Source organism: Amia ocellicauda, chromosome 15 (assembly GCF_036373705.1).
Source record: "Amia ocellicauda isolate fAmiCal2 chromosome 15, fAmiCal2.hap1, whole genome shotgun sequence".
Taxonomy (NCBI): Eukaryota; Metazoa; Chordata; class Actinopteri; order Amiiformes; family Amiidae; genus Amia; species Amia ocellicauda.
This window is the reverse complement of record NC_089864.1, coordinates 19,173,269-19,245,357: the sequence shown is the minus strand read 5'-3', so window position 1 is coordinate 19,245,357 and position 72,089 is coordinate 19,173,269. Positions and strand designations below refer to the sequence as shown.

Here is a 72,089-nt window from a genome sequence, read left to right as displayed (position 1 = left end):
CATATGCATGATAAAACATGAGAAGCCTTTGCTCTTTTTCACATTGACACACAACTACTACTGTACAGTAGATGTACACTTCTACCACTGAACCCTTGTTTTGTTGTGCATATTTTTTTATTTTCCAAGAGAATGCAGAAAAACAAAACACTGATACATGAAAACAATTAAACAGCCCCACCCCCCAACAGTTCTGCCAGTGTCGGGAAATGAGCGAGAGACTGGCCGCTCATTTGTCTGGAGAACAACATAAGTCTGACCTTGATTGCCTTCACATTGGAATACAGTTCATGCACAAAAACACCTTTTCCCTGAAGTTTCATGTTTAGATCGTTCAGATGCCTAAGTATGTCCTCATCGAAAGCAAAGTCACCCAGCCAGTCTGTGTCTTGTAACTTGGGGAAGTCATTAGTGAAGAAGTATTTTGGTGTCCATTCCTCCTTGAACACACGACATTCCGAGTCTGCTTTTCGCTTTTTCGCCACACTCATTTTTCACGTTACCGTTGCCAAGCACCGAGGTGACCGTGAGCGTTTTCTGACTGAGTGACTGAATGTACGCTTAATACATCGGCTTCTAGGATACAGCACTGTTTGTATAGCACTGAATAACAAAAAAATCGCAACTCAAATATAATGAGATTTCATTCATTTTAAAAATGCCTCAAGGACCGTACATTGCACCCCCCCGACCCCAGGTCTAAAGTCACCAAATGTGTTTAATTCCTGCAGAAAGATGAAAGAAGACTTCTCCAGGAATTTAACACATTAGGTGACTTTAGACTATACTATGATCACTGGCACAGTTTCAGGGCATACTGTTAGGTGAAATAGGTGTTTTCCATTCAGCCACCCCGTTCTGTGAGGTAGGGGTGAAAGGGTGAGGGGATTAGGGAGGCAGTTAGTCTAGGATGTCACTTACACTGGCCCACCAGCCCAGCAGGTAAATTCTATACCTCCCATTGGCCAGTCCATCACTGCTAAAAACTGAGGCTGCACCAATCAGTGTCTACAGAATAGAATCATAAAAATAGGCGCTGTCGTAACTGCAAAGATCATTCGGGGTTACTCTGAAAACACATGTTCCAGTCATAATCAATCCCTCTTTCCATTTTGTTAACAGATCCACATTCAAATAAAAAAATTGTTTCCTGATGTTTTTAAACATAGTACATAGCTGTAGCACTCCACAAAATCTGCTTTCAAAGACTGATGGCCTCCAAGTTGAGTCTGAGGTTGAGGGCAAAAGCCACAAGGTTAAATCAAGATTATAGCCACGATTGTTTTAGGTTGAGACCTTGTAAGGCACATTTCCATTAAGGTTAAACCCTGTAGATGGAGGTCAGAGTTAAAGGAAAACTGATATGAAAAGCAGATATAAAACCACTTTCATTACCTTGATCTTTAACATTAGGAGTCTAAATCATGCCTATTGTTGATGTCAAATCCTCTCCAAAACTGTAATATTTGTCATATAATGTAGCACTCTGAGACACCTCTAGTGTTGTGATGTCTCTGGGACGACTGTAAATCAAACCATGTCTTCCTCAAGCTGTATGCCCCCACAGAAACAAATGATTGTTCACATGGCAGTGCAGAGACATTTAGATCTGGTATACATATCTATATATAAACTGAAACAAAATGATTCTAGTCTCAATTCCATTAAATGAGGAAAACACATTTCTGTGAAGATTTGAGTACACAAAAAGTGTAATAAAAACCAATCAGACATAAAAAAAGATAAGAGAAGATGAAAAAAAGTGTACATCTTGGAAAAAAAAGAAAAATCATACTGGTTCACTGAAACTGAGACATATTTACAATTTGAATGAAACAGTAAATCCTATAGTTACTAGTATATAAACATTTTTAAATATTTCTTGGTTGTATCCTTTTTTCAGATTTTTACATGTCCCTGGTGAAATAATGCAGGTCTAGTCAATAAAGAAGACTAACATCTATATAATATGCCACTGCTTTCTTTTATAAACAGACAAACTTACTTTGGCTATATTTGTGAAAAGTGTGTCAGGGTGAAACCAGCCTTAAGGGATACTACTGATACTGTTATCCAGTAATCTGAGACTGAAGCTCAAAAAGCAAGGTTGCAGTTGTTAATGAGAACATTATAAGGTGCTTCACCACCTGACTAATTTTGCTATCTATATAGCCAGAAGGGGAGCACACCCAATGGGTCTGGACTTGTTTTAGCTGTGCAGTAAGTGTAGTTTCTTGGAATGTATAAAATGTGTGTCCATATAACCTGAAAAACAGCAAATCTCAAGTTAGCTTATAACCATTCTGCAAAGCTAGACTATTAAGTTACAGGAGTCCACTTAAAACAAGTTAAAGAGAGAATTTCACTACTCCAATATCTAAAAGTAACCCATTGACAAATAGTAAAGGCAATTGAGAAGGACAGTGTTCGTGTTTCTGGCATTTACAAGAAAGGGGATCCGATAAACCTTTCTGACATTTCAGTGATCACTGGCTGCTATATTCCATTTCTTAAAATTGATCAAAGATACACGTGGAACCCATTACATTTAAAAAGGTTTGGTAAGATACATGTTTGGAAACAAAATGCTCCATCTATTCTCTACATGAAACATGTCGATTAATTTCCTTTCAATTAATGAATGTAATTTACTGTATATTATGTAATGTGCAAAACACAAAGTACACTATGACACCATCCTGAAACACATACCCAATCCCACACCATTGTTTACAAAGAAGAAACAGATCGATGTACTGAATTGTGAATTATGAGAAGCCACTGAAAATGCTGTAGGTTGAACAGAAAGAAGCCATGCCAGGACACCCACACATTTGAATAGCCTGAATGCTGCTTGCATCAGGGAATGGATATCAAACTACAGAATAGATGCCAATAACTTATCCTACACAATAATTAAAAAATGAAAGCTGAAATATAAATCAAAGGAATATATTTTTTGTGTTTGCTGAGATGATGCATACGTATGTGAAAGGGCTGAGACAGAATTGTTGTCACAGCATGCCTACAATACACAGGAAACAGAATAAGCCTATTGGTGCACACTGTAAAGGGATAACATCCAGTAGGCTGAGGTGTCAGTGTGTGAGTGATTCTGGTAGGACATTGAACACAGTCTGCAGTGCGGCTGCACGGTTGCCCCAAATTAATTTGGCGCTCAGTACAGCTTCCACAGTCGACGCTAGCTCGGTCTACCTCATTTCTTTTTCAGTGCATCACCCTGGTGTGTCCAACTGTCAATCCACTTTGAGGGCTTGACGCTTGACTCTTGGCTCAGAGACTCAGTTTCGCAATATTTTCTCAAGACAATTTGCATTTTCGAAAACTGAAGTTTCTCAAGAATTTCTGAAGAAATTATTTCAATAAGTGACAAGTCCCTGTCCAAGTCCCTGTCACACCAATTGTTTTTATTCAACTTGTATGATATTATTGTTAAACTGTGATTTGAAGGAATGATGAAGGTATATAATTAAACTGATGTTTGCTAATCTCAGTTCTTCTGAACTATAGATTTGCATAGTCAAGCAAGTACTTTGGAGGGGGTTACAGTTTGTTTTGTAAAATTATCTTTTAGATTTAAGTTGATTTTTTTTATTTTTTTTGTAAATGTATTTCATGTAAATTGCATTTCACTGCATTGCATTGCATGTTCTTTGCATGTTATTTACATTTAAGTGCATGTTTGTTACAAGTAAAATGTATTTATGACCTAAGTAATTACTAATGCTTTAGCTTTTAAGGGCTTAAGGGAGTTCTGATTTGTTGTTTTCGGGTGAAGTCATGGAAAGTCATAATTCGGATTAAATATGAGTAATGGTTCACCATTTTCTGGAAAATTCTGATCAGCAATCACATGGGGATGGTCTTGACCATGACACTATAATTTCATGAAGCAGGAAAAATGCCCTGCACAACAATTAAGGTTTTTTAACATAACATTGCAGAATATTGGTTTCAGTGGTCAATAAGGAAGAAAGCTACAATTATTGTCCCTATTACTGGCCTTTACACGTGGCTGATGAATATAGATATAGCCTACTTTTATATGCTCCAGATTTGCTTACAAGTAAAAGTAGTTTTGGAAAATACAATTTGCACTCAAACGTATCCAGTCATATCCCACTAGCACTGCAACATTGTATTATTTAGATACCAAATAAGGGTGTATTCCAATACACTGTCAAATCATAGCTATGTGAAAGCTGTCTGTGAAGGTTGCAGCCACACTTGTGGTTCACACTCCTCAGTACACAGAAAAGCCTATTTACAGCAGTTGTACGTCACTGTGGGACACTGATTTGTCTTAATATTTGAATCCCATGTTGTGATATCCCCTCACTGTCAGTTTCAATTTTGAAATCAAACAAACAAACAAACAAATAACAAAATAATACTCAGTTAATTCCAGTGCCTTGTCTGTGATCAGATAGCTCATAATTGCATGCATAGGCCACACCACCTGCAGAGAGATGAACCTTGTGTTTAAGAAGGCCAAGTCCCTGTCATGCCAATTGTTTCTATTTATCTTTTAAGAGGTTATTTTAAGCTAAAATGTGTTGTGTTTTTTTCTCATTAATCTACTAATACCTGCTGGACAGAAAAGACAGCAAAATCATTGTTTGTTGATTTCAGTGAGTCAGCAGTGATTGGCATATGTTTAAATAAAGGAGAAGCACACTCACTTATGAAGGTATGCCCGGAGAAATGCTGATTGCTCAAGCAGGCTTGTGGACTGATATAGTTACATTGTAAGCCATTTCTTGCATGTATGATACTTTCTCATTAGTTTATTAAATGTTGAATTGTTTTTATGCATTAGTATTCTCTTTGAGTGACCAAACTTGCAAATGGAATAAGCAGCTAACTAACAACATAGTCACAACAAACACTGAACCTTCCACTGAACCCAACTTTGCTTGAGCAGTTTATAGTGGGTGGTGTGGTTGTGTAGTGGTTAGTGGTGTCTGCCTCGTGTGGAGTTTGCATGTTCTCCTGGTGGCCTGATTTCCTCCCACAACCCAAAGACATACTGCTTCAGTTGACTGCCTACTGTAATTTGCCCGGTAGTTATGTGAGTGTGGTGAGCATGTGTTTGAAATATATTACAAATATACAACATCAAATAAGTTATATATTATTAATATGTGAGTCTTTAGTATGACTCCTTTTGAAAATTCACATTTGGGAAAAATGTATTTTCTGTGTTGTATTTGTAATTAATTTAGAATAATTTGCAGATTATATTTTTCACTTTGACATCATGGACATTTTCTGTGTTGATCAGTGGCAAAAATGTTGTACCCCTGAAAGGGGAGATGATCGTGAGATCAAGACCAGCACAGTGTTTCCTCAACAAAATCCTTTATTATGAATGAGGAAAAACCATGAGAGCTCCCTCTACTGCATACTTGCAGGCATAAATAATCAATCCTGGTAGATTAGTCTCTACCAATTGATAGAGAATCTAGGGAAATTATAATTTTAAGAAAATGGCATGCGTTCTCACCAACCACCTAACATGTAGCATTTTATCTATCTATCACACACTCCCCTACAAAAAATGAATGTCGTCTCAACATTAACCAATACAGAAGTTCCATAACAGAACATAAAAGATGGGGTGAGGGAGTGTCCATTTCTCTTTGTTCTTCAATGAGTAAACACTCATTAGGTCGGCAACAGTCAAAAGTCACAGTTCATTCACTAGTCAAACAGTTCAAATGTGATTAGTCAAGCAGTCAGTAGTTTCACAGTCCATGAGTTCATTCCTCAAGTCCAACAGTCCATATCAAAAGTCCATGGGTTATGACAAGGGGGTAAACAGTCAATGTAGAAAACAGTCATTAGGCTCTCACTACTGGAGTCCATAATTATAAGGGGACTGGTAGAAGAATGGTTGAAAAGGGCGCAGCCATGTAGCCAGTCCTTGTGTAGTGACATATGGTAGAGTCTGGAACAGGGGTTGCAAACCGCAGTTCTCTTGGCCAACACTGCAGCAGATAGGAGTACCTAGAGTGTGAAGACTCTAGGTGGATGTCTCTCTCTCCTAGGTAGCTGGTAGACTTGTTCCCCCTGGGTACTGCCATCACTTACAGCTGATGAAGGAAAACCAGAGGCTGGTTCAGCATCAGATAGGTCAGTTTTTGATTTCTCTTCATCCTGGGTCTCTTCCGGAGCAGGTGAAGGAGCAGCTCGAACTGGCAAGTTATCCTGAGGCTCCTCTGACTCTGTTGAGATCTCAGCAACATCCTCATCATCTCTTTGCCTGTCAGCAGTAACACTTTGCTCTATGTTGACTTGGGGTAGCACATAATGGAAGTCATACTCATCATCACTTGACTCAGATTCCTCAACCATGACACTAGGCTGCTGCTTTCCTTTCTTTCTACCCACACGCTTAGGCACTGATTGGATTTCTAGTGGCAAGATTGCGATGTAAGACTCTGGATCGCCCTTTACCTTGTTCTGGCTTTACTTCATAGATAGGCAAGTCACTGGCCATCTGACGTACTACAATGTGAGTGCAGTCTTCCCAATAATTGCAAAGTTTACCTGGGCCTCCTCGGGGTGTAAGGTTTTTGACGAGTACTTGATCACCTGGCTGGAGCACAGAACTTCTCACCTTGCTGTCATAATTTTTCTTGCTATTTTCTGCAGACTTCTGAGCGCTTTTTCTTGCAATCTCATAGGCTTCTTCCATTCCACGTTTCCACTTTTCCACATAATCTCTCTGATTCCTGGCACTGGTCCCCGAGTTCAACCCAAAAAGCATGTCGACTGGTAGTCTTGGAGATCTCCCATATAACAAGTAACATGGAGAGTATCCAGTGACTTTGCAGCGTGTACAGTTGTAGGCGTATTGTAACTTGTTCAGTGATTCTTTCCAATTGGATTTTTGTGTTTCTGTGAGTATTTTTAGCATTTGTAATAGTGTTATATTAAAACACTCCACCTGTCCATTCCCTTGCGGGTGGTAGGGTGTCGTTCTGGAGCCAGCAACACCGCAGTACTTCTGTAATTGTGCAAAAAGTTCATTTTCAAACTCTCCACCTTGATCATGGTGAATACGAGAAGGAAAGCCAAACTTCAAAGCAAAATCATTAAAATGCGGTCTGCAGCAGTCTTGCCTGTCTTAGATGTGGTTGCATATGTTTCGGCAAAGCGAGTAAAATGATCTAAGATGACGAGAATATACTCGTATCATCCTTTGCATCTGTCGAGATGGAGAAAATCAATCGAGACTGAGTGGTTACAATACTTGTTAGTGGTGCTCGTGTTTCATGACAGCGCTTTTTCTGTTTTAGACAGACACAGGCTTTTGTGATGTAATACTCAATGTCAGTTTGCATATATGGCCAAAAGAAACGGTCACGCACAAGGGATGTGGTACGGTCGACACCTTGGTGGCCCATCTCGTTATGGAGTTCTCTAAGCACGGTAGCTTTGTATTGCTCAGGTAGGACTAATTGTGTGCAGGCTGTTGTTTTGCGCTGCAGGATACCTTCATCATCCAATACTAGTTTCTCCCACTCATGAAACAGGCACTTAGCTTTAGCACTGAGTGTCTTAAGCTCTTTTACTGTTGGCTTAGATCCTGACTGTTTACATTTAAGAATGGGACTAATACTCTGATCATTCTTTAGTGCATCTCTCAATTCCTCTTTTGACAGTGGCAAGACAGGTATGTTTGTGGATGGAGTTTCAGTTGCAGGACACTCACCAGATGCTGAGATGTACAAGGACCAGGGGATGCTGCATTCTTTTTGCACCTCGACAGCTTGGACTGTGGCTCCGATAGCATTAGAAGGCAGTTCCTCAGAGCACTCTCTCATCATCGTTTCAATGTCAATTGGCATCCTTGACAACGTGTCCGCGTCAATGTTTTCTTTACCTGGACGATACTTAATTGTGAAGTGAAAGTCGGAGATTTTGGCTACCCATCTGCACCCTGTTGCATTTAACTTGGCTGTAGACAAAACATATGTGAGTGGGTTATTGTCACTAAAAACTGTAAATGTTGGTGCATAATACAAACAGTCTCGAAACTTTACTGTGATTGACTATTTCAGTGCGAGGAATTCAAGCTTTCCTGAATGGAGATGGTAGTTTTTCTCTGCTTTAGTTAGGGTACGGGATCCATAAGCAATCACTCGCAGTCTTCCATCTTGCTTTTTATATAAAACTGCACCTAGGCCTTGGTTAGATGCGTCTCTGTGTAAAATAAATGGCTGTGAAAAATCAGGAAAGCCTAGTACAGGTGGGTGTATCAGACATTCAATGAGTCGTTCTAGTATGCTCTGGTGCAGGTCAGTCCAAATAATTGGTTTACTCGAAGGCGTGCAATTGGATTTGTTCTTCGATTTGGCTGTTCTAGCATTATGTAGTACAGGAGTGCAATCTCCTGGACTTGCCTTAAGTAGGTCATAAAGGTGGTTGGCTATACGGGAAAAGTCACGAATATATTGCCTGTAGTAGCTCAATAGGCCTAGAATTTTCCTAAGCTCACCTACAGTTTTTGGCTTTTTGTCTTTAAGAGCTCTGACAGCTTCAGTATCGGCGGGATCAACTTTACTTCCCTCTGCTGAGACTATTCTACCTAAGTAGTGGATTTCAGATTTGAAAAGGCCACACTTACTTGGCTTTAGTTTAATGCCATGCTCTCTGAGGCGTTTCAGCACTGTTCTTATGTCATTGAAATGGGATTTGAAGGTTTTGCTGAAAACCAAAGTGTCATCAAGGTATGGTATGCAGATTTCATCCCTGAGACCTTCCAAGCACTCTTCCATACAACGCTGAAAGGCTGCAGGGGCGTTCATCAATCCAAATGGGACCCTCACCCATTCATATAGCCCCCATGGGGTCACATAGGCAGTCATAGGCTTGCTTTCCTTTGCCATAATCCCTTGGTGATATGCTTTCCCTGATCCAGTAGAGTGAACCAAGAGTTACCTCCAAGGCTGTCCATGATGTCCTGAACTCTGGGGATGGGTTGGCGATCTGGATGTGTCTTCCGATTTAAGTCTCTGTAATCAATACAAAGTCTGAGACTGCCGTCTTTTTTCCTGACGCACACTACGGGGGAAGAATATGGGGAAGTAGACTTCTCAACCCAGCCTTGTGCGATGAGATCCTGCAAATGCTCCTTCATCTCATGATATAAGGGCTTGGGGACAGACATATATGTGCGTGAGACTGGCTCAGTATCTTTCAGTGCGATGCTCAATTGTAGGTTTTTAATGCAACCAATGTCATTATCTGACCTTGAAAATGAATGGCACTCTTCTCTGAGCATCTGCTGTACAATCGGTCTCTCTTGTTCACTCAGGTGACTAAGGTCAACAGGCAGATCCCACACATCTTCAGTGGTTGCAGCATTGAGACCCATGTCAGTTTGTATGCTGTGAACTGCAACAGGAGATGCTGAGTAGGTGGGACTGCCTAAGATGCTGGCAGGAAAGACGGTTTTAGCTGGCTGTACCGCTCCAATTAGCGTTTGCCCTCTTAACGTGATGTCACGATCGGTAGCATTATACACAGTAATGTACACTCACCTAAATGATTATTAGGAACACCTGTTCAATTTCTCATTAATGCAATTATCTAACCAACCAATCACATGGCAGTTCCTTCAATGCATTTAGGGGTGTAGTCCTGGTCAAGACAATCTCCTGAACTCCAAACTGAATGTCTGAATGGGAAAGAAAGGTGATTTAAGCAATTTTGAGCGTGGCATGGTTGTTGGTGCCAGACGGGCCGGTATGAGTATTTCACAATCTGCTCAGTTACTGGGATTTTCACGCACAACCATTTCTAGGGTTTACAAAGAATGGTGTGAAAAGGGAAAAACATCCAGTATGCGGCAGTCCTGTGGGCGAAAATGCCTTGTTGATGCTAGAGGTCAGAGGAGAATGGGCCGACTGATTCAAGCTGATAGAAGAGCAACTTTGACTGAAATAACCACTCGTTACAACCGAGGTATGCAGCAAAGCATTTGTGAAGCCACAACACGTACAACCTTGAGGCGGATGGGCTACAACAGCAGAAGACCCCACCGGGTACCACTCATCTCCACTACAAATAGGAAAAAGAGGCTACAATTTGCACAAGCTCACCAAAATTGGACAGTTGAAGACTGGAAAAATGTTGCCTGGTCTGATGAGTCTCGATTTCTGTTGAGACATTCAGATGGTAGAGTCAGAATTTGGCGTAAACAGAATGAGAACATGGATCCATCATGCCTTGTTACCACTGTGCAGGCTGGTGGTGGTGGTGTAATGGTGTGGGGGATGTTTTCTTGGCACACTTTAGGCCCCTTAGTGCCAATTGGGCATCGTTTAAATGCCACGGCCTACCTGAGCATTGTTTCTGACCATGTCCATCCCTTTATGACCACCATGTACCCATCCTCTGATGGCTACTTCCAGCAGGATAATGCACCATGTCACAAAGGTCGAATCATTTCAAATTGGTTTCTTGAACATGACAATGAGTTCACTGTACGAAACTGGCCCCCACAGTCACCAGATCTCAACCCAATAGAGCATCTTTGGGATGTGGTGGAACGGGAGCTTCGTGCCCTGGATGTGCATCCCACAAATCTCCATCAACTGCAAGATGCTATCCTATCAATATGGGCCAACATTTCTAAAGAATGCTTTCAGCACCTTGTTGAATCAATGCCACATAGAATTAAGGCAGTTCTGAAGGCGAAAGGGGGTCAAACACAGTATTAGTATGGTGTTCCTAATAATCCTTTAGGTGAGTGTATATGTGGGGTGAACTACATTTTTTTAGTTTAACTAGGGTCTCACAGAACTCAAGTCCTTATGTCCACTGAGGATTAACATCTGGCTCAAAGATTAAAGTTGAGTCGTCTTTGAAAGGCTGTGAGTACACACAACACTGGATTTGAACACTGCTGTGTTTTGGGACAATTACTGGTTCTTTTGCTGTTTTGACGGCATATTCACAGGGCTGCTCCGTGCCAATCAATTTTATTAAGGTATTGACTTGGTTTTTCTTAAGGCTGGGGAAGGCTGCTCTCACAGTTTGATTCAACTGGCCAATACTTTTGCTATGTGACTGCTCCTGTTCCATACACTTTACAATCTGCTCAATTACATTAAAGCCTATAATGGGGTGAGAGAGATGTGTACCTTTCATGACGAGCACAGGGATCACTAACTCATCTGAGTGGGGTGCTTCAGAAGCGAGCTTGAAAGTGACTTCAATCCAACCTGTGTATGGTATGTTCATCCCATTTGCAGCCACAAGTGTCAGTGCATCAGGCGTATCCAGGATCTCTGAAACATTTCTCAACATCACATCAGGTAAATATTCATTTTTTCTGCCTAGCAGGGTATTGGGGTTGGAACTGCCCAGGTTCTCTGTCTTGGCTGGGGCTGTGGGTTGGCCAGTACTCACGGGGTGCAGTAAAAATGTGGTGAGGTGCAGGGCATGGATGTGGCACAAAAATGGGCTGCTGCATTGTTTCTCTAAATTGAGCTATCTCAGCACTGAGAGTCTTCAATGAAGCAACATCAGTCCTCAGTTCTTTTAATTCTGAGAGCACATCAGGAAGTGCATTTGACTTGTCAGGACATTTCTTTGGAACAGGCACGTCATCAGATTTGACTGCTCTGATAACTGTGGGCTGTTGGGAGATAGTGTGTTTATTTTTGTTCTGTCTTTCAACTTCATTTGCACAGGCCACATTCAGTCTCTCTAATAGCACCTCATCGGTGGTCTTTGTGTCTAGGAGGACACAAGGAGGATGTCTATCTTGATACTGTCATTTTGAAGACCTGTAAGCACAGTGTGCATGAACATGCTCTGGACTAGGGCTGGGTCAAACTTAAGACCGGATTTTACGTCTTGTGACGCAAACAAGATTTTCTGGTGTAGATCTAATGCACGCATGAGGAAATTCTGAGCGGTCTCTTTGCTACTCTGCACTTCAGAGGTAAGCTGTTTATACAGCTCAGTGGCACTCTTTTCCTGGAAGTGCGAGCGCAGAATTCTTCTGAGGATGGGCAGAGTTAGATTTGACTTTCCCTCTAGATAACTACGTAACTGCAGACCAGGGGAAATACTTCTGATCACTGCATGGACTATTTAAAGTTCAGAGTAGCCTCGTTTTCAATTTGATGCGCCAAACTCGAAAAGGTTAGTTTATCTTTTTGGCCTGGTTCGCCTAATTGTCCAGCAATCTTAAAGTCTTTACACCACGGGGCACTTGACGGTTGAGCAAGCAATGTACTTTGATAAGGTACTGGGCTCATGGACTGGAGTGTAACAGTGGGCTGACTGACATTCACATTTTCTACTTGCTGTGGCAAGACACTAATTTGGGTGACGTTCATTTTCTGCACTAACTGTTGCATTTCATTTTGTTTCTGTTGTAGTGCCTGTCGTAATTCATCCAGCTCCTTTTGCATTTTATCTATTTCTGCAGTTTGACTCAGGTTTGCTGCTACATGTTCAGTAACTCCCATTAACTCAATAATTTTGTCTTTCAGGCTGAGCAATCCTGACATTCCGAAATCTTCCATCTCTTTTACTTCCTCTCTCTCAAGGTGCTGGATAACATGAGAAACTAAAGACATTCGAGTTTTGCCAGTTATATTCTCTCTGTTTTGTCCAGATATGTATATTCTAAGAATGTTCTTGCGAACAGGAAATTAAGTCATTGAGGGAAAGGAGTTTGTTCTAGTTCTAGTTTGTTAATGTTTGAAGCATATCTAATATATACACTTGTTACTGGCATAAACATGTAAGTGACATTTTAGATAATGTTTAAAAACGTACAAGCTTGTCATTAGATGGTTCATCTTTTGATAGAGTATACCCAATCTCTATTCTCTACAGATTAAGTATTAGCTTGGCAATGTAAAATTTGTATTTCCAATCACAAGCAAGCATGTAATATATAATTTAGAGGTGCCAAAGTAGTAAATGTGGTAAATGTTGCAAATATGACATGTAATTTCATTTGCTTTGGCTTCTAATTCTTGTAATCGTAGGCAGACTGGTCATCGAGCAATTCTGGCAAATGCCAGAAGGGCCAGTCCATTTTTTAGTTCAGTGGGCCGGTTAATTCCCATTTGTGAGACGGTCGCCCTGTGTAGACACCTGGACCGCACATCGCCAACACCCCCAACCCCACCCCAGACCACACTTCATGGGCACCTAGAACCACACTTTGGCAACCCCACCCCCCGGACCGCACTTTATTGGGACCCAGACTTCACCAGCCATCACCCTCCTGAGTACAAATCCAGGGCCATTTATTTGTCCCAGTCCGCCACTGCTTGGGATAAGAACTGGTATAAAAGTCTTACCAATAAGAAAAAATTGCCTCATTACTTTGATTGTATTATTTATTCTGTCACTGTGCCAAGAATATATTTTGTTATACATTGATGATCTCTGGGATCCAGAAGATGAAAGCTGAATGTAATTTACCCTACAGCACACAGCATTACACAATACGGTGTCAACTGAAGGTGCAGAAAACATTTTAACATCGCTAAAAGGGAAAATCAATATATTATTTTCTCAGTAGTATATATACTTTGACATAGCAAAATGTGAATGTATTGGTAAACTAAGAGAAAACAATTGAATTAATCAAAGAATAATGATAATATGAATAATTGTTTTTAATTATTTAACCGACACGTTGAATGATTCTATTGATTCTAGTGTTAATTTTAAATTTTTTGTTACATGTTGCCTACAAGTTTATTACATTTACTTTTAAAATATAATGGAGCTTTAAATAAGCACACCTTTAGAGTATGTGAGAGAATATTTGTTTTAAATCATTTGATGTGAACAGTTGTTTTTGCCTTAAACTTGAAATGTGTCTTGGAAATCTATCAAATTACCGTAACCACAAAGACGATCATATGTATATCTTTGCCAAGAAGACACCTCACAACATGAAAACTAATTAACTCAAAATGTCATGTAGGGGGCTCTCCCTCCTTCACCACGATACTGTTTTTCAATATCTAACAAAACATTTGTTTTTAACTAAAGCCACACATAACAGAGCAACAGGTATGTAGAATAGAATCCTATAGCCTTGCTGGGAACATTGTATTTGATACCAACAGTGTGAAAAAGAAAAAAATATGTTGTTAAAAAAGTTATTCCTAAAACCTCATTCTGGTCACTTAGTGAAGTCCTTTCAAAGGTTTTATCTAAGCTGATTTCCTGTGTGATATAAGGACGAACAAAGCCTCTATCATTCTGTCTCTAAGAAGTAATATTTGGTTTCTTTTAGTGGATCATATCAAACATAAAATAGCCATTAAATCACAGTCCATCAAAACGTGTAACAGGAAATGCAATATTCATTTAATCACTATTGTGTGTAAATGGGAGAGGACTGTGTCACATGTGACATTAAATCATATAAATATGACACAGAGGAAGTCAAATAAACTGCTTATGTGGCGGATTCTATTTTAGTAACGTAAGATTTGTCTGCCAACATCAAAGAATCGCTTAACATACAGACTTTTTAGTTCACTGGAATAGGGGAGTTTTGTTTAATTCCAGGATTACCAGAGATTGGAAGTGATTTTCAGGGAACAGGCAGATAAAAGAATATCAAAATATATAAATTCACACACATTTAAATTAGAATCCCTATTCCTCACAGCAACGGCCTGTATCTTCCCAGATGCCTGTTGTCACAACTCACTGACAGTTTTTCTCATTCTCTTTCCTGCCACTGTGCTAGTTCTACAGGATAGCCTTCTGCCCTGTGATTTACCTCTGCATGTTTACCATAGCATTGCTGCACATTTAACATGATTATAGTGACGTTTTACCATAGTTTTACAGTGGTCTCCTATTGGTTCAGCAAGCCTTCATTGTGCTTTAGTAAACTGAACTGTGACTAATGCATGGCATACTATATTTCCGTGTTTACTTTAGATACACTTGCACAGAGCTACCTAACAACACAGTTAGCTGAATTCAGTCACAACACACACATGGTCTACTTCAACACGTAAGGATATCTGGAATGTATAAAAGTGGGCTATTCCTGTGACTGAATCATCCCTGTGTAAAGGCCAGTAATAGGGGCAATCACTGTAGTTTGCTTACTGATTGACCACTGAAACTATTGCCCTTCCTTAATATATATAACAAAAGATTTGTTCATATTCATATGCAAAATGTTAAGCATCTAAAGTAATTGTATTTGGATTCTGAGAAGCTTTCAGATGATTAACTATAGTGAAACAGGCCAGCCTTTATTTTTGCAAATGTCAAGTGCTGATCTGGTCTTAAATTCACTGGAGTACATATGTATTGTATTTGTTATTGCCAAAGTAATGTACATATGCTGGCATATAAAATTGTTGGCAGCCAATAATTGAGTCAATAATTATAATGCAAAACATGAAACAAGGACGGAATAGATATCTTGTCTGATTTTGGAGGAATATGATGCAATATCAAAAGTTAAATCTAAGGGCTAACCCACAAACATATCTGAAAAAAGCCATTAGACTGTATTGAAAACATGATTTTTCCAGAAGCTTTTATGACAGCTGGGACCGTAGTCCCAAAACAGTGCATGTTTCTTTGAATGTAACTTGTATAATAAAAATCTATAATTTGGGAAAATGAGCTGTGTACTGCAGTTGCAACATTTTATTTAATTGTTGATACAAGTGGTGCAATGCTTTTAACCTAAAATGTGACAAAATCGAAGCAATGAAAGTTGCAACAAATACTGTGAATGGTTTATTATCCAACCTGTGTGACTATTTCACATTGATGAAAGAAACAATATCAGTTGATTGCCTAACCGTATATTTTAAATAATGAATAGTAAAAGCTTTGCTGATACTAGTTCATTATTTGTATATATTTTATATATTTATTTTGTCTTTGGTAAATGAATTCCCTTTTCTTCAGGTATTGTGGAGAAAAACATATGCTTAATCAATAACTTAAACTGATGAAGTGCTGGTTCTCACCTTGAACTACGGTGAATTTGTCTTGTTCTGACTCAGACGTTTACTGTCTCTGCACTGTTTTCTTTTTATCTTTAATTTTAGTTTAACTGCCTGAAATGTGCACCAAGTTTCTGTCATAGAAACCTACTAGATATGATTTAGTGTTGATCAGTGCAGTGTGTGGTATTTTTTGTAGTGTTGACGTAACCTGTTGAAAAACTGTATGCGTATTACACTGCACATTTCTTTTAAAATTATACTACTACTACTACTACTAATAATAATAATAATAATAATAATAATAATAATACTTCTACTACTACTACTACTACTACTACTACTAATAATAATAATAATAATATATAAATACAATTAATAATATTTTTTAAATGTGGTCTTCATTGTGGAATACCTTGTCGAGGTTTGCTGTGGAAACAAAGATATTTATTTTATTTTATTTACTTTCTTTGAGTCATAGTAAGCAGCTCTTAAAGACATGTAAACATAAATACATAATAATAATAATACTATTATTAAAAGGAATAAAAGTTTCATGGGAGTAACTGAAGAAAAATAGAAGCCATTAATTTATACACATTCAATTATTTGGTATTACCCTCAGTGTACACATATATGTGTGTATAATCACAAATTAGTATTTTGAACAAGACAGTAATTATAGTATTAATTCCACCTGCAGTGCAAATGTTATCATAGTTTTGCCAAAGCAGAATGTGCTGCTGATAAAATGAGCACCATAATTACTCTACATAGAGTCTAGACCATTTATGTCAAAATGTCCTTTAGAAAATGTTGCCATCATACTGTCTTAAATCTTTGCAAAAAAAAAAAAAAAACAAGTCCCCTGTTTAATTGTAATTAAATAGAAGTGGCTTGACCAAAATATTGTTGAAACAACAAGTTTCACTTCTGTGTTTCTGTGTTTCTTCAATTTGTGTACATGTTGCTAATATCCAAATGTGGCCTGAGACTCAACTTATTTTTCCTCTTTCTTGGCCTGTATTTGTATTTAAACATATAATGATGTGTTCTTTCTTTTTATTAAGCTATTTCACATTTTAAATCTGCTTTGTTTAACTCCCTTATTTGTGCACCTAGTTTATCTCATAGAAAGCTCCTAGGTATGATTTAGTGTTGACCAGTAGGTTGAATGTGATGTTGTAACCTGTTGTAAAATGTATATGCGTTACACTATATTTAAAATAAAAATAATAATGATAATAATAAATAAATACAATACAAATTGTGGTTCATTATGGAATACCCTGTCAAGGTTTGCGGTGGATATGTATTTTATTTACTTCCTTTGAGTCATGGTAACCAGCATTTAAAAACAAACAAACAAACAAAAAAAAAACCATAAAATAAATAAATAAATAATAATACAAAAATGAATACATGTTTCATGAGTGTAACTGATTAAAAATAGCCATTCATTTATACACATTAAATAATTTGGTATTAACCTCAGTGTGCATACGTATGTATATAATCACAAATTAGCATATTGTAATTAGAGTAGACAGTAATTATAGTATTAATTCCATCTGCAGCTCAAACGTTTTCATAGTTTTGCCAAAGCAGAGTGCTGCTGATCAAATGAACTGTAGTATCGCCTCACAAGCTGTTTGTGTGGAATGTCTTCCAACATTTCATTAATAAGAACATTATGGTAGTACCACAGAGTCAAAATCAATAAAGTCTATTTTGTCTGATTTTATTTAGTTAGACAGTAAAGTCATATAGTAAGGGTAACCGAATGGCACCGAACAAAACCACTTACGGCTAGACCAAATCAGAGCTCTTATGTCTCACATGAAATGAAAAGGTAGCTAATTTCTCATAGGCTACTAATTCATAACTTCAAGTTCACACTACCAACAAACCTCTCTGCCCTGCGAAGGGGATGGAGGAATGTATTGCTAAAGTGGGCAGGTAAAATATATTGTGGATTAATGGTCCCTAATAAAGACACAACATATATATACAACATATATGCATATAAACAATATATATATATATATATATATATATATATATATATATATATATATATATATAAATGAGCACCATAATAACGCCACACAAGTAGAGTCTAGGAAAATGTCCTTTTGATAATTGTGCCATCATAATGTATCGAATCTTTGCCAATAAATTAATTCATTAAAAAAGTGCCTTCCTTAAAAATGGAAGTGTCTGGACTAAAATATTGTTGAAACAAGTTTCACTTCTGCAACAAACATTGCAAATAACCTGAAAGTAATATCCCTCTTGTATCTCGATCTGTGTGTGTGTGTCTTTTGAACGTGAATAGTGGTTTTTGTGCCTAGACGTCGCTCGCTTAAGTGAAGCCCTGTCTCCACCAGGCAATGGCAATGCTGCTTAAAAAAGCGCTAGTTAAAGTGGGCGGCTCTTGCGCCAGGCATAAAAGGGGTTGCGGTTATAAAGTGGTGTTCACTTTGAATTGCTCATTCTAGTTAGTGTAGCCTTGCCATTGATTTCAGTGAACCCTGGATATTTAGCATGTTACAGGTCTGCTTTTTACCCCCAAGTCTGGACTCTTTTGCCGATAAACCTTGGATATGCGCAAGCGGAATTATGAGAACCCTTTCCCTCCCATCTGAAGTCAGATAAAATAGGGTTTTGCTTACTTTGGATTAACTCTTCTCTTTCCTTATGAAGAAGGCAAAAGTAAGTGGCTTTGCACAGTTTGCAATTGTGCATCTTTTCCTATTGCACATTTAATCGCAGTTATATAACAGCAACTCGGCTATGTTTTGCTGTGAATGCTACAGAGTAACCCTTCTGCATGTGGTGTCACCATTTCCATGCCTTGTGAATGAGACTTAACTTCAAAATGCCTCTGCGTGCAAATCGAGTACCATCGATATACTGTTACAGGACAGATAGGTTTAGCATTAGTATGAACCAGAACAACCGATTGCTAAAATCGGTTCTCATTTCCCTTATTGTTGTGCAAAGTTGTTTACCAAGAAATGCAACATGCTTGTCTGCGAAGTGTTTTGCTGAGACATTGACTGGCATCCCCCCCCCCTGTTGCAATGGATGGGCTTTTACTACTACTGTTACTAGTATTACTACTAATACTAATAATAATGCATACAAATATATTTAAAAATCCTCATGCGTTTTCAGCTTTTACATTTAGCCTATGGGGGAGGAAGTTTCTTCAGTGTAATGATGGTTGTGTAGTAATAAAAGTGGAAAAAACTGCGTACATTTTCTAATCATGAATGAATGTCTGATCATCATTATTTGATCTTACAGGATCAGATATTGAAGTAAACAGCAACTATAGGTGAACATCTCTTTAGCCTGAAACCTTAGCACGTTATATATATATATGCGCATTGCAGTGATGTTTAACTAGAAACTTGATGTAGAGGTGCATATGCATTGTAAGGGTTTATATATATTCCACATTGATTACATCAGCAATCATATTTCTCATTTGTACAGCTGACTTATTTGGATCATGTTTACGTGTACTAATGAAATGTATCCCCTACTGAGCTGGACGTATTTCAGGGAAAGCCCATTGCCTCGGCTATTCAAATAATATACAAACGCGTACGAGGTCTCAATATGGAGAAGAAACTGTGTGAAAGATTGTTCAGTGGTTCTTGAAGGATTTGCAAATGTTTCAAAGTATTTCTATTGGTCTGTGAGTTGTGTAACAGCAACGTGTTTCACTTTTACCATCCATTTCGCCTCTTCTTCTTTGGTTTTGGCTCTTTTACTGTACACGACTGAAGACATTTGATCCAGTAATCCTCTATTCAGTAGACTATAAATAAAAGTGTCTGTTTATAGTGTGTATATGTTTGTGCATAGCCATGGCTTGCAGATAATAATTTAGAACTGAACCTTACAATGGAGGCCCTAAGGTTGTGAAAGCAAAGATAATTGAAAGCAGGTGCTACAGGAGCTTAAAGTTTAACTAGGTTTTATGTCTTGTGAGACACCATTCAGTCAAATGTGCAATTGGAGAAATGTCAAGATTGAATGGGACTAAATTGCAGCACTGTTTTGTGAAACCATAAAGAAGGCTTGCAGTGTATCCATCTTAATATATAGGAGATAGTAACATTGACACACACACACACATATATATATATATATATATATATATATATATATATATATATATATATAAAACCTACCTTTATTAGATGTAACCTGGATATCTTACTGATATTACCTGATTTAAATGTGTGTGTAATATTTTATGTTGTATTTGATATATTTAGTTGAATCACTAAAGTTGTGAGGAAAGCCTAGTGAACTGTAAAGGTATTGCTTGAAACTGGCATGGAATTGCCAGTGAGATTGCCAAAATATATAGTCAGTTGTAAACGTGAGCAATCGTGGCAAGTTATGGCAATTTTAAAATATTTGTTTCATTTGGGTCTATTGTATTCTGTGTATTTACTATTATATTGCTTAGCAGACACCCATACCCAGGGCAATTTACAGTTTACATAAAATATATACATCTGAAGAAACATAATACAGTAAGAGCAAGAAAATTCAGCATTTAATTTGAGTATCAGAGAAAATACAAAATACAGAGCATGATTTTATTTAAGGGTAGTTCAAGTAAAGGCACATAAAAGGTCTTATCAGTGTGTGGTCAAAGCAGGCAGAATTACCATTAGTAGAGGTACAGGTGTGATTAAGGTAATCTGAAGAAAAAGTACAGGTATAATTAACTGGACCAATTAAGTGGGAACTATAAAGTACATTAAAGTGTGAGTGCCATTTTGTGCCAATATCCCTCACACTCTATTCAAAAAGTGCTCAACTTTGTAGGTCACATTTAATTCAAAACAGTGGTCAAATCCAAACTGTGTCCCCCTTTTAAATCAGGGATAATAATGATAATAATTTGTTTAAATAATTCTGAGGAAATAGCATGTGAGACAATTGTTTTATTTCCATCATGGCATTCCATTAACATTGTATGGAAGCTACCATTTATTTACAAATTAATGGCGTTGCTTCTATGGTTACATTTTCAGGATTGCAGGATGAGTCCCAAAGCCATGACCTATGAGTTTCAACCAAGGTGGGCTAGTTAAAGACTAACTGGGTGTCCCCTGGTGACACAGAAAAATTGGCCTTGTGCCATAGTCACTGGCTGTGTACAGTCAGCTGTGGGAAACCCTGCCTTATTCAGTCAGGCGCCAACCGGACTGGGATTCAGGACAGAGAGAGCTGTGTCCTGTCACTCAGTTGACATGCAAGTTGTCCTGTTTATGTATTTTTCGTTTTCTTTACAAAAGACTAGCCACACAACCCAAACCTTTAAGGATGAATACGTGGTGATACGGGTCATGTCCAAGAAGAAATGGAAATTCCTAATTAAAATGCCATCAAAATCTGCTTTGGGTAATGTCACATACATTAGTTACATTTTGAGAGGTCAAGTTCACCGAGATTCAGAGCATGTGCAAATTCTGGATGACAACATGTCTAATAACTTATGTTTAATAACTTAGGCTACTTAACATTTTTTAAGATGGATGAAAGCATCATGTTTTTTGCATTATGATTCATTATATCTTTTTGGAATTGTAAATTAAGAATATCCAAACCTCTTGGAGACCTTCTTGGCACTATAGCAGACTCTTCTGGCCATTAAGGGAAGCCAATATCCCTCAAACATTTATAAATCCACCCTTGTTGCTCCTATACAAGTACAAAAAGAGATTGCATCTTTTCAAACAATGCAAGGACACATCAGCCACATTCACTCCTGTGCTTTTAACCTTTGTATGGATGAGAGGGCTTTTAGTGACAAGGAAGAGAAGGGCTAGATATGAATATGGTCTTAGTTTAAGCTCTGACTCTAGCAGAGTGACTTTGAACACATACATAACTCCAAGTTCTCTGTCTTTAGGACGATGTGTAAAAACAAAATATTTTTTTTTAGCAGATGTAGCTGCTAATTTATCATGTTCCCTATATTCTCTGTAAGTCATTTGAGATAAGTGTGTGCTAACTTAATATCCATAAATTAATTTTAGTGATGGCTATATACAGCTCTGGAAAAAAATAAGACCATAACATTGATTTCTGAACTTGGAGTGGTCTCTTAATTTTTTGCAAAGCTGTATGTACAGTTAAATCAAGGTTTGGTATAGTATGTCTAGGGCTCTGTTTTTTCTATTTGCCAAATTCAATACATATGACTTGTAATGTCCTCTTAATAGCCTTTTCCCAGCAATATCAGGGTCAATTATTTTCCGAAAGCAAAGAAGCTGAACCATTGCAAATATTTGTACAAAGCCCAAGCAGAAAACACCTGACACAAGCAATCTAACAAGTCTATACTTTACCCATCAAGTTGCCACCTGAGGCACACATAACATCATGGGACACTTGGGTTTCTGGAATATCATGCACATTTCACCAAACACTGTAGGAATCTTCAGAAATTGCTTACTGATGTGAGAAGTTTAAAATTAGTTTGCATTAAAGCTGAAGAATTATTTCCCAATTAAACATGAAAGATATTTGTCAGTATTTACCAATTCTGTAGCTGCTGAACAAAGTGTTTCTTCTCATGGCCAAGTTTTTACAGAATCTCTGACAGAAGGCAGGGTTAACCAACTGATGATGCTTTAATTTAATAGGAAAATGTAATGCACGTCAAGTGACTGCTTGTGAACAGCCATGCATTATATTATGGTATCTTTGTAATATGTTACAGTGTTGATGTTTCAAATTCAGTATTTTATATCAATTGTTACAGGAATCTTTTTTTTTTTAATATTCTATTTACAAATTATGTGTTCCTACCAGTTAAAAAAAAAAAAAAGATTTATTGACAGATGTTAACAAATAATATTGGATAGGATATATTAGTAATACAGAGATGCCCCTTTATGTCCCTTTAAACAAATGTCTGTGGTTTCATTATACAGACTACTTGGCCAGCTGGGGGGAATTAACTGTAGCCTTTAAAAGCAGGTCTCATAAACTGCAGGGCCCTGTATATGACGTACCTCACAATAAATCGTTTCTGAAGACTGTATGTAATCTTATGGTAGTTAATTAGTTAACCGACGTTCCCTTAAAACACAATAGATTACTAAAATGAAGTTCGGTAGACATATACCCCACTTCAAAAACGTCTACTGTCAAATCTTTCTTCTCCAGAACACCCCAACACAGCTCTCTCTCTGTCTGTCTGGAAACCTCCACCTCTATATGCTGGTTTAAAAACAGTAATGAATGTTAGTATAGATCCATATGCTATGATTTGTGGGTAAAGTTTGAAAATGTATACATTACAAGGTAAAGATTATGTACAGATTTTATCAAGTCACTGTCACTGATTTACCCAATGTATAATGGGGGGTGATTCAATTCAGACCGCTTGGAAATTCATTAACAGATTATATAGATTCAATAACATATTATATATATGTACACAAATACATGAAGTAAACTTACTGCCGATAAAGAGGTGATGCAAATCAACATAGTATTGGATTGTTTAACTGACATTAGGTAAAACAATAGTATATTTTTCTTGAAAATAACCTTAAAGAATACATATTACATATTATCAATTGTTTAAAGACTAGCTTTCAGCTATGGAAGCGTTCTAGTCCAAAATACAAAACAATATATATGCTGAAATTGAAAAATTATCGACGTATTGCTTTACTGGATGTTGCGAATTTGTCGTGCCAAAATGAAAAGCAATACACGCGTTGTTAATCAATACAAGCTTATTGGTGTGTCTTATCCCTGCTGAATTGCTTTATAACATTGTAGTATTTTAATGCCACAATTAAATGTAATACTAATGCTTCACATTGCTTAGCAGTGTGATGGTAGTGACTGAATTAAATGCAATACACACATTGCTTTGCAGTGTGTCAGTGTTTTCTTTTATGCGATGGTTCCGCATGAACAGTGCCAAAATTAAATACAATGTGGGGGCGGACACTAGAAGTGATTAACATACGGGGCGGGCTTATAGGCGTGGTTCACCAGGGAATTGAGCTGATTGGCTTTTGGCACTAGAAAGCTTCCATATTCAGCTACCACTGTTATTCCATCTTTAAACCACTATATTTGCATCTTATAATTTGTAGCAAATTACTAGTAATAACATGTCATACCTTGTAACACATAAGCTGTCAACATTTTAGTCTAGCCAGAATGACCAAGGATTGTTTTCTTTATTTATTGCCTGAACATTGCCATAAAACTAATTTGGTGTTAACATTTTTTTCTGAAGACTATAAACCTTTACCTAATTATCAAATCATTGACAAATGTCTTCATCATGAACAGCCTCTGTAAATTAAACCATATGCACTGTGACTGCATTCCATGTGGGAATTGTGTTGCTAATACCAAATGGTGGACGGCTCTGACTCGTTAATTCTCCAACAAACCCATTTTCAACAAGTCAGTTAACTCTATGTAAACAATTATAATAACTAAACCCTGAACTTTACTCTGCAGTTCCACTTCTGTCAGGTCATGGCTTGGTGTTATATGTAGTGTTCAGTTTCATTTATTAAGTAATTGTAATCTCAGATTACTGTATAAATAAACCTATGGTAGCCTGTGGGGCCCACACAGAACTATCCCACTGAATTCTTGAGCCCTGGAGCACCAACGGAGTAGGTAAGATACTGTAAGTTAAATTACTTGGAAGCCCTTAAGAAGGGCAAAGGTTGGTTAATATTTTGGGCCTCAGACGGAGGTTACCAACAGTCAGAATGACGTCATCCTCATCGCCAGAGTATTTTTTTCTTATCTGAGCACATTTTATACGTGTCTGCATCTGATATATAGCATGTGTATATGTAATAGTACAGCAGAAAGATAAACCCGCCTTTTGATTTTTATTATAAATAGTATAATAAATTCAACACCCATTTCAGCAATCGCCCATCTACAAGTTGGATCTACAATTCAAATATTATTACATTAATAACCATGCATACATAATTCCAGAAGGGGAACTTCACTTCTTGTGCCATGTTTTGCCTTTTATTCAATTATGCTTACAGCTTTGGATTACAATGATGTTTATTTATGCTCTGCTATATATTTGAATTGCACTACTGTCAATTTAAATAATCTTGCTAAAAATACTAAAGACCCTAACCAGGGTCTTAGTCAGAGCCCCTCTTACTTTAGCTTCATGACACTCTTTGCCCTCTAGGCATTGACTTGACAGGATCATGTACAGGATCATATCATGATTATAAATTCAAGAACCAAAAGCTTTTCCTTTTGTCTGTTTTTCCAAAACTTTAAAAAGATTATGCATGTTATGTATGTTATCGTTTCGGGAATTGTAAAGCTTGCTTGACGTACTGTGTATTATAATATGCGGTCACAGCTAGCATTCCGTTAAAAACAATACTAGATTTTACTGCATTTTTTGTCTACTTAAAGAGCACTGCAACACCCAGTGGATCTGTATTTGTTTTAGGTTTTCCTGAACCTTCCAAGTGAACTGTTTTATGATGTTATAAAAATATACAATATTCCTGCCAGTTCTACAGAAGATGTGTTTTTCACAGTTCACTCAAATGTAATCTTATCAGAGAACTATGCTCTAACTCTCATGTTGATGTAATATAAGGGTTCCCCATGAATCTCACTGTGCCAGCTGGGTGGCACAAGTCATGGGTATTTTCTCTTTGAATTAAAAACATTTGTTCACTACAGATTTCAGAATACTGCAACAGTTTCAAACTCTGTGTTTCTCAGTCAAAAGAACACACCACTCTCTGGTTTGAAAGTATATTATTCAGAAACTGCTCCTTTACAATCCCTTTGAGGATTAAAGGCTGAAAAAGGGGAAAGGCAGGGATGCTGTATCAGACACCTTCTGACAGCCAGGGTGGGACAGAAGAAGGTCAGCATAGAAGGGAATAGGGATCATGGGAAAACAGCACAGAATCTCTTAAAGTGGTTACTACTTTGAAATTGTATATTGCTAACATTACTGCTCTTATTTTTTTAACAATGTTCATGCATGTTTTACAATTATTTCTATGAAGTTTGGATTACATATGGAAGATTCTTGTTGTAGTGCCAATACTTTAGATGATATTCGAACATTCTTGTTGTTGAAAAATTAAGCATGTAAGTGTTAATGATTTGGGGAAGCACCCTTTTATTACCATTTTGTGTAGCATTGTTGAAGTAAATGTTGTCATACATTTTTCATGTAAGTTATCCACATCAAAGTAAAGGTACTTAACCAGTGAATGAATGATTAATGAATGCAGTAATGCTAATACTTTATGTTTGTTCTGAGAAATTAATGGTCTGTGGTTTTTCCTCTGCTGCACATCACTTTTTCTGGAAAACAGGACTCGGGAGAATTTGGGAATTCCCCTCTTGAACAAATGTTCCTGATTTGAACTGTAGAAATACCCCGATAGACATGTTTGTGGGATGGATAAATATTATACAAAGCAATTGTTCAGTCAATTAAGTAATTCTTAGCTAATTAAATCAATTTAAAATAAATACTTCAAAAATATTCAGATGAGCATGTATTTTAGACTTAGATTACTTCATTGTTAGCAAGTCTCATCATCTGCAATTAGTAAATGTAAACCAATGATGACCACATTCAATGACTGATATATATGGTATTTAGAGTTGTCTGAAACCATTACATGCATGCTGTATGAATTTTTTCTCCTCCTCCTCTCTTGAGGTTTTTTAACCTCATCTGAAAAATGAGTAACAGCTACAATGATCTTTGGCCCAGAGCTTGCTGGTCTGGCATGCTAAGAGGTTCATGCAGGGGCACACGGAAGGACATGGTGCATTGTAAAATCACGTAATGTTTTATGGTAACTATACAAAAAAAGTCACCCTGATGACCTTTCACAAATTCTCTTTATGGTAGCTTACCTTGTAGAAAAATAAAATTATTTCAAATTAATAACAATGTATTCATGACTACATTTTAAATAAAGATAAAAAGTTAAAAAAAAAAAGTTGTCAAACCTCATAGTGTATAGAATTGTTTAATTTAAGCCACACCAACTAAAATACCAAAGGAAAAACTAATAATTACAAAAATGTGTCCATACTGCCAGTTATATAGGTTATTAAATTAAATTAGTCTTTGTGTTTAAATGCAGTAAAAGGAAAAGCTTGCATTTTTGTTTTGTGGGGGTGGGGGACCGAACACGAGTTTGCTGACACAAATTCAATACTCTCTTGGGAATGGATGCTGCTTTTCAGGAACCTTATTATTGAGTTTGATGTCCAACTGTTCAAGGAGGTTTAGGCTTCATTCCGGCCCTTTGGTCACCTCTCTATGTTGTTATATAGCATCAAATTCATAGCATCAGGTCATCCAAATAGCATTATACATTTCCTCATGAAATTAAAACCACAGTTTTGTTTGTTCTGGAATTGATTAATATGGGTGTTTTACATTCACATCCTCCTGTTTCCTTTCTATTGGCTTTTAAATGTTTAATATTTAAAATTCTGATATCCTAGTATTCATATTATTATGTTTTATTTCCTGACCTTCTAAGTTTGATTTTGTTTATTTATTTATCTTTTAAGATTAAGAAGTCACCACCCTGGGGGGATGTCCATGATGCGGGGCTTGTTAAATAGGTGGGGTCTAGGGATATAGTCACGCAATACTGGGATATGGAGTCCTGACAGCAGGGGGAAAGTCGTTTTGCCAGCTAGGGGCAAGCGTGGAAAAAAAGGTGAGCAAGGAGAGGCAAAGTCAGTATTCTGGTGCAAGAGGACTGGAGAGGTGTGGAAGGAGTGGTAGATGAAGAAGGTGGAATGCTAGGTGAACATCAAAGTCTAACATTGAATGTGAACCGAAATCAGGAGCCAGTGGAGGGTGCGGAGCAGTGGAGTAGTGTATGTAAATCATGACAGAGAGACACCAGACAAACCGCAGAGTTCTGGATGAGCTTGAGCGGCGGGTAGTAGTTGCAGGCAGGCCGGCCAGGAGGGAGTTGCAGTAGTCCAGGTGGGAGAGGACCAGTGACTGGACGAGTTGAGTAGTTGGTGAGGAAGGGACGGATTTGGCGTATGTTGCTCAGGAAGAATCTGCAGGTGCATGTCAGGGAGGAAGAGGGAGAGAGTGTCGTAGATTCCAAGGGAATTGAGATGGAAAGATCAGCAGAAAGTAAGGAGGAGGAGGAAAAAAAGATCAGATTTAGAGAGGTTGATCTTGAGCTGATGCGAGTGCATAGGAAATAGCAGACAGACAGGAAGAGATATGAGAGGGCACGTGGGGATCAGAAGAGGGAAAAGACAAGAAGATCTGGGCATCATCTGCATAGAAATGGTAGGAGAATCCATGGTATGTGCTGAGGGCCTCAGTGAGAGTGTGTAGAGAGAGAACCGAAGGGGGCCCAGGATGGAGCCTTGGGGCACACCTATGAGGAGAGGTTGTGGTGCAGATGAACCAGGTGAGAGCAACTCCAGAGATTCCAAGGTCAGCAAGAGAGGAGAGGAGGATGGACTGGGGGATGGTGTTGAAGGCTGCTGAGATTAAGGAGGATCAGGACAGTGGAGAGGGAGTCTGTGACCACTAGGAGAGCACTTTCTTTGAAGCCGGATTGCAGAGGGTCAAAGAGTGAATGATGGGATGGAAATGCAGGGAGCTGAACAGCCCACTGGAGGGTCTTTGAGAGGAAAGGGAGAAGGGAGACAGGGCGGTAATTCTGAGGAGAAGCAAAGGGTTGCGGGTATGTTTTTTTGAGTAGAGGGTCACAGACAGGGATATAAATGCATTTGAGCCTATAATAGAATGAATAATAAAATTAATGGCCTACCACTTTCCAACAACTTTGAAGTAGAGCAAGAAACAGTCATCGTAGATCATTAAGACTTGTCTGTCTGAAACCAACAAACAACTTTTGATGTACATGTTGGAACAGTTCTATAATGCCAGCTACACTGGAATGTGTATGTTGCCAGGACGTGCACCTTATCAAAGACAGACGTCCAACAGATGTAGATGCTGGATAGGATTGATTTCAAGTACTGGTATATGTAAAAGAGTTTCACTAGCTATTTCAATGTAGCTTTTTATAAAATGTTTATAGTCGTTGAATACACGTGGGCAAAAAACATTAAAGTCACGTATTTTTGTTTTATACAACAATTCTCTAATATCTCATTAATACACATCTACAATAATTATTTGGTATTTGGTAAAACAACTTTTAAAATCCTAATCAGTACATAAATCTGTCATTTTGTACACAATGCATGACATTTTTGATAGAAAATGGCAGTAAAAATTACATGAACAATCGTTTAGTTCAGAGACTGATTTATTGACATAATATGTGTCTGAATTGTAAGCAGTGTTAAAATACACATCATTGCAATACATTTCCTGTATACACTAACAAAAATACAGACTTTATGGGGTGATTTTCTCATCAGGAATAGAAATGTCCTGAAGGAATTTTAATTCAGATTTCCAGGACTGGGGCAGCTGTGTGATCTTGTGTGTTTAAATCTGGTACTGATATTCTTCAAATAAATGTTTCTGCGTTAAGATTCTTAATGGTGTGTGCAATAGATTCAGTAGCACAAATGCTGAGAGAGCTTGTAATTAGATTTATAAAAAATGCCATGTCTTATCTCAAATGACCTGACTTCTTATCATCAAGGTTCCTAGAATTTTTTTTTTTTTTTTTTTGCAGAAAATCCCCTGATTTTTAGTTTTGCTGGAATTTTAGTTTTCTTACTTTTATTGTTTTTTCTTTGAACCTTTGAACTTCGCTGATAATGCATTTTGAATGTTAACACAGTGAAATGTCTGCATTGTGTGAGACATCCTCACTGTGATCAGAGCCAAAATATACTTTAATAAATTAATAAACTAGGGGTCCTTTTCTGTTCTAAATGCTGATGTCTAACAGACTGAAATGTGACTGAATGAAGGCTGCAGCTCTATTTCAGTGGCAAACAAAATGCTGATGACAGTGAAGACTAAAGTAAGGATAACATTTAAATGCCATTTTCACTTCCATTTCTGTTTGTACATAAAACATGGTGCTTCCCCCACCAAAGGGCTTTAGTGAATGCTGTTTGTTGTTTTTGTTATATTAAGGTGATATAGCCTGTTTAAATTTTGCTAATGGTGCTCTATGGGCTCCAACCTTGATTAGAATGCTTAATATTTGAATAAAAATCATGTTGATTAACTCAATATATTGTGTTTGTGTATATTTTGGTTAGGAATACTTAATTTTAATGTTATATTTTAATTGCGGAAAAATATAGATTTAAAAAAAATTAATTAGACTTATTTTTGCGGTTTAGAAATAAACATAGAGCTTCCAGTTTGTTATTTCCTGCTGCCTACAGTGCATTGTTTTGCTATATTGTTGATAAACCCGGCTTACACTGTTGTTTTTATATGTATTATTGAACACAATTGCAAGCTTTCGTGCAGTTATTAAAATGTCATGTCTGGATTTAAGAATGAAATGTTTTAATTTGTGGAAATTTTCTCTGTCCTGTTTTTTTAAGTGGTGTCTGGCAAACAGACGTACAAGAACAGTATACAAAAAACAGCCTTTTAAAAAGAAATAACATTTACTGTTTAACACAAGCAGAAAACAGCATATTGCAAACTCATATTTATGTATGTTGCACTAAGGGGGTAAATTTGAAAATTACCATCAATAAATACATTAAATCCATATTATTTTTAATTACAAAAGTACATTATTATTGTTATCAGTAGTAGTAGTAGTAGTAGTAATAAACAATATCCAAATGTTGTTTCTGCTGCTTCTATGTAGGAGTCTAAATGGACACCATTAGGTATATTATGGCAGTAAAAATTAAATGTGGGTGTACACTTAGGGCTAGGCTTAAGACTTAGGCTTTTCTCAATTTTATATAGTAAGCTTAGATGTTGTAGCCCACAGTGCTGAAAATTACGTGTGGGACGCATTTCTAGTTTCTTCTACCTGATTTAGTTTTTCTATTTAAATGTATTCATAAACTTGTTAATGCCATTATTTATGTATTGTTTTATTGATAATTTAAGAGTTTATTCATGTTTTTTATTTTAATATAACATGCATTTTAGCTATATAAAAAAGCCTAATTATGAGCAGAAATTAGGCAATTAAAAAAAAGTTTGCAAAAATGATTGTGTATTTAATATTAGATACAGGTCAGTAGCATTTGATAGTTAATGTGATATTTTTGAATGACTCGAGCAAGAGAGGTAAAACATATAATTAAAACTAATAATTATAGGTTCTGTTTTTCGCCTGAAAAGGTATCTGTACCAACAAAATTGGGTGGCCAATAAAAGCACACTACTGTGCCAATAAATGTAAAGGAATCCAAAAAAACCTGAAAGACATAACTAATTAATTCTGAAATCTTTGTGATAAAGGGACATAATATAATAAAAAAAAGTATTTTTCTTCAAACATAGGTTAGAACCAGAAATCTGTAAAAGATGTTGTCAGAGATAAGAGAAGTTGATTATATTATTTTCCTCTATGCATATTTCATTCTAATGAAAATATTGAAAACAAAATGTACCTGTCTTTCTACCTCACATAATACATTGAATGCATAATAACGATAGTTGTTTATAGTTGTATATAGAATAACCAAGTTCATATAATAGTCCAGTATGGGTACAACAGACAGTTTTCCAAGTGAGACCCCACACAAAATACTACTTTATCACAAATACTACTACTATCTCTATATACATAGCACAGACATATGCATATGTTTTACTTTTACTTTACATTTTTTTTTTTTTTTGCTGGAAGTGTTGGCTGCTGAGGTTGGTTTCTTGTTAGAATTCAAAGATTTTTACGGAAAATGTGTTATCTGTCTTTTTTGCTGTTTGTTTATTATATTTTGGTATTTTTGATTAAAGAGAAACACCCTATCCATCTCTCTCTTCATGCCGATGATTTTAGGGTAATTATCTTCTAATTGAAGTCATTTAGGATTGTCAGCAGTTGTTTGCAACTAGAAATAAAACTTTATATTGTCAAAAAACTTTTTTATATCCTCTCTCCTGTGTATAGTAATCAATCATAGCTGCTGTATATTTGGCAAAAATATGTGTCCAGATTAAAGCAAAGCCTCAATCCTCCCGTCACATTCCAACCCAGCCCCAATGGCAGCTTTCCAGGGGCTAGAAACAAGAAACCTGTGGCAGAAAGAAAGCAGGAGTCCAGGAAAACATTTGGAATTTGCAACATGTGGGTAGGTCGAGGATGTGATTTAATCCAGGCTATGGTACATCTATGATTGCCGAATCATTAAAATAGTATATTTATGGCAATCCATGAAAGATGATTATATTTCTGGGAATCCTATTTAAACCAATGTACTGTACAGAACTGTTGCTTTTTATTGTCTTGATGTGTTTTATGTTGGGTTAAAGATTCCATGATGCCTGAATGTAAGTTATAAAAGTAATTTAGTAACTGTGAGATTTATTTTCACGTTTGGTAAAAGGCAACAAAAATCAACTTGTTGTTGCAGCAGAGTTGGTATTTGAGTGCTCTGTGAAACAATGATTTAGCATAGGTACCCAATAATAAACTTTTACAATTTAGGGAACCCCCAATATATGGTTTAGTACAGTGGCCCTGATCATGCAGTTTAGAAAGCATGTTTCTGCATCATGAATGTGTTATTTGGTGTGTTTTCGTAGGGAAGAATCCCCTTATGTCCTGGCACACAAATGACCTCCTCTTAATCAGATGAAGATGCATAAGAGTGTTACAACTTTCCCTAAAGCGGAATAGACTATAACATCACCACTGTATAGTATTACACTAGAACATAAAGATTGTGACCAGACCTCAGTATAACCTATAAAAAGTATATAAGATTATATAATACATTTAAGTGTTATGTGGGTTCATGTGAACAAACGTTTGCTCCTATGATAACAAGCCATATGTATATCAAAGGGACAGTACATAAAAAATCTGGAATGACGAAAAATAGTTCTACTACACACAGTGCCTATCGAACGTCTAACACCCTTGAATGTTTTTCACATTTTGAAGTGCCTCAGACTTTCATGCAGTTAAATGAAGTTTTTTTCCATACTCTACACTGTTAAGGAGAAAAACATTTTTATTGGGAAAATATATATATTAAAAATGCACACATGGGCCATACAAGGATATTTACTCCTTTACGTTCCCTAGCCACCCCAGTGTAGTATTGGCTGTGTGTTTCTGGTCATTGTCATTCTGAAAGGTAAACTTCTGTCCCAGTTTCAGCTTTCTTGCAGAGGGCAGCAGGTTTTCCTCAGGGATCTTTCTGTACTTTTCTCCATTTCATTTTCCCTTCTATCCTGCCAAGTGCCCCATTCCCTGCTGGTGAGAAACATCCTCATAACATGATACTATACCACCATGCTTCACAGTGTTGTTGTGTTGTCGCTGTGATAGGTTTATGCTAAAACATTACGCTTTGCATTACGTTATGCTGCCCTTTGCTGTGGACGGTAAATTTATTAGTAAAATGTCCCTTGTAGTTTAGTTCAAAATGCACCCATCAGCTTATAATTAATGCACATGAATTATAAAGAATTAAATTAAATTAAAGAATGTCGCTTCATCATAGATATGCTTTGTGTTTGCATAAGATGCATCTTACTCATATATTTCCTTTGGTGAATGAGACTATTTGTCTGTTCACTTTTTTATTTTTTTATTCCTCAAGAAAGCAGTTGGTTTTCACAGTAATAAATTGAAAATCATGGATTCATTTTTGAAATTAGCCACACAAGGGCAAAATACAGGTTTTAGCATAGAATTTGTGGAAAACATTTGCTCATTCATGCCAAACACATTGATGGAATGACAGTTCAAGGTTTAACTCAATTCAATCTGGAAACTTTAATTTTTCCTCAAGACAGGTTTAGAGTTCTGATGTGCCTAAGGATATACAGTAATTGGTAACACTTTACAATAAAAGGCTCCAGATTAACAACATGCACTTCCACTGAGATATGATATTGATCATATGTATAAACAAGGTGCAATTTGTCTAATAAACAAATAATAAAAGACAGAAGCTGTGCAAATGACACTTTCTAAGCTCACTGCAAATATGACATGCATAATTACTGTATGAACAATCTAAAGCAATGTCCTGTATGGTTATGGTAACATCACAACCGATTTGTCAGGGAACCTAATCAAGATGGAAAGATGAGTAACAATGTCTGGAAAAACAAGAAAGTGTTGCAGTGTTGCAGCATTTTAAAAAGAAATAACATTTACTGTTTAACACTAGCAGAAAACAGCATATTGCAAACCCATATTTATGTATGTTGCACTAAGTGTTGCAGTTCAGATTCAGTGGCTAAGGTCAATCAACAATTTTTCATGTGCTTTCCCACGTTGCTGTGATCCATGTGTCCACCAAGTCAATGAAAACTGTTAGTACTGCTCATAAGTAAAGTGAAATACAAAAAGCAGTGATTATTTTCCTGGTCACAGATGCAGCAGAGGTTTTAATTTGGTCTGACCCCAGATCATATGACAGCAGCAAAATGAAGTGATGGCATATCTGCTACATTCTAACATTACATACATGATACCATAGTGCAGCCATATTGTTGTTTTCTTGATGGTTGGTCATCCACATCTGTGATAGATCATATAAAATTTCCCATCATTTGGAATCCCTAAACTAGAAATAGACTTGGCACATTCCATAGGAATTTAATTGAGTGAATCAGAAGCACACTTCCTGCATGGTGTTGGATAAAGGGTTCCTAATTTATAGTATACGTTCTAGAAAACAAACGTGCCTGACCACGAACATCTCTGTACAGTTACAATAAGTTTTTGAATGACGGAGGTTCCACCAAGACGCTGCGTTATATACCAACCATCAGCCAAGACAGTCAATTAGAAAGCTGTTTGTTGAATCTTATAAAAAAACATTCCGCATGCAGTAAAACAAATCATAGATATTATTTTGCAGATTTTTCTGTCACGAAAAATAGAAAAATGTCAAGAAAGCTATGTTTTCAGTATGTATAAATGATGTCTGTGCATGTAAAGATCACATTCTAGTCAATAATTATTTATTTAAAGGAGATATAATAGTATTTTGTCTGTCTGCCTCCTTGAATTACTGTGTGTGAATGAGCACAACATTATTAGAACAGTAAAATATGAGAAAGGGCCATTCATAGGGACAAAGCTTCTGCCATCTTTTGGTGCCAGGTGAATGTCAAAACAACACAGCAAAACACTTTTAAAGAGTATCATGTTAGCAAGGAAAAGATTACTCAGCATTCAATTGCAAAATATAATGTGACAAAACATTTCTTACTTTGCGAACATTTCATATTAAAACTAAGGCACCCATATGTCACAAATGCTGTTTGTTTTTGTTTTTTTCATATTTAACAAAGATGACTAGATACACAGACTTGAATAAGCTAGGTTAGCTTATTCAGGGTAACTTTGTGAATAAATGCTTACAATTTGTCGGAAAAAACTGTACACTGAATAGGCTGAGATTAGGTCCTGGGAAAAGAAAGGATGTCTACCCCCATGGGCACGTCAAAGCAGTCAAAGGAGACAGTTATGCTAGATATCAGAGGAAAGAAACTAGTATTATATTATGTTCAGTCATAACTGGAGTGAAAAGAAATGCAACTTAGCAAATTCAATTGACTATATTTTCCAAACAGTACTATTGAATTCTGTACCTGTCTAAGAAACCTTTTTTTTTCCTATGGCCAGAGAGCTTAGTTTATTTTCTTCTGCTCTTTCCTTAGTTACGTTTTCTGTTTCTTTATTTTGTGTTTCTTTATTTACCGACAGCTTACTTGGCTTGAACTCTTGTCCTCGATTTAGGTCTAAAGGGAAGAGCTCACAGGGATAAAAGCTGTATATAGTGATTACCTTGCTAATCTTCTAATTACATGTCTAAACCAGGCTTTGGCAGTTGATCTACCACAGGCCCCTGTTATAGTGGCTCAATGAAATTGCCAAATAAACCAGATTCACAGCTGAACTCTTCAGACTTGCCAATTACTTGATCTTGTAATTTTTACTATAATATCTCTTACCTCAAGATTGCTCACACTCCTAGCTAGTTATCCAACTGTAGGAAAACATTCTATAATTATAATCTGTCAATTAATTTTATATGCACATATGGTGTGATTGAAAGCATCATTTACTAATGCACATGTATAAAAGAAGACACTTAGGTGCAGATTAAATATAGATTTGATTAATCAGCCAATCACAAAGCCCAGTATATAATGGCAGGTTTCCATTTAGCAGCAGCAAAAAGCCGCTGGCAAACCAAATTTGTGAATTTTCTACTGGGCCAAACGTTTTGTAGTTGCAAACACAAACCGCTGTCAGTCTTTATGGGTTTCAGTGAGTCAAAATTGAGCAATCCTGCTGCAGGTCAAATTGTTTCAAAAGAATACAAAAAAACATAGCTGATTTGCTACTGTTTAATTAATCTATAATGATGCAGAAGTACTTTCAGAATCAATCAGAAACAGAAACGGAGAAGTGAGAAAGGCATTAATCTAACTTGGTGGTTATTTAGAAACCACATATTTAAAAATGATGAAAAATAAACCACAGCACTTTTGCTATGCATTGCCAGACCTAAGTGCCATGACCATGCACAGTTTTGCACATGCAAATCTTTGTTTTTTAAGAAACCTTATCTTTTTTCAAAAACATATTAGGGAAATACTTGTATGTTGCTTCATATCTGCCAAAAAAGTTTTTATTCATAATAATTTAGCTATTACTATTAAAATATTTTTAAATACAGCACATAAAAGTGTATTTTCCATAATGTTATTGCACTATATATGTATGCATCATACCTTGTCTTTTTTCTAACTTTAATGATCTTCTATCTTAAGTTCTTCTTCAAAACACATTTGTTATTTCTAATTATTACATGCATGTGTTTCCACAGATTTGGATAACCACTTGTATCTGCTGTTTATTGTTTTGCATCACTTTTGTGGAGCGTTCATGTGGATTGGGAAGCCCTATAACTGATGATGTTAAAGTAATTCCTTTACTGGTAAGATCTTGTAGGATACTCTTAAAAGGCTTGGATTCAAATTGAAATGGCAATCTGTTAAATGTAGATATGTTAAGGGTAATTATTCTTTATTTGTACAATGTGAGACATATGTGTTGACAAAAGATAAAAATAAAACAGAAGATACAATAAAAAAACGTACAGGTACAAGCACATACAAATAAATACACATAAATGTGTCAGAAAGGTAATTTTTGGGACGGTGAATAATTACAGTTATGTTATTTCATATTTCAGAGGTTAAGGTGATTGTTATCTTTCAGCACAATTAAAATGCTGTACTATGGACCAAACCTTTGACCCATATGTCAATATGACAGTTTCCAATTCAAATACATAATGGTGGCTTTTTATTTGACAGAGGATTCTTTGTTTTACATAATATTGTTATTTTTTTTACAGAAACAGAATATACCAAAAGATTACACGATTCATATACAGTATATCCAGAAATCTAACGAAGTGGTAAGTCATGTATAAGTTATATACAAATTTGACAATAAAATGCAAAATTGTTAATTAGCAAAAATGCATGTATATATAGTTAAATGTTTGTATCTATTATGTTATGTTAATATTATTTATTTTTATAAATATGATTATTACTGATTGAAATGCATGTCAAAGAAGGAATTTAGTTAGATGGCAAAACGTGTTTTCTGAGTTTCCGGTTTATATTTCCTCTGTTGCAGAATGGCATGTGCTGGGTGCTGGTTAATTTATATAATGTGGAGCAGAGTTTAATTAACCTTACTGCAAAGTTTGGCAACATCTCTTCCAACAAAGATAACATTACACGTCTTATTCTTATGATGGAGAATATGCGTATGGATAAAGAACTGGTATGTTTTTTTGTTTGTTCCTTTATTTTTCCAGTTTGATTGCACACCTTTTTATTTTGGATAGATACTTGTTTTGAGTAACAAATGGCACTCACTCCCAGGTGCTTATGTTGCTATATGATTTCTGTTCTGTCATGTTTCTGCATTTTACCAAACGTAATGTGTGGTGTGCATTGATATTGTTGGGACCTCTTGAAAAAAACTGCAGCTTGATACCTTTGATAATCTAATATTTTTTTATCTCCTGTTTTTTGTAATAAGGATTACACAATGCAACGCTTTTCCTGCCATTACAAGGAAGAAATATGGAAGACACACTTGTACTTTGACTACATAAAAGAAATCATAGATACTTATAAGCCTGGAGATGATCCAGATTGCAATCCCCCTCCTTGCCCTACAACCACAACAGAAATGGTCACAACAGGTAATGTTATTGTCATTAAGCTTTCTTTAAAAAGTTAGTTAGTCATATATTCATTTAAATGAACATTACATTATTTATCCATAGCACATGCATTGTTGGCGAATACTCAAGACACACCTGTTCAGACTATACTTTTGTTATATTGCATTTTATAATCACTATGCTTAACACTTACTTACATTGTTAGTTTTACTGTGATTTCTCTTTTGCCCCACCCCCACCCTTAGCACATACCTAGGACTTTACTGCATCATGTCTGCACTTGTTACCTTTTTGAACTAGGATGTATGCTTTGTATTTTATATTAACTGTGCTTTTACACTTAAATTGTACTTTGTATTAATGCCTACATTTCATTTTGTATTGAATTGTATTTCTGCACTTTTGTAATGCTTGTGTAGACTGTAGACTGTGTAGGCGCCTACCAATAAATAAATAATAATAATAAATCATTAACTAATTACCATAATGCAATAAATAGAGCTATCAAAGCAACATTTACTGCAACAACTGCGCTTCTAACAGGACATGGCCGACATGACAACAGTTGAAGTGACTGACAGGTTGATTTAAAAGACTATATATTGAATTTGAATTCACCAAATAATCCTGATTTTTCAAATTGTTGAAGACCTCTAATAGCAAACAGTGGGGTTCCCAAACATTTACAATTATATATTATTATTTATTGAGGTTTCCACAATTTAAATTCAGGAACAATGTGAACAATGTAAAGGAAATGTACAGACGTGTTAAACATAGGACTTTACAAGGTTATAGGGCATCTAATATTAATATTTCAAAATACAGATCTCTTGTGAATGGGACAATATGACCCTATGGATATGTTGAAGACCTGTTTTCCTGCTACCATGGAACTAATTATGATTGAAATTAATTCAGACATAAAAAAAGTCTGAGAAGTAACACATACTGCTAACGTGGTATTTTCTACACACAAAATCCTCAAAAGTATAAAGTTGTTTCCTGAATGTTTCCTTTTGTATATTTATTCCTTTAATGTGCTGTACATTTAAACTCTATATAGGTAATTTAAGCTTCTTTGTATCTCCAAAATAATTGACATTTATGTTTTAGTCCTTAACTTATATTTCTCAAAGATAAAGTATTTGCCAGTGTTCATATATTTAATCCTACTGGCGTTTCTTCAGAATAACAAAACTGAATCCAAATGTCCTCTGTAGACTCTTGCAAACAAGAAAGCACTAAGCCCTCTTTGTTAATGTGCAGATTATACAGCACCCTTCAGATCTTCCACAGTACAAGCACTTTTAATAGACTTCAGATCTATCTTTTGTAAGCGGGAAAGAAAAGGAGCTCATGACGAGCATTTACTGTCTCACAATAAACTGTTTTCATCACTGTACACTAATACCCCACCCTTGTGTGCAGGATCCCTTACCAGCTCTACAAAAGTGACTGTAACAATGAGAACAACAGCGAGTAAATCTGCTACTGACTGCACTCACAGTAAGTACATGGTTTCGGGGGGGCAGAACCGGGCAAAGTGATTTTCTTTTGCGTCACTGAACATTCACGCTGTGTACATTCAAGGTGTATTCTGTGTTTGCTTTTCGTGGATCTAGGATTTGTTACCAGAAATCTATGTCTTTTGAATGTTATATACTCATTCAGCAAAAATACATTCTGAACTGATCCAATTGGATATTTATCAACACCTTCAGGGCAGATGCATTGCTACAACAACATTGTCATTTCAAAACTAAATATATACATGCTGTTATATCCCTTTTTTTTGTCAGAGAAATGTCTACTTATAAATAAAGTACTAAAACCTAATTTGTAATTACAGGGTGGGTCAACAGTTTTGATTTATTCTAGGATATAGTCTAATTGATGTTTATTTTCTTTCTAAACTTCCAAGGTATTTTAGTAAGAACAGTAACACCATGGAGAACAGTGTAGAGATTTAGGCAGGGTGCTCGATTGTATTACCTCTGTTCTGCAGAAAATTTAACTCACATCGGTGGGTGTTTCTGGAGTTGCAAACCACTTTTTTGATTCTCCCAAACACATTACTTTTTCAGTTTGTTTTGTTAGTTTGGGGGTATTTCCAACCACATTGATATCTGTCTTTAAACAGTTGGAATCAAAACCCAGGACTAAACATTTAGTATGTATGTACATTCTTGTTTACAAATTAAAACTTGACTTTTACCATATTTTGTGTTTTCTTTTTCTTTCAAAAAAGATGCAGGTTGTGCCTCAAACAATAAATCTCTCACAACAGGAGACAAAGAAAACAACATCAATTACGTGTACTTGCTACTAATAATTCCATTGTGTGCTGTCGTCTTTTTTGTCTTGTGGAGGGTAAGTCTACTGTCATATTGTAGCAGTATATTGTTTAAATCAAATGTAATTGTGGAACAGTACGTAATTAATTTAACGTTATCGTACATTACAAAGAACATACACATTTAACAAATCTAGCATAACATTAATAATATAGTGAAAAAATGACATTGAAGGTAATTTTAAATAGCCATGGATTTTTTTTTTTTTTACAGGTAAGAAGAAGAAAAAGAATGCGTCTGCCAGAAAATGCAGAAAATACAGAAAGTGGAACATTATTCACAGCACCTGAAGTGAATACAGAAGGCCCCTCGAATGAAAGCACACCGGAAGAGATGTAATATATTCACTATTATATATTTCAATATGATTGGTAAAGTTTTAAGGAAACTAATAATCAAACAGACATAATACCTTTGAACTAAGACAGAGAAATCACTGGCAAATCAGTGACTCGCCTTATTTCCTGAGTTCATACATCGATTTCTCAGTGTAGTCAAAGTCAAACCCTCAATGTAAGAAAACATGAACATCTGGCATTGGGGGAAAAATGATCTCTGTGCTTATTTTTCAACTGAAAGTTACTTCTCTATCCAAAAACACATATAAGCTATAGTTTGAGTAGAAATTCTTAGTGCAAAAGGATTTTCTTTCTGAATTACCCATCACTTAAAAAATGTAATTAAAGTTGATCAAATCAAGTGCCCTAAACTGAATATGACGTCAAATGATTTTAATTTGGTACTTAAATTAGGGACTATCAGATTCTTGTTTTTTTTGACCCATGACTAATATGTTTGAATGTCTAAGTGATTAACCCCTTCAGAATCATTCACCAGTCTGTTTTATAATAGTAAATCACTGAATAATATATTTACAGAAGCAAAAGGTAATCTTGTCAGTAAAGTGACAACAATGAGACTTATTAGAACATGAGTATTCTCTGCCAAGCTCTTTCTTGTAAATGTCTAGACTAAGTCCATATCTCAAAAGATTAATGAAGATAAAGACATACAGTGGAGGAAAAAAGTATTTGATCCCCTGCTGATTTTGTACATTTGCCCACTGACAAAGAAATGATCAGTCTATAATTTTAATTGTAGGTGTATTTTAACAGTGAGAGACAGAATAACAACAAAAAAATCCAGAAAAATGCATTTCAAAAAAGTTATAAATTGATTTGCATGTTAATGAGTGAAATAAGTATTTGACCCCTTCGACTTAGTACTTGGTGGCAAAACCCTTGTTGGCAATCACAGAGGTCAGACGTTTCTTGTAGTTGGCCACCAGGTTTGCACACATCTCAGGAGGGATTTTGTCCCACTCCTCTTTGCAGATCCAATCCAAGTCATTAAGGTTTCGAGGCTGACGTTTGGCAACTCGAACCTTCAGCTCCCTCCACAGATTTTCTATGGGATTAAGGTCTGGAGACTGGCTAGGCCACTCCAGGACCTTAATGTGCTTCTTCTTGAGCCACTCCTTTGTTGCCTTGGCTGTGTGTTTTGGGTCATTGTCATGCTGGAATACCCATCCACGACCCATTTTCAATGCCCTGGCTGAGGGAAGGAGGTTCTCAACCAAGATTTGATGGTACATAGCCCCGTCCATTGTCCCTTTGATGCGGTGCTGTTGTCCTGTCCCTTTAGCAGAAAAACACCCCCAAAGCATAATGATTCCACCTCCCTGTTTGACGGTGGGGATGGTGTTCTTGGGGTCATTCCTCCTCCTCCAAACACGGCGAGTTGAGTTGATGCCAAAGAGCTCGATTTTGGTCTCATCTGACCACAACACTTTCACCCAGTTCTCCTCTGAATCATTCAGATGTTCATTGGCAAACTTCAGACGGGCCTGTACATGTGCTTTCTTGAGCAGGGGGACCTTGCGGGCGCTGCAGGATTTCATGGTGACTATGGTCCCAGCTGCCTTGATCATTAACAAGATCCTCCCGTGTAGTTCTGGGCTGATTCCTCACCGGTCATGATCATTGAAACTCCACGAGTTTCCAGATCTTGCATGGAGCCCCAGACCGAGGGAGACTGACAGTTATTTTGTGTTTCTTCCATTTGCGAATAATCGCACCAACTGTTGTCACCTTCTCACCAAGCTGCTTGGCGATGGTCTTGTAGCCCATTCCAGCCTTGTGTAGGTCTACAATCTTGTCCCTGACATCCTTGGACAGCTCTTTGGTCTTGGCCATGGTGGAGAGTTTGGAATCTGATTGATTGATTGCTTCTGTGGACAGGTGTCTTTTATACAGGTAACGAGCTGAGATTAGGAGCACTCCCTTTAAGAGAGTGCTCCTAATCTCAGCTCGTTACCTGTATAAAAGACACCTGGGAGCCAGAAATCTTGCTGATTGATAGGGGATCAAATACTTATTTCCCTCATTAACATGCAAATCAATTTATAACTTTTTTGAAATGCGTTTTTCTGGATTTTTTTGTTGGTATGCTGTCTCTCACTGTTAAAATACACCTACCATTAAAATTATAGACTGATCATTTCTTTGTCAGTGGGCAAACGTACAAAATCAGCAGGGGATCAAATACTTTTTTCCCTCTCTGTATTGACTATGGCTCATATAAAGTTGTCAGTAAAATTTATAATCTTGAACAGCAAGGAATTGGTAGAGCAGAATACAGTTTCTTTATCAGTAGGTATGTTACAAGCTAAATAAAGTCATACCATATTTCTTTGTGTATAATGCGACCACAATTTAGACAAAGAATACCCCCAAAAACATATATGTCCGTATATAATGCGACCCCAGACATTTTTGCTTATACTACCTTATTTTAGCATTAACCATTCAAATTCCAGCCCAAAATCCTTAATTTCACATTTTTGTATTTTTGGTAATAGTTTAAACCTCGACAAATGTGTTGATTTTTATGTATACAGTGTATACAATTGCAGTAATTGATATCAACATCCTACTGATTCTCTCATAAGTAAAATCTTTACACACATTATCTTTAATAATGATACATGTTTAGGATTTATAGATTTAGAAGAAATGAAAAATAAAAAAACAAGTAAAAGCTTTAGTCTTGTGTGTCAGCCATGCAATTTTTTTTTTCCTAGTACAGTTAAATATTATAATACCGATTACTGTGGGTGCAGGTCTTGGCGACCTCTAATAAAATGTGAAATAGTATCCTTCAAAATAAAATGATAAAGTTGCATGCTCTGATGACATTCCTGGTGATTATAATTCCATCTTGTTGTTGTGCTAAAATCCAGTCATTTAGATCACTTTCAAGTTCAGGGAATCCTGCTTTACCACCACAGTGTGCAAGTTTTGTTCTTGTAAGAATGTCCTTTTCTTTCCACCAGAAAAGAACATTGTTTTCAGCCACACCAGATTATCTTGTAGCAAACGATACTAGGCCTACATGAAACTTAAATCCTGCATCGTAAGAATGCTTTATTTTTTAACACATTTTTGAATGAAAGTAGGATAAGAATTACTTGACAATTTTAAATACATGAGAATAGGAAGATACATTTCAGAGTTTGTCTTGTTTGGAAAACTTCCCAAAAGTGTGTGCTCAACGGGTAATCGATGAGAAATACTTTATTGAAGAATTATGGGTAGTGAGGATCTAACATGCGTGAGATTTTGATCATAGATTAATGTGAAAAGGGTGCAGATTTTATATTTTATTTTACAAAATATTTTAATGTGAATCAGTACTGTTAATGGCCCCATAACTATTAGGTGTTATGTAAATTGGGTTTAGCGGGTAAATGAAGGTATAACGACTGATTATTGTATGTAATCTGGCTATCTGTTGTTGGTTTTTATGTTGACCGCAAATAATGCGACCTCCTATCTTCTAGTGGGTCAAATTTACCATAATTGTTTTAATCAACATAATCAATCAGATTTAATCTCATGGTCATATTTCAACACATGTATAATTTCTACAGAAAAAGACTGAATGATGATCAGGAGGTGTAGTTCTTCACCCCTTTGTCAAACGGTGGTAAGTGTGCTTTCCAAGTTATCAGACATCCCAAACTATGGTTTAAAATATCAATAGAAGCACATATTCATTGATATATAGTTGAATTTACTGAGAGCAGTGCTTGACTTAGTTAATCAAGTAACAACAAATACATTTTTCAGAATTGACTAGCCAAGGAATTATTCCCAAAGCATTGCAGATGTGTTCCAATATTTATGTAAAATGTTATTTGTAGTTTACTGTTTCAATTGACTAATATAAAATGTATATAGTTAAATCTAGATATAAAATGTAGTCTATTAAATAGATTTTCATCAACGGTTAAAAAGTATATTTGTACAGGAGCAAACCTTGGAAAGAAGAATAATGTAAAAACGAAATGTCTTTGAAATGCAGCTTTATGTAGTGTAGGCCTACCCTTTTAGATAGAGGCAACATGTTCTATCGTAATCTGAATGTTGATGTTAATGTAATAAAAAACAACCACAACCTACTAATGAGCTACTTTATTTTCACTTTTTAGTTGACAGTTTGAGGTAGCTTCCCTTCTAAAGCTGCTCACTGGAGAACATTTATTACTCTTCTGCCTAAAGTGAAGGACAAACCTTGGCTTCTTCTGTAAAACATCTCTGCAAGTTTGACATGGACCCCTATGTTGCAGCTTTATGTGAAGTGACTGTTCAGTACGAACTCTACTGGAGCAACAAGCAGTCTTATCTTTAAGGAGAGTTAAGAGCAAAAAAAATATAACCATTCATACAACAAATGACAGGAGAATGGATTTACATACCCGACCTTGCCAGGGTTACATCACATCTAGAGCAACGATACCAGCTGTAACCATTCAAACATCTGCTATGCCTTAAACATACTGCCTGACAAGCAGGTGAAGACAGGATTGGATCAATATCAACACTGAATGGAGCACTTCAAAAGGATTTAAGATTATAATTATTAAGACTTTAAACAAGTTGTACCAGTGACAATATTTGTATTTTTGTTGGTCGAACACTTGGCAGAGATTTCTGGAGCTTGTGATTAATGATTGAAACCAACAAGAAACTGCCAAAGGGCAAATTTCATATCAGTATAATTTGCACTTCCAAGGGTTTACATGGCATTGGGACTCATTTCTACCCCAACAATATGACACTCTTTGCTTTACATTGATAAATATATCATGATAAATGACCACTACCTCCACCCATTTTTGGTCTTCTTACTAAGCCATCCAACCTCAAGTGTATCACAGCAACAAATGCAAATTGTCTGAATTAGGGAATAACCAATGTAAAACTTAATTTGACCCTTTTAATTAGAGAGTTTGATATTGTGACTGCAATATCACCACAGATTTAGAAATAAAAAAGTGGTACTGTTTTTATTTGAAAAAGATTACAGAAACCAATACCCCTAATGGCCCATTCTATATTATTTAAGTAAAAAAACACATTGAGGTCATGTATTTTGTAGTTCCTGCAATCTCAACTGAGATTTTCTTAAGAAATGTGAAGCAAATAGACAAGTCATGCTGCTTTCGGAGCCTTAAAGCAATAAAATAGTATGTTATGCAGAGCTTTCTCTTAGTTGTAATCTTTCCTCTTTTATGGCTGGTTTCCTGTTGTGTTTTGTATTTGTTTGACTTTCACATTTGTTACATGTATGATTGTCTCAGCTGGTTTTGAGCTTTCCTGTCAGGTTCACCTCCAGTTGCTGGGTGCATAAAGTTCAATGTAATTCCATTATCCGCCTGTTTGTTTTCTAGAAGTGTTGAATTACTTATCATTTGATTTAGAAGTCAGTAAAATGCATATCTTCCTTCATTCAAGCACATATTGAGTGCATATTGCATTTTATTACGCATCAAGTAAAAACATTTCTGATTATCAGCAGCAGTATTTTTCAAGGCATACATTTCTCTAGGTACAAAGTAAAAGACAAAAAAAAAAACATTTATGACTAGGATGCCACTTTACATATATATGTGAAATTATATATACAGTAGAGTCCCGATTATCAGACTGAAACGGTATGATAAGTGGTTGGATAACTGAAAATGTTGGATTATGCAGAAATTGCAAGTGAAATGGAAGTGCAGTATAAGTATGAAATCAGGTTTATTAATAATTATTCTACAGCACAACTAACAATAGAATACAGAACTATTATTTGAAGAAATATATTTCAATCAAGTAAACCAAACAATGGATTTGAAATTGATTAAATGCAACATTTAATATACAGTATTGCAAAATACATCACATTTCTAACCCTTCTTTTCCTCACCAACTCTAACTCGCCCCACTACAAAGACTCTTTAAGACTTTCTTTCCATTTTCACTTGCCATGTTCCTCAAACGATAAAATTGTATGAAAGGAAAAAATGCAATTGGAAAAATAAAACACAATCAGGGTGCTATATGTACAATACAAACAAATCACTAGCGCAGACGAACAAACAAAGCTACTTCCACAGCAGTATGTGACGCACTGACAGACAAAGCAGCAGTGAGAGTGGGACGCACAACACTGTGAATAGCACGTCATATGGTTATGTCAGATAAAGCAGGATGTTGGATAACCGAAGGTCGGATAATTGGGACTCAACTGTAAATATATATATATTCAAGTCTAATCAAGGGGATAACCATACATATGTGTCTAAAAAGTGTAGGAATTTGGAATAGCAAAAAATATCTGAACCAGGTAAAAATAAAAAAATTATATATATATATATATATATATATATATATATATATATATATATATATTACTAGCTTTTGTGACACATGTATGTGGTTTTAAGGTCAACACATCTATCAGACTAAAGGGATCATCATCTGTGGCATGTCTTGGTTATTTGATCTATTTGGACTATAGATTGATTAATTGGACAGATGTCAGATATCCTAAATTTGACCAATACCCTGTTTTTACATCATTTGTATTTTTTGTTCAGTTCACCCAGTTTAATATGCTTTCACACGCCACCCTTCAACCATAAAGTCATGTCAGTTTGATCTGCTGTGTGTCTCTATGAAATGCTAACCCTGTGTACTTGCTTTCTGAAAAGTTGTCCACCTGTCATGTAAACACTGGGTGTGTCCGTGCCTTCTTTGACTCGGACAAATTTCAGATCTCTCTGTCCGCTGAACACAGGCTTGCTGCTACTATTTTATCTTCTTTGTTTTGGTGTTTTTGTTATTGTGTTTTTTTGTGTGTGTATGAGCTTTTACCAGTTGATGTTTAATCTGTATTTATTAAAATTAAACAAAGAAATAATACACACACATGCACACAGAATGTCTCACAAATACACACCACATATCCAATCATTCTAGCTAGGCTTTTCATTCTTATAGCGCCCCAGGAGCAGAACTTAGTTTTTTCGACACATATTTTGTATGAACATTATAATGGTGTCCCTATTTAACAACCGCTAAATTGTAGACTAGTCTTCTTTCTGAATATACCGACTCACATTGATTTATGCTTTAGTGTTGAAAGAATCATAATATAAAAATAATCATATAATGAAAACATTTAGCACATCATTTAATACTTGCTTTTGTGATTTGCAAGTTTTTCCTTTACTAATATGCAGTCAGACAGCTGAATTTGATAATTGCCTTCTGTGCTTGCAGTTAATTAACTTATTTTAAAGGCACTCCGAAGGAATATATAACTTCATGGACATATACAGCCATACATATATTTAACGACTATTCAGTGAAGTGGGAATTGGCAGAAAAGGAGACTGGGTGATTAATGATTGGGTCATGCATTGTAGAGTGGTACTTCATATCTGAATCTTGAAAACTGTGTTTTGTTTCATGTTTTTAATATTGTTTTTTCACTTTAAAATAAAAACCTACAACTGTTGTAGGTAGCTTATTTAAGGTCCTCAAAAATGAAGTGGATTTCATTCATTCACAAAAGCTCATATGTTCTTATGTAAAAAATAAATAAAATAAAACAATTAAATGTGGCTTACTAGAAATGATAACCAATATGAAAAGATTAGACTTTTTTTAAATTGTAAAATTGCATATAATGTCCAATTAATAAATCGTGTCTTTCTACTATAACACAAAATGCTTACAAATTGCAGAAAATATCTAGAATTTATCTCTGAAAATCAAAATCTCTCCAAATTTGCCTAAACATTCCTAAACACCTTATATTGCTGCAGAGATGTTTTATGAATATATATTATGTGACTGTTTAGCAGTAGGCTGTTTGGCAGCTGAAGTAACAAACTGACCATCATTTACAATGCATTGAGAAGCTTCAAATGTATGGCTGATTTACTCCCTCATTTAGATTGCTTGTTTGCTGATATTCTGTTGCACAATTAATACATTAAAGAACATTAGATTGTTTAGCGTCAAATTACCACAGCTTCCAGGCAAAACTATTTTTACTTTATGTTCCAAAAGGCAAGTGTACATTTAATCATTTATCCCTGCACCTCATATCACCATTATCCTATGCATGTTTTTTTCTGTTTTGATTTCTGTCTTTACAACACACTGATTTTATTTCGAGCCTAGTCTTTATGTGGCATTCTCCTCAAAGCTTCTGATAGGAAGTGTTAGTCCTACAGTTTGCATGTTTGATGTTACTGTGTTAGTTTTATGCAATCATTAGAATAAGCTCAGCTCAGATCTTCAGTATTCTTCATTTCCTCCACTTTCACTTGGCATTTATTCCTGGCAATGGGAAAAAAAAAAAACATTTGACATTTACATGATTTGCTTTTTAAGTTTCTTATCCGCTGTGAAATAATCTTGACTTAGCCAAGAAAGGATACCAGGTTTTTAAGTAGTGTAGTATATGTACATAAATGTGTTTAAAGCTAAGAGGATACAACAATAACAAAGAGCACGTACCTGCTTAATGGTAAATATATAATTTTGCCATTCTGTAGGTATTACAACTGTGATGCCAAGGGTATTAGGGTTAAAAATATGTTGTGACCAAAAATGTGGTTTGTAATGTAATGTATTTATCATTCAAATGAATTTTGTTTTAAAAACCATAGTGGTGGAACTATAGGTTTGAGTGAATGTAACATTAAGGATGATGTTAGTTTGGTGTGGTAATTTTTTTTTTTTTTGAGCTTCTGCATTTTTTTTTCATGCATAACAGATTTTATCATTCTTTTTCTGTAGTATAATTCAAAAGAAAATGGTAGGAGAAATACCTGTGTGAAAAAGGAATATAGTTTTAATATTTCTGAATTGCACCTCAGTTGGTATGGTGTAGGGGAGAGGGCTTTGTCTGTGTGCAGTACTTTATTTCAGCACCCAGCCAGCTGTAGCCGGAAAGGGCTACTGCTTCAAAAACAAACAAACAATCAAAAGCAATTTTTTTTATCAATCTTCAGAAGTTAGGATGTTTTACATATTGTATGAATGTTGTGTGTGGCTATGGTGGCATCCCCCTGGTGTTTTTAGCATTTTCTCCTGGTAAATTGAAATAAAATCAATGTTATTTATAAACAGCAACTTTCAATGTCTATAACTGTCAAAAACAATGTGGTTTATGCAGTGAAAAGGAGACATTTTAATGATTACAACTTGTAGTAAACGGAAAGGAGCTAAAACAACAGGCTTCCAATTAGGAAGTTAGTTTGGGTGCCAAAAAAAGTAAAGTACATTGTAGCCCAGTAGAATTCTGGGTAACAGCTCTTTCTGTATTTTTGTATTAATATATAAAATATACATATGTACATCATAAAGGAAAACATTTATATACAATTGTCTTTGTTTGCATTTTTTGTTAAGAGTGTCTAAGAATGTAGGGTGCAAAAAGGCAACCTTAGCCTCCAAACATTTATATTGGTGCTTTTTCCAATACTTATATTTAAAATCCACTGGCAAATGTTTGGACTCATTATTAACAGGTTACTATAGAACACATGCAATGAATCCAAACCTCAATGGTTTCATGTAGTGATGGACGTTGTGACCAGAGAACTCTACAAAGTATGGGTTACAGTTTTGACAAACTTAATAAAGTTATTTATACACAGCCTTTTCATACCACACAATTTGTATATGCTAGTCCATATAACATGCTCAGGTAAATGTAGAATGTGTTGTGGATTGTGTTTTATTGCTAGAGCAATACAATATAAAGCAGGAATGATTAAACATTCTGTTTCAGATAATGATCTAACAGTGTTTACTCTGCTGACTGACGGGCACACACATTGAGGGGTCCTTTTTTGTATAACTAATTCTATAATGTATGTAATTGATCTGCTTATTTTCTTTATGACTAAAGAAACGTTCCATCCTATTGTGATCTACAAGAGACCTTTGATGTACTATGGTCCTTTCATACTGTTGCACAGATACATAAGCCACACCTTCAAACATACTACAAACAGAACATGTTTGCGTGACCTGATAATACCAATGTCAGATTGACAAATTATATCAATTGATATCTGTACATTTTGAGAGCATACCAACAATAACAATATAAATTAACTGTAGTATAACTTTGACTAAAACCCATTTTTTGCAGAGTAACTAATAATGTGCCTTTTAAGGCTAACATGAAGGAAGCACATAGTAATTTCAACTTTAGCCATATCTTTTTAAGGTAAAAGCAAATCAAGCATGCAAGCAATCATCTTTTAAAACATTCATAGTAGGCTATGTAAACATTATAGTTTATTCTTTTCAGTGACTTTACATTAAGAATTGTCATGTAAAATAATTAAACTAGTTTTTTCCCCTTTTACACTATTTTGCTACATAATTAAATGTGTAGATACTAACAGTAATTGTCATATATCATCATGTACATAGAAGCATTTTCTTTGTAGTAAAAATTCCAGCACAAATCCAAGTAGTTTTACTTTTTTTAAAGGAGGATGTGCAAATTAATGGCTGTATTCAAACTTGTCTATAGTTGCTTTTTCTGTAAGAAAATATGTTAGAGAGATGTTTTTTTATTAATAATAACAACCAAAATATGAGGTAAAGCTGCATTATATACCCTGTAGCTGTATTCACAACTTTGACGGATTTACTTGAGCATATTACCCCTTCAATGTGAAAGAAAAAAGAAAGTGTTGTTTCAGCTTCAGGGAGCTGTAACCAATCAATCAGGGCTGTCTTATAACCTGCCCTGTATATTTGATAAAACCTCTATATCAAATGGCTATGGGCTAAACAATAAACACTGTGCACATACTAAAGAAGCTAATTTCAGCATGTCATAGTTGCCACAATGTGACTCCCATGTGCTTGTTTTCAATTTCAGTAAGGAGAAATCATGCTTAGAGACTTAACTACATTACTACATGACGCACATATTTTACATCACATTTATTTGTTCCACCCTGTCCTCTGAAATAGTTTACCCCATGCCCTCAGATTAACTTTTCGAATAGCTTGCATCCCATCCCACACAAGTTGCAAAGCTATGACCGCTAACAGACAAAGGCAAAATGTATATGGATGCAAAGGAGAAGAAAAGCACAGATATACCCATCAGCGATGATTTTGAATCAAGGTCATTTTCTTTCCTGCAAATAGCATACTAGCAGGTCAAATAATTTTCAACTGAATAGTGTTATGTAGAATAAATATATTTAATGCGTATTTGTTTATTCCAATAAACAATTATCTTTTAAGTGTCCCTTGGACTAAATAAAATAATATCATGAAACTTACATCACTTAATAGCAAAACTGACCACTAAGTCTATTTTTATTCTGGGACAGTTTGTTTTTCCAGTTGCTTCACTGCTCAATATCTTCTGATTTAAATTAATTTAAAATTAAATCTAAACAATATACAGTGCATTCGGAAAGTATTCACAGTGCTTCACTTTTTCCACATTTTGTTATGTTATGTTACAGCCTTATTCCAAAATGGATTAAATTCATTATTTTCCTCAAAATTCTACAAACAATACCCCAGAATGACAACGTGAAAGAAGATTGTTTGAAATCTTTACAAATTTATTAAAAATAAAACACAATAAAAGCACACGTACATAAGTATTTACAGCCTTTGCTCAATACTTTGTTGAAGCACCTTTGGCACCAATTACAACCTCAAGTCTTTTTGAGTATGATGCTACAAGCTTGGCACACCTATTTTTGGGCAGTTTCTCCCATTCTTCTTTGCAGGACCTCTCAAGCTCCATCAGGTTGGATGGGGAGCGTTGGTGCACAGCCATTTTCAGATCTCTCCAGAGATGTTCAAATCGGGTTCAAGTCTGGGCTCTGGCTGGGCCACTCAAGCACATTCACAGAGTTGTCCTGTAGCCACTCCTTTGTTATCTTGGCTGTGTGCTTAGGGTCGTTGTCCTGTTGGAAGATGAACCTTCACCCCAGTCTGAGGTCCAGAGCGCTCTGGAGCAGGTTTTCATCAAGGATGTCTCTGTACATTGCTGCATTCATCTTTCCCTCGATCCTGACTAGTCTCCCAGTTCCTGCCGCTGAAAAACATCCCCACAGCATGATGCTGCCACCACCATGCTTCACTGTAGGGATGGTATTGGCCAGGTGATGAGCAGTGCCCGATTTCCTCCAGACATGACGCTTGCCATTCAGGCCAAAGAGTTCAATCTTTGTTTCATCAGACCAGAGAATTTTGTTTCTCATGGTCCGAGAGTCCTTCAGGTGCCTTTTGCCAAACTCCAGGCAGGCTGTCATGTGCCTTTTACTGAGGAGTGGCTTCCGTCTGGCCACTCTACCATACAGGCCTGATTGGTGGAGTGCTGCAGAGATGGTTGTTCTTCTGGAAGGTTCTCCTCTGTCCACAGAGACACGCTGGAGCTCTGTCAGAGTGACACCTCCCTTGGTCACCTTGGTCACCTCCCTGACTAAGACCCTTCTCCCCCGATTGCTCAGTTTGGCCGGGCGGCCAGCTCTAGGAAGAGTCCTGGTGCTTCCAAACTTCTTCCATTTACGGATGATGGAGGCCACTGTGCTCATTGGGACCTTCAATGCTGCAGACATTTTTCTGTACCCTTCCCCAGACCTGTGCCTCGATACAATCCTGTCTTGGAGGTCTACAGACAATGCCTTGGACTTCATGGCTTGGTTTGTGCTCTGACATGCACTGTTAACTGTGGGACCTTATATAGACAGGTGTGTGCCTTTCCAAATCATGTACAATCAACTGAATTTACCACAGGTGGACTCCAATCAAGTTGTAGAAACATCTCAAGGATGATCAGTGGAAACAGGATGCCCCTGGGCTCAATTTTGAGTGTCATGGCAAAGGCTGGGAATACTTATGTACATGTGCTTTTTTTGTTTAATATTTTAAATAAATTTGCAAAGATTTTAAACAAACTTCTTTCACGTTGTCATTATGGGGTATTGTTTGTAGAATTTTGAGGAAAATAATGAATTTAATCAATTTTGGAATAAGGCTGTAACATAACAAAATGTGGAAAAAGTGAAGCACTGTGAATACTTTCCGGATGCACTGTATTTAATAGCCTTGCATTAATGGTACATGTATATTTACTGATGGAGTAGTTTGGTTTATGAAAAGTTTAAAACAAGCCATGCCTCCAAACACAGGGCTCTTGTTATCTAAGCAGGGATAATTATCTAAGCAGTGCTTCAAATCACACCATGGCAATGTTGTTAATCTTGTCATTGTTCTGCATTAATTCCAGTTCATATTGCACTGGTATCACTACCCAATTATGTTATTTAACCCTTGTGTTGTCTTAAGGGTCAAAAAATGACCTGCCACTATGTTTAATAGCAGAGAAAACCCCCTAAATTAACTTTTTTCAACTTGAAATTTGATGACTTTTCCTACAGTGACCCCAACATTAGAAAAAGTTAAACATCGCCTTTGTTCATGTTTCCATGAAAGCTGTACACCACCAGGGTACAAAGATTGTCTTAGGGTCATTTTTGACCCGGCAGTTATAAAATAATTTACACACCACCAAAACCACAAAGACACACAAACACACGCACAAATGCACACACACACACACTGATAGTATGCCCATCAAGCCTGCAAAGTAAGGCATCAAGATATGGGTGGCCTGTGACGCACAATCCAGCTACACTTTAGAAGATGTGAGTTTACACAGAGAAGCCGACCAGTGGAGGCCGGGGAAGAACTAGGGGATGTGGGTTGTGCTTGATGTGACAGATGGACTGAGGGAGCATGGTGTCACGTGTGACAATTTCTTCACCTCTTATGAACTCAGCCAGCAGCTCCTGAAGAGGAAGATCACAGTTAGAAAGAACAAGTCTGAGCTCCCCCCTGCACTCCTTGCAACAAGGGACCTTCTCATCAAAGTTTGCCTTCTTTGGGAGGTAAGAAACTAGAGAATGTGGTCCTCCTGAGTACACTGCACAAAACGGGTGAGATCAGTGATCATGAGGACAGGAAGCCAGCCATCATCCTGGGCTACAACCACAACAAAGGAGGCGTGGACAACCTGGTGATTGGAACATTCAGCTGCAGGAGGATGACTGCCTGCTAACCCCTGGTCATCTTCCATAACATCATTGATGTGTCCTCATACAATGCCTTCGTGATGTGGAACAAGATCAACCCTACCTGGATGCCTGATAAGCGGAACAAGAGGAGGGTGTTCCTGGAGCAGGTGGGAAAGGCACTTGTAACCCCACACATTCAAAGAAGGGAGTGCCTGCCCCGCACAACAGCCTCTGCAGTGCTTGTGAAAGCTGTTCAGGGGGCTGAATCTTGTCCTGATCCCCCTGAGGCTGCAGCTGGGGCAAGCAAGATGAGATGTCAATTCTGCCCCCAAAGAAGGACTGTAAAACAAATACTATGTGCTGCACATGTGAGAAATACATCTGCAAAGTCCATGCACACACAATTGCATACTATCCTACATATGCTAATTAGAGTTGATTGATTTATGTTCTTCACATTTTTGTTTTGTATCTATTACCTTATTTTATTCTTATTTATTTTTGTTGTTTGTACACCTTGTGGGTGGGGGCAATGGTTCAAAAAATGGGAGAATACTAGTATTTTGTAGTTGAATTCCTCATTGTACAGTATATAAGAATATATCACTATGTTGCCAAAAAACTACTTTCTGCACATTTCTGCTACATTCGTAGCAGTGCTATCTCTTGCTAAAAAAATAATGTTTACACCTATGCAGTAGGTTTAGCAATAATAATAATAAACCTCTACTTTTGCAAAGATAACAATTATGACAGGTGTGTTGTAATAAAAACGAGTGGTGTCCACTGATTAAATGCAGTCTTTCTGCACTGTGAAGAGGGAAAACCCAGATATTCACGTTTGTGATGAATGACAGATTGTTTCTTCATTCAAAATAGATTTGGGGTTTAAAATTCAGTTAAGCTGCTTTATTTTAGGGGTTTAGTCATTTTTTACCCTTTGGACAAGGGGACTATACAGAATGTTAAGACTACACAAGGGTTAAGTAAATTATGCCTCTGTTTACTAATTAGTTTTCCATTCCTGGAACAACAAAACATTTTCACAGCAAATTGATGTAGAAAAATGTTGCTCAATGTACATTCTAGCTAAACCAGTAACTCAACATTATAGATAGATATTAAGAATACTTTGATAATGTTGTGTATCAATATTATTATTATTATTATATACACTACCGGTCACATTTTTTTCCAGTTTTTATTGATTTCTCCAGTTTTTTATTTTCCAGTTTTTTTATACAGTTTAATGTCTCAATGTACTCTGAAATTAAAGCATACAACAATTAAAAAAATTGGAGATACAAAGAAATCATGCAATACACAGTGATTTTACATAATTGGAACAAGCATATTTGCAAAGAAATCCCATCAAAACTGAGTGATCTGTGACCGTGTGAATGAGACACCCCCCCCCCTCCCCCTGAGCAGACTGTTGGCCCCCCGGGCTCTGAATGATGGCAGGCGACACAGAGATGTGCACATTGTAGGAATACAGTGTAACTTCTATGCACAGGAGCTGTGTGTAACAAATAATGCTGGCCAAATAATGCTTAAGAGGGTGTAGTAACACAGTATATAACTCTGTACATTATGTTTCAGTGTTTGATAACCTGAACTTTTTTTTTTTTTTTTTTAACCTCTGTACCAGTTCATGTTCTTCACTGGAATGAACAGCTTAAATTTCAATAAAAACTGGTGTTCTAAAACTTTTGACCAGTAGTGTGTATATATATATATATATATATATATATATATATATATATATATATATATATATATATATATATATATATATATACTGTATATGTATATATCATCAGACTTGTAGTCGAGTCACCATAGTTCGAGTTTGAGCTGAGTCAAGATGGTAATTGATTTTTGAGACTCAAATCTAAAGTTGAATTTAATTTAGGAAAACAGCCCAGGTTACAAATATTAAAGCTTAGTTGGTCTGTTTTTCCATTTCTCTTTATTGTTCATTCATGTTTCTTAACATTATCAACATGAAATAAAATAAACTCTGTAAGAGACCATTTCCACAGTCAATTTTCCTAATGATATACGTAACACTAGTTAATAAAAGTTATCAAAAGTAAATTTTTTATACAAACAGAAAATTGTTGCATGTTGTATATTATTATATAATGATATAATATTATATATCACATTGTATTTTAGTTCTTGAGAACCCTGTAAGCCTTGGATAAAAAACAGTGCAGTTTTCATCAATTAATCCCTGTTGCCCTCTTGGTACACTTTAAAAATTGCATTCAGCATTTGCTGCAGTTGTAAAGGCATAATCTATAATCAGAGGAAGAGCGGTGGCCATTGATATCACTGTAAGTAACAGGGATGGCAAACCTTTGTTTACGTTGCCATGGGTGCCAATGATAAATTGGGGAATTAAAATTGTATACAGTTTTAGAAGTTTATAAAACAATATTTATATTTATTTATTGTTGTAATTAAATTATTTTGCAAACATGCCAACAAAACTAACAACAATATATATATATATAGATAGAACTTACCCCCCACCACTCTGTTGTCTGGAGAGCATATGAGCTAATGGGACTTCTGCTGCTCAATATAAAGTTGAATAAAGTGAGACAACAAGAAAAATACTGACCAAAAAGATAATAAATATGCAGGTTATTTTTGTCCCTCCTTAAATTTACAAATATAAAAAATAGTAATAGCACATCATTTTTGGAATATGTTCCTATTTATTTTGGGCAATGAGAATCTTTAATCCTCATTCAAACAAGATTAATCAATCTTAATTGTATATAGCAGAACACCTTTCCAAAGCAGGTCACAACATAAAGAATTAAGTGCATAATACAATGAATACATCATTTGAATGTTGCAGTATTGCTACAGTGCAGTAAAATGCACAGATTACATTTAATCACGCATGACATTTGTACATTATACTGCTCAAGTATATTAAAAATAAACAATCGCAAAGCATTACACTGCAGCAGAGGGACTCATGGTTGGTGATGTCACACACATACACTCCTCGCTAGCTTTCTATCACACAGCACACACACCACTGTGAGTCAAACACAAAGTCCCACAGATTCACCAGTGCCCTGCCGTTACAATACAATAAGTAGAAGTTGTTCATTTAGGCGCATCAGTAGCCCTACCATGTTTAGATTTTTGTTTGCACTTGCACTGTGTACCAGCATATCTTATCTTATCTTATGTTGTGGTATCAAACTACTGTAAATGCATAAATGCATAATTTATTTATTTGTTGAGAATGTAGAGATTTTGTTGCCCACTTTATTAAGTCGGAGTGTTAAATGTGAATTATTGTGGTGGGAGAGTGACTTTTCATCACGCATCTTTTCATCACGCACATTTCATCACCAGCAACTGTTCATCACTATTTTGTGTATTTATCAGCAATATGCATATTCAGTTACAAATTACACACGGCCTGTCTCTTTTGATTTAGATAGAATATTCCTTAATGTCCTACGATTCCAAAACATACTTTAAGACTGGCAGTTGTAGTCAGTTTTTCAAAGTACATATTCAATTCAGTACATCAATATGGAGGGTAATTTGTGCAGTCATAAATACATAAATAAATAATGAAATACATAGCCCTACATGAATTAATAAATAAAACATGAAATAAATACATAGATAATGAAGAACTGAATTTCTTTCCCTGTGTGTCTGTGTAAACAAGGTTACTGTCTCAGTGTCTCACTGTGCTACGGTACTGTGCCATAGTTCAACCCTGATACCTAGAAGAACAGGGTTTGATAAGAACCAGTTTTCACCAGCAATTTGGGCTCCCTACATCATACAAACCCCCCTTATAACATTGCATATGCCTTAATTCTCCCCGGTTTGACTATATATTGGTCTTCCTGAGCAGTTGTCAGGCAGAAACCGAACTTGCACTCATCACGGGACAGACATGTGGGCCTGTTATCTTTCTCTCCTGCCTGGTCTGCATAAAAGTGCCTGTAGTTTGTAACTTCTCTAAGACTGTTCTTGAGATTGCCTCTTGAACCTCTTCCTTGCAGCTGCTTGTAATAAAAACCTTTTGATTGGAGATGCATCTCACTCTGGATTTCTGCGACTCTTCAGTTGGCGTAGTCGGCAGGATGGTGGCTTCAGTGTCCCAGGCTTTGGTGCCAGTGCAGAACAAGACAATCGGTGAGTTTAGGATTTTCCAGTACCACCCTGTAAATTAGTATTCTGTACAGTCACTGGGGTGCCGTCCCACTATCCAGAATAAAGTGTGGAATAAGTCCAGAGAGATTTTCTGTGTGTTTCCAAGTTGAAAGGTCCTGGGTTTTTGGGCTTCACCCTGCATCAGCTCCCCAGAGAGGAGTGGTGAGGTCGTGCGTGGACCAGCCTATCAAGACAGTGAGCGTTCGGACACTGTAGTTGAGACAGAGACTGCAGTGTGGTTCTTGAGAAATGACCAGTTGAGGGCAGAGTTAATGAGGTTTTATTTTAACAACTCTGAACTGCAGCTGCGAAGAATAGAGAACATGAACAAGAGCAGTGTACTGTAAGCCCGGCTCACAGATTCAGGACCAGAGAGCGCTGCCTTTTTATATCAGACCCAACAATGTAACAAACTTGGGTCACTGACACGGAAGGGAACACTCAGACAGGATGGGGAACAAACACAACCAAAGTGCAGTCTCTGCCAGCCTAGGGCTCAAGTTGAACAGTCTCTTTTGCCAGTTTGTAACAGTATTACTGGACAATTAGATCATACATAAACAGCTTCCTTCACACTGACTGCAGACTGATTGATGCATTAATTGATAAAAAGGGGAGAAATTAAAGTTTTGAAAAACATTAGAACTAAGGAGTTGAAAAACAGACTACAAACTGCCGTCACTGTAGGATTTGATAAAAGTCTGTTTTGGAATCGTAGGTCATTCACGAATATTCAATCTAAATCAAAGGAAACTGTGTGCGTGTGTAGTTTGTAACTGAATATGCAAAGTGCTGGTGAATATCCAAATCGGTGATGATCTGTACCCTGTGATGAAATGTACCCCGTGATGAAGTGTGTGTGATGAAGTGTGCATAATGAAAAGTATGTGATGAAAAGACGTAGACCCGATTGTGGCCATTTGATACAGGAGTTAATGAAAATCAAAATGCTTTGTTCACATGTGTCCAACAGACATGTCCATTGCTGACCACAATTAATCACAACAGGACAGACTTACTGTTTTGTCATTGTACTAAGGTTGCATTTCTGCAGCACAGATTTACGGAATACTGTGCAGATCTGTGCAGCTCCACCAAAGGCTTCGGTGGAATTCTGCAGAACTGTGAAAATCTGCCCACCATGAAAGCAACTTAAAATATCAATATTAAGAAAATAATGTAAGCGCTGCTCAATTACTTAGGGGCGGTGCCGTCCCTGACAGTTCTATTGTATGAGTATTATAGCCGTTTTGTTTCTTGCACACACCATACAATCTCTGATTCTGTATGCGTTTTAAATGGAGGTTGGGGTCTAGATTTTTTATCTCGGTCTAGATTTACTAGATGTCACTGCCTGATGATAAAAACGGCTAGTGCATAATATCTAGAAATATCTATGTCAGAGTTCTTTTTTTTCCTGCTTTGGTATATGAAATAAAAAAATGTTATGTAAAAAAGCACACACGTCCAAATGCACTTCTCGTGTTTCTTTTACCACCAATCCATCTCTCTGCCTGTTTAACTGCGGGGCCAGTCGGAGGCGGGTCAGTTTCACTGCTGGTGCTTGTGCACAGGTTAGAAGCAAAGCGTGGCATGTTTGACCACAACAACACACCGATCTTGGCAGTGTTTGATATTTATTTAGCATTATACTTTGGAAAGGAATAATAGATTATGCTAAATTAATGTAGTAATGATAATGACTCGTGAAGAATGGCTCGAGTCCAAGGCAAGGAAAAGGTTGAGTCCTTGACCTTGTGGCTCGAGTTTGAGTCAGAGTCACCAGATCTGTGACTCGAGTCTGACTCGAGTACTACAAGTCTGATATATAATAATAAGCCAAAATAGAAAATGCTGACTGGAGTCCAATTTTAGTAGTATAGTGTGTGTGTGTATATAAACTGGACACGTGCATGCCTGTAGTGTAGGTTACAAAATAAAATGTAATTCAACTGGATTCCTTGTAAATTTTGTTCCTTAATTCTTCCTACTCATTGAAGCTTGTACAAGCTTGTACCTGTGGCAGGTCAATGGGTGTGGGCAAAATGGAGGACATGAAGACCCTGTGGGAAATGTCTACCAAGTGAAATCACCTGACTAAGCTCCACAGTCGTGATTGGTCAGAAGTCTCCTCAAAGCAGGAAGTTACAGGGAGAATGAGAGAATGATGGAGAGAGATTGACATCAGATAACCTGTGACCTGACCTGGCTTTTATAGAGAAGGACTCACAAAAATAAATGTATTGGAATGTATTTTGTTGAACTATGTTTTTTTCTTTATTTTATTTTTATTCACTCTGCAAATACATTGTACATAATAAATGGTGCCACCATAGCTGCAATTCTGTCTGGCAGCTGGGATACTTGCTCCATTATGCTAGAGTATCTTTATTTTAACATAATCCAGTATCATATCAAAGTTCAGTCTACATTCCAATCTTAGATCAAAAGTAGAATAGATGTAAAGTGAACAAAGGTCGCCAATGATGATGGTTCTCAGTACACAGAAATAGTCCAGATATGTCTTAGGTAATTAGATCCTAGTTATAGGACTTTATGTGCAATAATTATGATAACGTTTGAAAAGCAGGTGAAAGCAATGATTGATTTATTTTGAAAAATGAAATGCCTCACAATGTAATGGCTAATCCATCAACTAGAGTTAAGAGAGTTCATTTAACTTGATTCTGTGATTTATGTCATGGGTGTGATCAAACCCTGTGGCAGTTCAAAGCTGGAGAACTTTTTTTCAGGAAATCTAACAATGCCTTGCTGGTCGGTCTAGGCTGTAACTGCACATTCCAGATTTTGACTTGGCAGGACTATAAACCTGTTCAGATGATTACCGAAAGGATTATTTATTTTCAGTAAATCTCACTGAAACTAAAATGAATGACTCTTGGAGGAGTGCAAAAGCAAAACAGACTCATTAACATGATGTTGCAGCAACCATAGAAGTGAAAGGGGTGCTAACATTTTAAAAACATCAGCAGCATTCAGAAAAAGGCGTTGCTGCAACCAGGAGAGACAAAGGGGTGGAAACATTTGAAAAATGTCAACGGCATTAAAAAAAAAATGACACATCCTAGAGCGGAAATAGGGTCCTGTGGCGGAAATAGCTCAGGCGGAAATAGGATTCTGTGGCGGAAATAGGGTCCTGTGGCGGAAATAAGACACTTGTGTAGTTTCCCATTTCTGCCATTTTGATACTTTTGGGACTAAATTGAACTACATTAATGTGTAAATCATCTATCTGGTCACACAGATAGATGCAGTAGAACAACACAAATTGAGAAAAACTGTTGATGACTATAGTAAATCAAAACATTTTAGAAGCTTCAAATAAAACAATATTTAATGTTCTATCAATTATTATAATCTTAAAATTGAATTGTTTTGTCATATGTCCTTAAAAGGAACAGTACCCTTGAAAAGCCTATTAGCACATGGCTTGAAAACAGAATAATTATTGAATTTGTTCTACCAACAACAATAAACATGGTCTAAGTTGTGCAAAAATCATGTATCAAGCCACCAGGAAATGTCTTTTAACATCTTAGCATTGAACTTGAGACATTTTAAATCTTGATTCCTAAACTGCTATTCTACTTCTGAGATCTACATTTGAAGCATTCAATTATTAGGGGCCATTCAATTAAAAAATTACAACATAAATGTATTATGTACCAAAGTGGATATATCATATTTTTGCACAAAAAATTAATTCTATACCAAAGTGTACACTGTCAGTGGTCACTTTATTCAGTACACCTGCTCGTTAATGCAAATAGCCAAACAGCAAATCATGTGGCTGCAACTCAATATATAAAGCATGCAGACATGGTCAAGAGGTTTAGTTGTTGTTCGACCAAACATTAGTATGGGGAAGATGTGTGATCTAAGCAACTTTGACCATGGTGTGAGTGTTGGTTCCAGATATCCAGATATGGTCCACTGTCCGGCACTGCCCCCAGATCTTTATCCAATAGAGCACTTTTGGGATGAGGTGGAACAGGAGGTTTGAAGCACGAATGTGCGGACAAAAAATCTGCAGGAACTTTGTGATGCTATCGAGTCAGAATGGACCAAAATGCAGGCTGTTCTGGAGACAAAAGGGGGTCCCACCTGTCACTAGATAGGTGTACCTAATAAAGTGGCCACTAAGTGTGTGTATTATATACCTAACTTGATAGGTCATATAGCAGAAAATATAAATAATATACCAAAGTTTATGTAACACATAGCAATATATATATATATATATATATATATATATATATATAATTTACCACAATAAATACATTATGCTGCAAAAAAAGATATATTCCAGTAAAAAAAAATCACATTGCAAAAAATATATAACAAAGTCATGTGGTGGAGATGTTGGGTTGGACATTTACAGTGTGCCCAGCTGGTTAATTTGTCACTAACACTATGCCAGCCAAGGGATATATGGTTGTTTTGTTGTGTTTCTTTGTTTGTTGTTTTTGATTGATGCCTTACATTACTTTACACTTTATTCTACTTTGTCAAAATGTAAATAGACACAGACACAGAGTAGGAGGAAAATGACAGGATATGTTCTAGGAGGGTTGCTATTTCTAAAAATATTCAACAAGAAGGCAGTGTAGGAGACAGCATCCTGGCTTTTAGTTTTATAAACAATCTTCAAACAATTTGTAGGGCTGAAATATTCACATAATATAGACTATATTTACTTACAGTCGCAGGAAACATGATTCAATTGAGTTGAATATCCAATACATAAGAGGAAGTAACATAAGTACTGTGTAAGTTTCAATTAGCTGCGCTTCAAAACAAATCACCTTTAATTTTAAACTGTATGTTACTGCTGTAGGAAACAAATATAACTGAAGTAACAGAAGAGTTCACAAACCTCATATCTATATCTAATTTAAACAAAAGCTCACACCTGTGTAAACTTTTCTTACTATCTCTTTATAGAAAACAGGTTTGTACATTGAAGCAATAATGTACAAAAACAGAACGGCATTTTCTGTCCTAGCCCATTCTTTATAAACTGTGTCTGTACAATAGAGACTGTAATACAAAAGGTTAGGGATAAAAAGGGAAGTGATATCCAGTATCTAGGAAACGTGATTTAAATGAGGTGGATAACCAGTAAAATACTCTTTGTCCATCATCTATACTGGCTACCCATCATTCAGGGCCTATTTTAATTGTCCTGTTTCTTTTTTTCTTTCTTTTTTTGTAATTGCACAAGATGACAGAATCTATTGACTGAAAAGACTTGTTTCTAGTGCTATGGTGGTTTAATGTAAACCTCCACACACAAAAAAGAAACACCAGGAGATGTTTTAAAGAGGTTTTCACAGGAGTATTACAGAACAGGTAAAGCTGTGATAAGCTTCCAATTTCAGTCTCGCGGGATGTGCTCATTGAACAGGGCTCGGGAGCGGGAGGGAATGTATTCCCACTTCTCCGCAGGGAAAGGCATTGAAAAAGCAAGAGGTGGAACAGAAAACTATTGGATGAGGCTGTTAGTAACATTAAACCACATGACCTGTGAGTACTGTGCTACACTGGTTCCCTCTCAAATAATAACACCATTTTAAATAAGAAACAACTATTGTCACACTTTCAAAGAGCTGAGAACACCTTTTGTTTATGTGTGTAATGTAATTAGAAAGGGGAACGATTCCTTCACATTCCATCTGTCAGTGTTTTACTCACCTTACTAAAATGCTCCTCAACAGAAGAGCTTGCACTACAAATACAAGGGTTTGTCTGCAATATAACTCCACAAAAACACTTGTATGACAAAATTGTCCCAGTTTTTCTATATATATCTGCCATCACTTTATATTTTTATAGAAGAGATTACTTTTCATATAGTTTAAATATAGAAAAAGGGACCAGCTTGTGCAATTTGACTGAAACTTGTTTTGCTGGTTTGCCCTCACACATAAGAGGTTTGCTCTATCATACACCAATAAGGCTAAAGCACCCAACATTCAGAAAAGTGTGTAAATATATATACACATACATAGTACTGATATAGCTGTATTATTGACTTGAGTCATTACAGAACTTATAAAATGTATTATGTTTGAAATTAAGTCACTTAAGTTATAATAATGTATTCAGGAACATTTTTAGCTTCTACTTATACGTTCTTTTTTTAATGTAAGAACTATTATTTTGGAGAACAAAGACATTTCATAATATGACTTCATACCAAACTTAAAATGTAAGAGTTGATGTTATGATACATAATTCTGAATAATCCACTAAGTATGGATGTCATTAAGATGGGAACCAGCCGGTTCACAGCAAGGCTGAGTTCCAGTGAAAGAAGTGAAGCTCAAGAGCTCTTTCTTCTTGAGATGGGACTCCATGTTGCATGTGCATTTTCACCCATCCTCTGTTTTATAGTGTATGATTTATTTTCTTCAGCGGACTTTGAACTGTGGCACAGTTCAGCATAACTGTACTGAATTGAATGCGGTGCAGACAAACCTGAACCAATTCATGATGTTCCCACATTTAAATTTTTAAACTTTTAACATTTTCACATATTAAGGTCTTTGCTTGTTTAAGATATCCTTCCTTTGTTATATATTATTTGTTTAATATAAACAATTCTGCCTCTCTGGGTTGCAGTTTTCAGCTTGAGCATAAACATCTGTGACAACTCTCTGGTATTAAATGTCTAAAGCTGTAGTCAATACTCTTAGGCTTACTGCTGTAGATGCAGACCAGGGACAAAATAGGCGATAATGTTGTGAGCCAGCAAATCGTGATACTTTTACTCCCCTTGCTATGTCTGGGAGTTACACATTTGATTTGCCAATCAGCTGGCATCAAAACCAGCTAGTGAATCCATAAAGGCTTGTGAATGGCAATTGTATTTAAAAATATACCAGCTCCTCAACATTCAGAGAGATATGTTCCTAATACCTTTGTAGAAGTAGAAATTTGTGAATGAACATTTTGATCTGATTATACTGCCTCCACTTAATATGCAACCTTCATATTGCCTCATGCTTAACACTGAACCTTAAATTAGAGTTCTTAGGCTAAAATGTGAATAAAAACTAAAATGTATACATACCTGAGAAAAATACCCCAGAAGGAAACTTAAAGCTGTATAACTTTAACCGAGCACCCAATAAACTGTACATACTCAAGATTATGTGTATAACACACAGTAAGCGATGTATAAAACAATTCACAAGTGAAATTCCGTGTAAACAGTTAACAAACTGATTTATATTTCTTTGCTCTTAATGGGGCGTACAGTGGACTCATTCACAGCAAACATGCGGCCAACAGCTGACAAACTCACTCAGACATAAGCTGCAGTATCCTTCCGCTGGATTCAGTCAGACATCCGATAACCCTGCCCCTCACTCTGCTCCATATGGTTGCGGGATTAGACTTTAATTCTGGGCGTAATGCCTAAATGCAACATTCACCTTGCACTGCCTGGCAGGCAATTCATATTTTCCTTTACACATACATACAGGCCCTCTTTCATAATTTACCTTCACTACAGTTTGAGCTACTTTGGTAAAACAAGTTTTAATGCACACTTTTAATTTGGGGCCCAGTATCTATTGACCTTATGAACTGTGTGGTTATTTCCTGAGAGAAAGAAAGTAGATATAAGTAGATATCTATATTAGTAGATTAATTCTGAATCTTGGTGTCCAGGAAGGATTCAGCTTCTTGTGGTGAGTATGATGTGGTGAGAAAATGTTGACTCACTCTGTGGAGGACCTTAAAGGGATACTTTGGTATTTTGGTATCATTTTAGCCTGATGTCTTACTCACCCATAGTCATATGCATGCATCGAAACTTTTTTTAATTCTGTGCTCCCAGTTAGGAGAAATATGAGATCCCGGTAAGTGAAACGGAGCAGCTTAAAAATGTATATCTTAGGTGTGGCCTGCGGGACTCCTTTTGTTATCACTGACATGGTACGCTCTTTTCATTTCAAAATCGCGGTGAGCCAAGGCAGGAAATCATGAAGGGATAGATCTTTTCAATTGGGTCATCTTCTTCTAAATTCTCATCCAGACCGACGACCCGAACATTCGATCTTCTGGACTTATCCTGCAAATCGACAAGCTGGCATTCTAATAATTCAAGTTTCCCTGCATGAGAATTGCCCACTGTTGCTCACCAACAACCAGATCCAACCTCGAAACTAACTTCAGAAAACTGGACAACTGAGCAGAAAGATCAGATCGTAGCGCTGCCATCTCAGTCTTAAAAAAGCAAGGCCTGTTGCTTGATATGCTGGGATAGGAGATCAGCTCTTCGCCAATTCAGGGGAGTCAAATTCCTTATAATTTTTTCTTCACTGGAGAAGCTGCTGGCTTTGAAAATGTCATACTCAGAAATAATTTAAAAAATAAGGGGGAATGGCAAATTATAGTAAATAAGGGCAGTGATAACAGGAGCTCTAACTGCAAGTAAGCCATCCGGCAGATAGGTCACGTAATCTTAAAAGACTGGCCTCCTGACACATTAATGCTGAGGCCACACAACAAGATTTTAAGCCTGATTTGGCCCTCATGACAAATCGGCACTGATCGTAACGCCAAGCTACCAATGGTCGTGTTGTCCTGTGAGACGGGCTGCCACGCCATCCCTTGCCCTCCGATCCAATCGTAAGCTTGTCGGAGCCCCTACGATTTTATTAAACATTCTTAATATTTACAACTCGATCGGCACTGATCGTGGAGGGTGACGTGATCAGCAGCCAATGAGAGCTGAGGTGATTGAAGAAGAAAAAAGAATGGGAGAATGAGATTTTCATACTACCAATGGTTGTTTCGGGGCAGGTAATTTTAACATAATATAATACAGGGAAATTACAAATACAAATACCAATTAGTATCTGTAATTGACCCAAGTCTGTGCAAAAGACTGAGCTCCCCTCTGTTCACAAAATCGTGGTGGATTGTAGAAATCATGTAATGTGACCCCAGCATGTATACACTGTACTGAGTGATTACATCATAGCAACTCAGTCATTACACAATTAGCTCTATTAACACTCCTCCTCTCCAAAGATGGAAAAAGGAGGTACAGAACAGTTAATGTTGAATTTTCTCAACTGCCAAATCAATATCCTGCAAAATTCAACAAAACAGGCAAAACAAAAAAATAGTGTGGGCAATTATTAAACAGCTACTGGTGGTATAATAATCTGTAATAAATCACATCTGGTACTCAACTACTGGGAACGAGAGAAATACCTGCAAAAGCACATTGTCTGATAACAAACCCACAGAAATTTACTTTAGACACAGAGAACCCATTGTCAAGAATTAATGTTATCCTACTCAAAAAAATAAATAAAGCTTTTAAGAGGAGTTTCAAAGTTCTGTGCTTAAAACTGAACTAACCAAACTAAATGATCAGTTAGGGGTAAATCAAATAATTATAAAACTACCAACACTAATACTAATACTACTACTAATAATAATAATGTTAATAATGGTCAGTTTATGTATAGTAATGTTCTGTGGTTCTTGAATATAGGAATTTAATAAATAAATAATAATCACACAATCATTTATTTTAATAAAAATAAAAAAGTAAAATAAAAACAAAGCACACTTTCTGAATGTTGTTGAGAGTCAGCAGCCCACTGTGTCACAATTCTTTCAACAGCTGCCAGGAGAGTTCATTTCCCGAAGCCCTAGTAACATAGCTTGTGGTCCTTTTCCTGTAACTTTCTCTTCTGGTATTAGCCTTTGGTAATCATAAGTGATTTGTTTCAAAAGACATCATCTGTTATGTTAGAGTCATGTTAATCTATTTGGTCTGACAGGTTTTGTGCTTTTGGGTGAGGATGTTCCAAATCCCTATACAAATGTGTATTGATCCTTTTAATGTGACCAAAACAATAATTTGGTTTCTTAATACAGCTAAACAAACAACATTCAGTATTAAACCGGATGTGCAGACAAATGTGATATTAGTAGTAGTTTTACTTTAGGATTATGGGTTTTAGAAGAGGATTAAAAGAGTTCAGAAGACCAAACCCCTCACCTTGCATTTGACTCAACATTGCATATATGTATAGTTATGGACACATGCAGGCACAAACACAGTCTAATTAGAATAATTTCCTTACTTGTATGTCTCATAAATAATACATTTATTGAAGAGATTAATTGTGAATTCTACTTATTGTTGAAATCAACTTCTGATTACCAAATAATGTAATAAGCATATAGATTATTGACACTCTGCTTGTTTCTTTCAGCCAATCATTTTACCTTTATGATTATGCAAAAACAAATTTTGGAGACCAGAATGAATCATCCAGAGAAGCAGTGCAAGCCATTCAACTTTTGTTTTCCATGTGTATTGAATTCATTGAGTTTGTTGGGGTAATGTATTAAAGACAGTGGCATTTTGAGACTGGAATAAGGAAGTGGGTGGACCAGGAAGGAATTGAAGTGATTTTTTAAAAACACAGATCAGGCAGAAATGGATCAGAGGGCAGGTTGTATATGCTGTGTATCAATTATTATGTCTTTAGAACAAAATATATGTTTGGATTACCATACAGTGTTTACCATTACCATATACAGTGAGGGAAAAAAGTATTTGATCCCCTGCTGATTTTGTACGTTTGCCCACTGACAAAGAAATGATAAGAAATAACAAGAAATAAATCCCGAAAAAAGCATTTCAAAAAAGTTATACATTGATTTGCATGTTAATGAGGGAAATAAGTATTTGATCCCCTATCAATCAGCAAGATTTCTGGCTCCCAGGTGTCTTTTATACAGGTAACGAGCTGAGATTAGAAGCACTCTCTTAAAGGGAGTGCTCCTAATCTCAGCTCGTTACCTGTATAAAAGACACCTGTCCACAGAAGCAATCAATCAATCAGATTCCAAACTCTCCACCATGGTCAAGACCAAAGAGCTGTCCAAGGATGTCAGGGACAAGATTGTAGACCTACCCAAGGCTGGAATGGGCTACAAGACCATCGCCAAGCAGCTTGGTGAGAAGGTGACAACAGTTGGTGCGATTATTCGCAAATGGAAGAAACACAAAATAACTGTCAGTCTCCCTCGGTCTGGGGCTCCATGCAAGATCTCACCTCGTGGAGTTTCAATGATAATGAGAACGGTGAGGAATCAGCCCAGAACTACACGGGAGGATCTTGTTAATGATCTCAAGGCAGCTGGGACCATAGTCACCAAGAAAACAATTGGTAACACACTATGCCGTGAAGGACTGAAATCCTGCAGCGCCCGCATGGTCCCCCTGCTCAAGAAAGCACATGTACAGGCCCGTCTGAAGTTTGCCAATGAACATCTGAATGATTCAGAGGAGAACTGGGTGAAAGTGTTGTGGTCAGATGAGACCAAATTCGAGCTCTTTGACATCAACTCAACTCGCCGTGTTTGGAGGAGGAGGAATGACCCCAAGAACACCATCCCCACCGTCAAACATGGAGGTGGAAACATTATGCTTTGGGGGTGTTTTTCTGCTAAGGGGACAGGACAACAGCACCGCATCAAAGGGACAATGGACGGGCCCATGTACCGTCAAATCTTGGGTGAGAACCTCCTTCCCTCAGCCAGGGCATTGAAAATGGGTCGTGGATGGGTATTCCAGCATGACAATGTCCCAAAACACACAGCCAAAGCAACAAAGGAGTGGCTGAAGAAGAAGCACATTTAGGTCCTGGAGTGGCCTAGCTAGTCTCCAGACCTTAATCCCATAGAAAATCTGTGGAGGGAGCTGAAGGTTCGAGTTGCCAAACGTCAGCCTCGAAACCTTAATGACTTGGAGAGGATCTGCAAAGAGGAGTGGGACAAAATCCCTCCTGAGATGTGTGCAAACCTGGTGGCCAACTACAAGAAACGTCTGACTTCTGTGATTGCCAACAAGGGTTTTGCCACCAAGTACTAAGTCGAAGGGGTCAAATACTTATTTCCCTCATTAACATGCAAACCAATGTATAACTTTTTTGAAATGCGTTTTTCTGGATTTTTTTGTTGTTATTCTGTCTCTCACAGTTAAAATACACCTACCATTAAAATTATAGTCTGATCATTTCTTTGTCAGTGGGCAAACGTACAAAATCAGCAGGGGATCAAATACTTTTTTCCCTCACTGTACATACCTGCATACCAACAACAGGAATTATACACATTGTTAATTACACACTATCCATTCAATTGTTGCAATTAATTAATTCACAATAGCAGGTATAAATAATGAGAATTCCTTAATAAAAGTTTAGAACAGTACATTTACATGGCAGGGTTTTTGGGTTTCTTTGTTTTTTCCAAAATCAAAACCTACATGTAATGTGGAATCACAAGCTGATTATTTATGCTCACTTTAAAAGTGTTATTCTGTACCGCATTTTGTTCTCTGTAATGTATTTTGTTTTCTACAATTATGTATTTTAATTTATTTTGTTTCTTCAATTATGCATTTCATTGGATGTTTAACTTTTAAAGCACTTTAAGACACCTTGTGTGAAAAGCGCCATAATAAATTTTAAGTTATTATTATTTGTGCTGGTGTTGTACTGTAAACTGTACTTCTATAATGCTTAATTTGAATTTTGTATTGTATTATTGGACTTTTGTATTGCTCATGTAACCTGCAAGTCCCCCTGGGCAAGGGTGTCTGCCAAGACATACATAACAATAATAATATTACAC

The 72,089-nt window shown here is 36.5% G+C and overlaps 1 protein-coding gene across 1 annotated transcript; it reads left to right on the top strand.

Annotated features, from left to right (window-relative positions):
- The first annotated feature begins 18,474 nt into the window (after positions 1-18,474).
- On the top strand, positions 18,475-50,499 carry kitlga (kit ligand a). The gene is made up of 10 exons (XM_066723621.1): positions 18,475-18,716; positions 37,029-37,139; positions 37,563-37,625; positions 37,853-38,002; positions 38,264-38,429; positions 39,843-39,920; positions 40,663-40,784; positions 40,982-41,103; positions 44,700-44,755; positions 45,261-50,499. The coding sequence occupies exons 1-9, from the start codon at positions 18,702-18,704 to the stop codon at positions 44,728-44,730; spliced, it is 858 nt and encodes a 285-aa protein (XP_066579718.1). The 5' UTR covers positions 18,475-18,701; the 3' UTR covers positions 44,731-44,755; positions 45,261-50,499.
- Positions 50,500-72,089: the final 21,590 nt, after the last annotated feature.

Bases quoted from the DNA above. Each gene is read 5' to 3' on its own strand.
- kitlga (XM_066723621.1), top strand. The intron at 38,003-38,263 runs GTATGTTTTTTT...TTTTGTAATAAG, and splicing joins TGCGTATGGATAAAGAACTG to GATTACACAATGCAACGCTT. The intron at 40,785-40,981 runs GTAAGTCTACTG...TTTTTTTTACAG, and splicing joins TCTTTTTTGTCTTGTGGAGG to GTAAGAAGAAGAAAAAGAAT.